The sequence below is a fragment of the Tetrao urogallus genome (genome assembly GCF_951394365.1).
Source record: "Tetrao urogallus genome assembly, chromosome: 2".
Classification (NCBI taxonomy): domain Eukaryota; kingdom Metazoa; phylum Chordata; class Aves; order Galliformes; family Phasianidae; genus Tetrao; species Tetrao urogallus.
The window spans coordinates 87,178,509-87,249,463 of NC_136814.1; the positions used below are offsets into that span (position 1 = coordinate 87,178,509).

The following is a 70,955-nucleotide window of genomic DNA, read 5'->3' on the forward strand; positions in this document are numbered from 1 at the left end:
ATGGGACAGTCTCCTGACTCATGAGCAGTTTTATCTTTCCCTCTAAACAGAAAACCAAAACAGAACAGCAAAGTCTTCTGGGAGATGTAGTTCTTCTCTTCTGAGAACCAGATACCCAGAAATATCAACTATGCATGGAAATGTAGCATTAACTCTGTAACTCCCAGTGCAATTCACGATGCTATGATATGCAATACTAATAACAGAAATCATAAAACCATAGCAGGTGTGCAGCCTGGAAACTAGCCAAAAAGAAACCGGTATTCCAAAGTGCTATCCAGACTCTGTGCGCCTTGGTGAGCAGTACAAAATGTGGGACTGGGTCTCCAACTAAATCTGCTCAGTCATGGTTCCCCAAGGCAGTGTGTGGAGAGAAGCTGGTCCTGCTGCAGGGCAGCTCCTCCCACCTGCCCTACACACTGCCTGGTGTCAAAGGCAGGAACACAGAATCATGGAATTATTAAGGTTGGAAAAGACCTCTAAGATCATGTAATTCAGCCATCAACCCGTCACCACTGTGCTCACTGAACTATGTCCCTCAGTGTCACATTTACCATTCCTTTGGAAACCTTCATAGGCTTCATTGCCATTCTTGAAAATGCTCTAGGTTGAAGCAGATTGCTTTTCTCATAAAAAATGTGTAAAATAGGCCAAAGGTGTGTTGTGGCTGTATTTCCTAATTTGTGTTTGTTTGTTCCTGATTAGTGGGACTGATAGGCTTAGATAACTGAAAACAAAGAATCTTAGCAACATCCTGCAAATACAAAGTTGTGGTTCTGCTCTGATAATGGTTACAGAGTTCAAACAATGTAATCCTTTTACAATAGTCATTTGGCTTTGTGAAATAAGGTGAGCTTTTGGAATGCAGGCTTCAGAAGGCAGAAGTCGCATGGCAGGAATGTTGCTGTCTTCTGAGAGCTGGAGAAAAAAGAAAGCAGGGACCAGACTCAATGATAGCGGAAGAATTTTGTTTTATTCCAAATGTATGAATAATCAACACAGATCACATTTGTTCTGAAGTAATGTGAAGATTAGGAAATGTTTGTAGCAGTTAGATTAAATAAGGGAATATAGACTATCTTTCTTTATGATGTGTCCACTGCTAGAGACAGATCCATTCTTAGGAGTGCTGCATTGAAATGCATTTGGCATTTTCTGATGCGTGCATAATGTTTTATAACATAAGCTGTGAGGCTTCATCTTCTGTTTTCATTACTAGTATATGCCCTCAGGGCTAGCTACAAGCTTTCCAGAAGGGGCCTTTAGCTTTAGTGAGCAAATGGATTTGGGGAACAGTTACACCCAGATAAAAGCTGTCTGCTTCAGGTGGGGAACTGAAGCAGGTATTTGATTATAGCTTCCAAGGGCTGTTTCTTTGAGGAGAGAATGGGGTCTGCAAGTGAGCAATCTTGGAAGGGTACAGAAATCAAGTGGATTATGTTCTGTGCTTTCAGACCAAAGGCTAAGTCTTGAAAACATGATTCCTGCAACTGTTGACACTGTCCTGAGTGCTCTGTATTTATGCTGCCACAGAAAGAACTGGTTACAGTCGGAGAAGAAACACTAAGGACTCAAATGCGCTTGCAGCTAAAGTATCCTCATCATGAATAGGTACACAACTATCAGACAGCTTGGTGATGGGACCTACGGCTCTGTCCTCCTAGGGAGAAGCATTGAATCTGGGGAGCTAATAGCCATTAAAAAGTAAGTATTTTCCTTTGTTAGCTGATGCTGGATGATCCCAGTTTTTCTGTTCTGTGATTTGCATCACCTGGTTATGCACTGACTTGAGCTCTCCAGATGCTACGTGACGTCCATACTTGCAGCTGAGCTCCATATGCTTCCTCTCAAAACAGGTTCTTTGTATCCTCCCCAGCTCGAGCAGAAAATACAAGGCTGAAATACATAGATATATGGTAATAGGGCTCAGCTACTACGTGCTGTCAGATGCATGTATATTATGCATACGACAGTGTGCCCAGGTGGCCAAGAAGGCCAATGGCATCCTGGCTTGCATCAGAAACAGTGTTGCAAGCAGGAGCAGAGAGGTGATTGTTCCCCTATATTCAGCACTCGTCAGGCCGCACCTCGAGTACTGTGTCCAGTTTTGGGCCCCTCACTGCAAGAAAGATATTGAGGCCCTGGAACGTGTTCAAAGAAGGGCAACGAAGCTGGTGAGGGGTCTGGAACACAGGCCATATGAGGAGAGGCTGAAGGAGCTGGGAATGTTCAGCCTGGAGAAGAGGAGGCTCAGGGGAGACCTTATTGCTCTCTATAACTTCCTGAAGGGAGGTTGTAGTGAGCTGGGGGTCGGCCTCTTTCTCTCGTGTCATTAGTGATAGGACCAGCGGGAATGGTTTCAAGCTACGCCAGGGGAAATTCAGGCTGGACATGAGGAAGTATTACTTTTCAGAAAGGGTGGTCAGGCACTGGAATGGACTGCCCAGGGAGGTGGTGGAATCACCGACCCTGGGGGTGTTCAAGGAAAGACTGGATGTTGCGTTGAGGGACATGGTTTAGTAGGAGCTATTGGGAATAGGTGAACGGTTGGACTGGGTGATCTTTTAGGTCTTTTCCAACCTTAGTGATTCTATGATTCTATGATTCTATGATTCTATTTAGACTGTTCTGCAATGCTGCTTTGGGAATCTGCACTCTCTTCCCTGCTGCATACATGGGACATACATTTCATGGTCTAATTCCCAGTATCTTGTTAATACTGCAGTGGTAAAGAAAAAAAATGAGATCTAATGTATCAACTTTTTATTCTATTAATTATCAGTAGTTTCAGCTTATGTTTTTTCTTAATAGTCTTGGAGAAATCTGCTTGATTTTTCTCATTTTTTTTTCTGCTGCTTTGGTTATGACCTCAGTTTGTAAAAGACTTATTTGTCCTGGTTGTGGTAAGAGGCATTGTGCTGCAGTCACTTTCCTGAAATACCAGCCTTGACCCAGGGATGTACTTGTCAAAAGAGCTTTCAGTACAATGTTGTTTTGTATGAATAGTCAATGGTTGGCTTCAGCATATTCTCTGTGCTGAGAATGTTTTACCTGTACCAGACCTTGCCAGAAACACTTTTGGTTTTCATTTTACAGCACGGTAGAAACTCAAATATTTCAGAACATACCCCAAAACAGTAGTTTGTTCTCTTACATTTGAATGCCAACCCATTATTAAGAGCAGAATTGTGAACTGGTACCTGGCAGGACAAGATGTTAATTGCAGGAACACTGCTTACACAAACAAAAATATAAAATTCTTCAAGAAATGAAGACCATGTCAGTATATTTAAAATCTCCTAAGAACTGATTTCAAACTGGAAAATCACTGCAATAATAAGAAGTATTCTTATTATAAAGATTCTTATTGAATTCTGACAAAGTCTCAGATCTTCGAAGGGTACCTCACTCCCTCTGAAATCCAGATTCAAGGCAGTTATGTAGCTAAGTGTAATCTGTGCTGTTCTGTGTGTATGTACACATACTGCTTTCATTCTGGGCTTCTGAAAGTATTGTTACGTGAAAGAGCTGATTCACAATCAGAATGTTTGAACATGTAAGACCATACTTTACACATTAATACTTTGCACAGCTGTATTCTGAATTAGGATAGAAAAGATCTGTCTTGTGGTTTGTTCCTGTTGAAGCAGAGTTGCTTGTGAGCTTGAAAGGAGAGGCAAAACTGAAAAGGCAGTTGGCATGGTAGAGGAAACTAGCAAGGGAGCAGTGGGCACTGAAAAATAAGGAAATAAGGAGAAATGATATGTGTAAAGTTACAAAGAAATCAAAATACAGAGGAGAGGAACAAATAGAATATGATGAAGTTGGACAGCCCATGCCATGATCTAACTTGATTTTCAATAGATTTGTTTCAAAACTAGTCTGACTCAATCATGACTTGTTGCCCTTGTTCTTTTTACCATTATATTCTTCTCCATCAGATTGTATACTGGAAAGAAAAATTATATATTCCAACTTGCTGAAGGCTCTTACATCTCTGCAAAAGGATACATGTGCAGAATAGGGCATCCCATATAATACTATTGCTTTAAAATTCTACTAGAATGTACTTTGTCTAAAAATCCAGAGTTTTTTTTTGACAAAGGAGATGACACCTTATATTTAGATGGTGGATTTGAATTCCTGAGCTGTAATGAGACTTCTAGGTCTAAGACTGTAGCTGATGTTGACCATGTATTAATTGTTTTTCCCTCTACTGTTGTAGAATGAAGAGAAAGTTTTATTCCTGGGAGGAATGCATGAATCTTCGTGAAGTTAAGGTACTTGCTTCATTCAATGGCTGACTTATATTAAAAGATCCCTGACACATTTTTGGGTAACAACAAATTATTTCTACCTCTTTTGGCAAAAAGTCTCCCACAAAATTGCTGTGGATGTTGTTGCTACAGTTCTGTTTCCTGCCTCTTTACATTTGACTGGGGTGACAGTAATGTTATGGAAGTACTGCAGTTTTAAGAAAAAGTGCATAATGTTGTGCAGACTTGCTTCCAGTGAGGGTGGTAAGTGTGGGAGATAGCTTTCTTATCATGAAACCTGGAATTGGTTGGTGTGTTTTGTGGAGCTAGACAGCACCTGGTCTTCACTCAGCTGAAACCTTTGTATATGCAGCTGCTTTTGTCTGGGTAGTTGGTTTGGAGATGGTCCTGTAGCATGAAATTCTGATGCGTTAAGGGTATGTTTTTAAGGTCTCCCTTAATTTCTAGGCTTTGCAAACTCTTGCAAACACACCTAGGTCGTTCTTCCAGGATGATGCATTTTCTTCTAGAACAGCTGGTAGCGTTGCTACTGCAAGAATGAATGTCCAACAAAAAATCTAGAAAGAAGAGAGGATGAAGAACCAACAATGATTTCCAGGGTTTTACTTAGTCCTGAGTCTAACCCGACTGTCATCAGTGCAAGTGATGCAAATTCTGCCAGTGGGAAGCTCTATATAGAGAAAATACCATTGTTTTGGTACCTCCTGTGCTGCCAAACAGCTGGCTTATGGGTGACCAGCTGTGCATTATGCTGATGTGTATATACACTTCAGGTAGCAATATTTGAAAACTCGGTCTTTGGTCTCATAGCTGTCTAATTATTTAAATGTTAAAGTTTTGAAGCCGAGTCTCCTGCATCAGTGAAATCATCTTTTTGTTTCTGTTTGAGTAAGACCCTTGTAAAATACTGTTCGTGTTTTCTGCTTCCAGTCTTTGAAGAAACTAAACCATGCCAATGTAGTAAAGCTGAAAGAAGTCATCAGGGAAAATGATCATCTCTATTTTGTGTTTGAGTACATGAAGGAAAATCTTTATCAGTTAATGAAAGAAAGGTATGTAAAAACATCACCTGCTCTTAATTACTTGTGTAATGTGCTCATTCAGCTTACTTTTAATGCCTCTGCTGTTTTTCAGTGGAGTTTGGATCTTTTGCTTATGCTTAGATCACTAGGGCTCGAGTCTTTGTGATACAGCAGGAGCTGTCTCTATCTATGGCTTTCCCCTTTGAGCATATCTCAGGCAGTTTAAGGAGAGTTTCCTGTGTCTCTTCTCGGATTAGCCTGGTAGATAAATTGGATACTCTTTTGAAAATTAGGAACTGAGGACTTTTAATGTCCCTCAAACTGAAGAGGCATTAAACTTCTGATTTCTAGATAAGTACTCTAGCTGGCAATGATTCTGTATTAGAGACAGCTACTTCCTATGCTTCTAATTTGGCTTTCTCAAATAAATGAATAAGAAGTGATTGAAATAGTAACTGTGAAAGGTCTAATTGTGGATTGCTTCTAGGAATCTTCTTTCTTTTTTTCTTTTTCTTTTTTTTTTTTTTTGCCTTGCAATTTTGTCTGACCTATTCAGAAGATTGACTATTTTGTTTGTCAGTTTTCTCAGAATCTTCTACCTCTTCGATAAGGTCTTAATTTTACCTTTTAGACCATGATAGGATCCTCCAGAGGACAATCTGGGGGTAAAATAGCTTTCTGCTTTGAATCATTCGGAAGAAGCCATTTTTGTCCTGTGACTTCAGAATAAGCCAGTGAGAGGGCTTATTATCATTATAGTGTATCTCTGTGAATATTTCATAAATACTTGATAAAATACCTTTTTAAAGGTAGAGATACTTACTGTGCATGCATAGGTATAGAACAACTTTCACTAAATTGTGCACGTAGATGTAGGTGCTGATCTTTAATTACATGAAATAACAAAGCTTGAGAAAATAATTCTAGTGCCTAAGATACAGACCAGTGATCTCTATCATCATCACAGAAATTCATAGAAAGTCTGCCTCCGTATGAAAACCAAAAAGGCAGATGTCTATGAAAGCATGCAGTACACCGCGTTCTTTTCAGTTTAGCCAGCTCTCAGACTGGTTAGATATCTCATTCGTAAAGATCTGATTGATCAGATTTATATTCTTAAATCTTTGAGTTACTGTTGCTGTGTAAAGGGACTGTGGAGAATTTTTCTTTCTGTTGTAATTTGAAAAAATAAGAAAGGCTGAAAAGTTGGCTGTAGGAGCAGATGTCACTTCCAAAATATGTGATGATCATTCTTTAGAGCTCAGGAAATTCAGTAAGGCCCAGATCATCTTCTTTCACTCTTATGGCCAGTTTTTTTCCCCTCCCCATCCTCCAAAACCGTCTGTACATACAATGTTTCCTGATGTGCAGAGGCAGCTGATACAGAGCTGCTTAATCTTAACCTTCTGTTGGTGAAAGGGTCTATCACTAAACTGCCTGCTATGGCTGATCTAGGCTAAATATCATGAGAAGAGCCTCTTGTTTTTGCTGGTACAGATTGTGAAAGTGCCATGCAAGTTTTCATGGAGCAGTAAACTACCAGAGAGTGCTTAGAGTGTATCTAAGAGTTTTACTGTTATTGTTGGCTGTTCTCTTTGGTTCATAAGAAGCATAAGTTAATATGTAAACTTAATAATTAACATTTCTTTCCTCTTTTTTTTTTTTTTTCTTTTTGTCCTGTAGAAACAAACTGTTTCCTGAGGCTACAGTTAGGAATATTATGTACCAGATCCTGCAAGGGCTTGCATTTATCCATAAGCATGGTAAGCTATGTTTTAGCTGTAACTACTTTGAGTTAGAATGAGATAACCTCTGTGTAAGGTTTTTGTTTGTTTGTTTCAGTGAGTACAAATACATTACTAACTTTCATATAAGGGAGTCATCAGAAGAGTGTTCTCTTACTGCTCTCGTCAAATACCTGAAAGATGCTTACAGCAGAGCAGGGCTGGTCTCTTCTCACTGGTGACAGGATGAGGGGAAATGGCCTTAAGTTGTGTACAACTTAGGTTGGATATCAGGAAAAACTTTACAGAAAGGGTTGTTAAGCACTGGAATAGGCTCCCCAGGGAGGTGGTTGAGTCACCATCCCTGGATGTGTTTAAAAACCATTTGGACGTGGTGCTCAGGGACATGATTTAGCAGAGCATTGTTAGAGGTAGGGTAGTATGTTAGGTGATGGTTGGACTTGATGATCTTTGAGGTCTTTTCCAATCTTAGCTATTCTATGATTCCATGAGTGGCACTAAACTAGCAATTTGTGTTACAGAAAATAGAGGGCAGGTATCTGTATTTTATAGCTGCCTGATGTTGCATTTTGGAGGTTTGCTTAGTTTCTTTTCTATAGATTTCCACATTCTGTAGTGGGCAGCTAGCAGCCTTCTGTAACTTGTCTGATGTTAATGGCCACAGTCCTGATAGATTTAGAGGTCACCTGAGATTGAGAATAAAGGATATCTTACTGTTTATTATTCTCTGAATGCAGAGAGCTCTATAAAAAGAAAAAAATATACTGATATCCACTGCCTGATAGGTTATCAGTGCTTGCACACTGTTAAGAAATTCTTAGATAGGAAAAAAAAACAGGCTTCAAAATACAAAAATCAGCTCCTATTTCAATTTCTATTTTTTAAAAAAGCTTTGAAGTAAAAAGTTTTAATCACTTCCTTGCACACTTTCCATCATAATTAGAATAAAGCTAGCATTAAAATAGTATTTGTTATTTTTTTAAAGGAAGAGTCACCTGAAAGGGAGTTACCTGCCTGACTGTTCACAGTTGTTACAGAGTAGTTGATTAGCTCTTCATAAACTGTTGAGCAATCATTATGGTGGCTGGCTTTCTTGGGCATTGAAGACATTCAGTTCTGTGTGGTGCTATTCAAGCTTCAGCAGTAGGAAGTGAAACAGTGTAGGTGGAAAATAAAGGTGACAGCTGGGTGTGGCATTGCAATGCACGTCAATATTTAATTTGAATTTTAGGATTCTTTCACAGAGACTTAAAACCTGAAAACCTCCTTTGCATGGGACCAGAACTTGTGAAAATAGCAGACTTTGGCTTAGCCCGAGAAATCCGATCCAGGCCTCCTTACACCGATTATGTATCCACAAGATGGTAAGCAAAAGTATTTCTTGATGTTGTGGGAATCTGCAGGTCTTAAAATGAAGCTCGTAAATAAGCAGTGTAACATTTCTGCAGAATATAATACTGCTCTTGATTCATCCTCTTGATGAAACTTTTATTTAAGCTGGGCATAATTCAGAAAGCTTCAGGTGGTGCAAGGCGGTTTGCAGATAGCACCAGAGCGGGAACTGAGGGGGATCTGATGGCACAGGTGGGATGTGGTGGGATTGCTGCATGTCAGGAAGATATAAAAGAACTTAAAGGGCTTACGTAGTTTTTTTTAATTCTTTTTTTCTAGGAAAAAAAGGAAGGTAGGAACCTTGTAAGTCATGTTTGCTGTTAACTGGAAAGAACAAAAAGCTGAATGGTTCTGTATATGACTGCTTTTGAATTGTGTTGATGGTTGCGATTTTTTTCTTTTCCTCTCTCTCAGGTACAGGGCTCCTGAAGTCCTTCTGAGATCCACCAGCTATAGCTCTCCTATAGACATTTGGGCTGTTGGTTGTATAATGGCAGAAGTTTATACACTGAGGCCTCTCTTCCCAGGCGCCAGTGAAATTGATACAATATTCAAAATTTGCCAAGTTTTGGGGACACCAAAGAAGGTAGGTACAGTCACATTCCACTCTGCAGTAATGATCTACAATACATAATAATTTTACTTGACTTTACACTTACTGCATAAGCATGATGTAGTTTTACTGTAAAAACTGATATGTAGAGGAGGAGAAGTAGACTCCTGAATAGCAAACAAAGTCATTAGACTTTGTGGTTCATCTTGACATTGAAATTTCATTGTTTCTTGCATTTCAAGCAATGCTTTAAGAGGATAAAAAAAATCCTGGCGAACTCCTATGTCCTGTTCACATTTGTGCCTTTGACATGATCAAACATAAAACCCTTACTTCCCACTAGAGCTTTGAGGTGAAAATGTTTGGTGAAACCTTCAGAATGTTTTAGGTGGCCACAGAATGGCTGGTTGCAGCCTGTAACTGATTGGAGAATATGTGCTAGTGCTTTTAAGCACTGTGATATTTTACACTTGAATTTTCTTTGTGTTTGGAAATTTCATTCTCCCAGAATGACTGGCCTGAAGGCTACCAGCTTTCATCCTCCATGAATTTTCGCTGGCCTCAGTGTGTACCTAACAACTTAAAAACCCTCATACCTAATGCTAGCAGTGAGGCAGTGCAACTGATGAGAGACATGCTGCAGTGGGATCCCAAAAAGCGGCCAACAGCCAGCCAGGTTTGATTTTGTTTTCTTTCTCATTTCTGCATATGACTCTTCTTTTCACTGCAAGTCACTGTGTATAGGCAGGTACTCAACAGTTGCTCAAGAATGCTGTTTTTGGAAAGGAAAAGAGCAGAAGCCAAGAACAGTTTCCAAGACAAAAATGAGTAATTAACAGGAAGTTATTAATCTGTTGCATGCAGCATCAGCTGCATGAGGCGAGTCCTCAATGACCAAATGTGTGAGTGCTGTACACCTAAATGAAGTGTAACCCAGCCACAGTGAGTTATAGAGTGAAGGCTGGATGTGTGGCTGAAGGCTGTGATGCTGTACTTTCATTGCTGTTGATAGGTGTCACAGAATCACAGAGTGGCTGAGGTTGGCAGGAGCCTCTTGGTCTGCCTGCTTCAACCTTCCTGCTCAGCAGGGCCACCCAGAGCATGTTGCACAGACCATGTTCATACAGCTTTGGGTTGTCTCCAAGGATGGAGACTCCTCCATAACTTCTCTGTACCAGTGCTCAGTCACTCTCACAGTAAAGTATTTCCTGGTGTTCAGACAAGAGCATCTGCTGTTTTCTATTCCCGAAAAAGAGCAATAAAATTTGTGCTGTCCCATAGAGCAAGAGTAAGGTAGAAACTGTGGATTCCTAAATTGGCTCCTAACGTTTTCATTATGTTTTAGGCACTTCGATATCCATACTTCCAGGTTGGACATGCTTTAGGCCTTCAGGAGCTGATGAGACCAAAGGAACTCCATGATAAATCATCTCTGCATATTAAGCCTGTCCCTCCAGCACAGCCTCCTTCAAAATCCCATGCCCGCATTTCTTCACGGCCATTTCAGCAAAGCCAGACTTCTCAGCATTTGGTCTATCCGTGTAAGACAGACAACTCTGGGGCTGATCACAGTAAATATTTACAGGAGGACAAGTCGAACCAGGTTCTTCTGCCTGCAATTCACAATAAGGTTCCTCAGCAGGTAAAGGTTCATCTAGCGTACAGATTTTCCTTAATGATGTTTGGTTTTTTTCTTGTTCTCTTGCATAAGATTCTTATACTGTGCTAAAAGTATAGGAAATGGGAGGAAAAAAAACAGCAGCAATAACTTCCTGTCATAAACTGGAGGTTAGTATGTTGAAATCAAAATCTAATTTTGATTACTGTAAAGCAAGCAAGTTGATGTCTCAATTCAAAGCATGTTATGTTCCCCTTTGTGGAGTAGGGTGTTTGAAGGATGATTTTACGTGACTGAAATGATCTACAGGAGTCAGAATATCACTGGGTTTCATTCCATAGAAAAAAAAAGTATCCAACTGAATGGAATTGAGTTGAGATGGTGAGCTGTTACCTTAGTCCATTTAAGTCTTCCAGATTACATGACCAGGACAGCTAGTCCATTCGAGCTTCTGTACTTGCCATGGAAGACAAGGTTTTTCTTTCAGAATAAGAACCTGCCATTTCTTTTGATTAAGAAGATCAGTTAGGTGACTAAAGAAGGGTAAATGCTTTTTTCAAGCAGTTGGTCTTTACTTAAGGCTGTCTGTACTGGCCATTTACTGATTTGCACAAAGTTCAATTGTACAAATGCAGTTAAGTGGCTGAGGTGACACAGTTTTTTATCTGCACAGTGCCACAAGTAAAATATATTTTATAAATGTCTAGGTATGGGCTTGTGAAAACATGAATGTGATTGAGGTTTGGTACTCCCAAGATGGATCAAGAAATAAAAATCAAGAGTGAGCTACTTTTTCTGAAGCTGTATAGCAAAAGATAAGTAGGATTGGAAATGAGGCCTAAGGAATATATTCTTCTGTCAGTGTAAGATATTATGATGTAGGATAAAATGGAGAAGATAAGTAGTGATGTCTACAGGCTACAGATTGTGTTCTTAGCAATCTTAATGAGGGCTAGATTTCTGCTACAGCTCTGCAACCAATCCTGTCCTTTAAGACAGGAAAAAAGATGCTTTGGTCTTATCACCTGGTTCGTGTTGTAAGTGTGTGAGGTTTTGTTTTGTCTTGTTTTCCAATCACTGTAATAGAAAGCATCTACTGGGACTGAGAACATAAATGGTGAACTTAAACCAAAAGCTAGGCGAAGGTGGGGACATCTTGCTGGGCCAGTGAAGAATTCTGAAGAGTGGGATGACTTGGAAGACCTTGATTTCAGCTCTTCTATCACAAGGGTTGACTTGAAAAACAAAAAGAGGCAGAATGATGAAACTACTTGTAGGTAAGTTGGGTTTTGTTATATTTGAACTTATTTCCTTACATTTCACATCATTTTTCTTTTTTTTTTTTTCTGGGTTTTTTTTTTTTTTTTTTTTTTTTTTTTTCTTTTTTTGCCCATAATGTTGCTCTTTATGCTTTCTATGGATCTAGAAACATATATCCATGCCAGTCAAGGACATGCAGTTTTCCTATCTGTTAGTTTGTTATGGCTTCTGGTTGAATGCTGACCTTTCAATTATTACATCTTCTTTCATGGACAGTGCACGTCTCTAAGCAATTCCTTGCTCATTTTTCCCTGCTGAAAATAATGCCTAATGTAAATATTTCCAGGTTAATCTTCTGATACATGCTTTCTGTTTGCCATGTGAACCATTTCAACGTATTTCACACGTTTTGCATTACTCTAAGCTGTATTTTCTGTGGATTAGAAGCAGAAGAGAAAAATTAATTGAGATATAAAAACTGATGAAGCCATTTATAAGGGAGCTACAAGTGCGGGTCAGACTTTCAGGAGTGCTCATATGGCTTCAGGCTGAAAACATTCCCTGTTGTCTGTGTGTTTATGCTGTAGTGAGCACAGTGAGGAAATGATTCCTGGAGATGAGATGGAAGAGAGAAAGCCAACTGTGGGTAAACATATGCTATAAGTTTTGGACTAAGCGTAGCAATTTTTGGGTTATAGATTTGAAAGCATTTTGGACCTGAAGCCTTTGGATGCAGTTGGCTCTGGCAGCAGTGCACCATCCCATGCCATCTTCCCACGGCAGGACACCCCAACGCTGCAAGTTTCTGCAGCAAAGCAGCACTACCTGAGACATTCTAGGTATCTACCCGGTTAGTAAAAAAATACTCATTTCTTTTTCCTCCTGTGATTCCAGCAACAGTATGAAATAGGCACGAATGCATTATTCCTTATCCTTTGAGCTTGTGGAGTTGGGGCTGCTGCTTAAAGGAAGGAGAGGAGGAGCTTTCTTGCTTATGCAGGTGGCTATAATGCTAACTGCATTCTAGCAGTCTAGCAACTGAGATGAATTCTGTTTATGTGAAGAGGATGCTGGCATTTTTTCCTCCTGCCAGATGCTCTTTTATATTTCAAAGTGTATTAGAAAATATCTACTAATGTGCCAGGCTATTCCCTGTTCCCCTTAGAAAAATAAGGCTGATCTTGTAGACTGGAAAAAATAGTGTCCTGAACTTGCCTGGGTATGTAATACCATGAACAACAGAAGCTAGCTGGTAATGGGAATATGCTTTGCCATAGCTTGGGATTTTATAGAATCCAAATCCTGTCTCTGTAGAGGAGCTGCATGCCAGTAGAGCAACCTCCATATATACTGAGACTAGAGCTGAAGTAGAGTGAAGTACAGGACTGGGGAGTGTGGCTGCCTATAATTAAAATGAACTGAATATAAAAATGTCCCGTTTCTTAATTTCTGTTTACAAAGGCAGTATCAGTGGTTCCTTAACTTATAGGATGAATACTCCAAAGTTGCTGAAGTTGAGGAGAGCCCATGATGTAAGACTTGGCCTTTTTTCCTGAGGAAAAAAAAAAAAAAAGATGACGTGTGACTTCACCATTTCAGACACTTTCAGATTGTCTCATTTAAACAGAGTTTGGTAGCTAAAAGTTTTGTTATCAAAGGAGGTAGTAAAATCCATTCATCCCAAGCCTGCTTTAGCTTTACTGTAAACTTGGGCATATCCTTGCATGTCGGATACCCTGCTTACATAGTGAAGTCTGTGTATTAAACACAAATAATATGTGATGTATGAATTCTACTGCAAAGTGTTTGCAAACTCAGTGGTTTCAGTAGATAATCAGAGAAGAGTGCAGTACTTTGAGAGACATTGTCTACCTTTACTCAGTCCCAGGGTATCTTGTCAGGCTGTATAATGTTGTGTTTGGTGTGAAGCACAGAATTTGTGGCCTTGATGCTAAGGATCCTGTCTTGGCATAAACAGCCATTGACACTAATGGCTGACAGTATGTGTGACACAAGTATAATTTCAGGAGGAGGGCTTTTGGCCTCTCATAGAGTGTGAGAGGATGGGAAGTAAGCCAGAGGCATGGTAGGGTGAAAAGGTTTTGGTTGAGTTCACTGAACTTAATAGTTATTCCACAGTTGTGCATCAGATGGAATGTGTGCAAGTCTGTGTAAAACGAGATTTTCAGCATGGTAATTGTTACTTTTTTTGCAATAGGAGTAAACACAAGAAATAGCACGGTCTCCACTTCAAGCAAGGAGTCTGTTCCATCTAATCCCTGGCCCAGTTCTGGTTTGCCTGGAAAAGATTCAGTTTTGGGAGGAAGTATTAACAGGATAAATTCAGGTAAGGTGGTCCCACAGTTCCACATAGCTGTGTTTTGGGGTCACCTATTTCTAGTACATTGCCATCTCCAAAGATACATGCTACTGTGCCTGTTCCTTTTGTTAAGCCTGGTAATGAGCTAAATGGCTAAACTACATGAGAACCTTTATATAGATAGCCAGGCTCCTTCCTGGCTCTTCTACCGCTTTTTGACTTTTTTTTTTTTTTTTTCTGGTAGCTTCATAGGAAGTCATTAGGTTTCCCCTTATTACCATCATTTCCCACAGTCTACTGGGATAAATGCAGGCATACAAAGGATCTGTGCACTTTTGGTATCTTTGGCAAAGTTTTTGTTTCCATCAGTCCCTGATCAGCTTTCATCTCAAATACAGCCCGTCACTTTGCACCTCTGTAACCTGTGCAGGAGATGGATTGCATTGGCCACAGACGTTCCTTGCTTTTTCTTTCAGGTCCCATAGCATCAAGTGGTCTGACTGGTGGCTATATCCCTTCATTTCTGAAGAAGGAAGTAGGCTCTGCTGGGCAGAGGGTTCAGTTAGCGCCAATTGCAGATCGATCTTCAAGTAAGTGTGCTACCACCACCATCTTGGTCTCTTGCTGTTGCTTTGGTTATTCTGTGTATATGCAGCATTATGTTACAGATTGGTGCTTTACTCTGTAATTATTTGAGCGACTGGAACTACTGCTCGTAGCCTTGCAGAGCTTCATGTAGAGAAGAGTTATTTATTTAGTTCATGAATTACGTGTTTTAACCACAGCCGTTACCCAATAAGCACACTGCAACAGAACCTAGAGTCTGATGTGAGAGCTGGCACAGAATTCACACTTGCCAATCCGAAGTGTAGGTGCTCCTTGTATAACAGGGTTTTAAGGTTTGGATCACACACGTTGTTTCACATCAGCAAATCCTCAATTAACCATAACCTCTTGGAGTTTTCTTTCCCCCTTAGATTACGCTGCTCTGAAGTCAGCGAGACCCCATCTTGGACGGCCACCATTCAACTCACCTTCCAAAAGCACCCCCGGGGTAATGCCGCTCCCGCCCCCAGCTCAGCCAGTCCACGGCCGCGTTGACTGGTCTGCAAAGTACGGAGCTCACCGGTGACACGTAGAGATGCTCTCCCAGCAGCGCCCGTTGCCCACATGGTGACTGACCTGTGACAGTTTTCTAATGTTTTATAGACTTGTAAATTTAAAAGAAACAGATCTTCTACGGTTGAGACCTTTCTGAAGGTTGCTTTGGTTTTGTTTTTTAACTTTTATTTGTGTTAATTTCAATGCAATCTTGTACTTTTTTTTTTTCGTATGAAATTTTGTTATATAATTGGGTCCAATTATTTTCATAAATCTGATACCTTTTGTATATATGGCTTAGGGATCTTGGCATTTTTATATGATAAATTTTTATAACAAACTTTTTTAAATTCTAACTTTTCCTTTCTTGGATTCAACATTTTTATAAAAATGAGTTTAAGAAAAAATAAAGCAAAGCGGTGCAATATTGTGTTGGAAGAGAAGAGCGAGGAAGGGGCATTCATTAGATGTTTTCTAAAGCTTATGTGCTAAGTGAGATTGTTTAATTTCAGTCATGCCATGTCTTGATGCCACACTGCTGCTGCCGTGTACTCGTTTGCTCTGTACGTCAAAGGAATGAGCGAGCAGCAGTCCAACCTCTCCTTTACAGCCACTGAGAGACTGCTGGAAGTCCCAAGTCAGTGGGAAGCTTTTCTTTTTTGTATTTATTACTTTAATTTTACAAGGCTTTTGTTGGACCGCTGTCCAGCTTTCCACTCCCATTCTTTTGCTTTTACCAAATCCGGGTAATCTTGTTTCGTAAAGGATAATCAGTAGATTTATTTTCTGACACTGTGTTTGTCATGCTTCAAAATTACCTCTTGGTGTTGTTCACTGTCAAATAGAATGTGGACCTACCTCTCTTAAATTTGCTTAAATGTTTCCTAATGACTAATGAGGAGAAACACCGAGATCTGGTTTTGCTGTTGCTGGGAAAAGAAGATCCAAATACGTATTTAAGGCAGTATTGAGAATTACAAAGCTGGTTTCATAGTGAAAAAGTATTAGTGAGTTGCCGGCAGCAGAGTTTAAGGAAACAGTATCTATGCATTTAACTTAATCTTTGTAACTGTTTCAAATGACTTTTGAGGGGAAAAAAAATGGAAATTTGGAGCAAATGAATATGTTCAAGCTTCAGTTCTTCTTCATTTCGATGTCTTCACTTGTGATGTGAAGAGTGTGTCAGTTGCTGTAAATTAGGCCCCCGACTCTACTGGGTAAAAATGAGGCTTTATGTCAGACTGCTAAAAACCATTCAGTTTGAAGGAGAAAAGGAACAAGAGGGTTCTAGACAAAGGCAGGTTGTTTCTGCACTGGGAAGGAGCGCCAGCGTTCAGCTATCAGCAAATGGTTCGTTTTGATCATAGTATTTGGCTGTTCCTTCACCTCCTTCCACAGAAGATTAGTCCTGTAGCTGAGACAATTACAGTGCTGTGGGAGGACATCCTTCATAGCTGCATTTTGGACGAGCACCTTCAAAGCTGAAATGTACACATCTTCCCACAGAACTGTACAGAAATGGTCAGCTTTTGGGAAACCTCATCTGAACTCATTTTATCAATGGATCGGGCTGAAATCTGTGAGAGCCGATCAGAGGTGTGGTGGCATCCGGCTGCTTGGAAGGAGAGAAATATGCCAGTGGGCCTGCCCCATGGGGGGCACCTGCTGCGGGCTGGAGCCTGGTAGCATGCCCTGGCCTTCTCAGCTCTATCCATGAGAACACACAGGACTCAGGAAACTGCTCCCTAGAGTAAACTGCTGGCTCAGTGCTGTGGGGGATCAGGAGGGACTCTGGTCACTGTTGGCTTTTGCTGACTGGCATCTATAGCAAGTTCACAGGGCAAAAAGGACCAGAAGTGTCTATGCATTAAAAAAGCAGATGCATAAGGCTTGCACATGCCACAGATAGGTCCAGCTACGCCAGGCACTTGTCCTTAACATGTGCTAACAGCAAACTGAACGTAACAGCTTCTGTAGCAGCAGTGTTAATGCATAGCAATGACCATTCCAATGCTATACCACATGCTGGTGTTGTGTTTGGGTAAGTGGAGAGGGAAATATGTATATTTGTGTCAGAAACTGGAAAGATAGTTGTTTCTTTTGGTGGAAATAAATATCTGTATTTATGTCTAGATATCATTTAATTTATTTTTTCGCTGCATAATCAGTTTTAGGGGAAATAGCCTGAACCTGTCCTAAGTATCCCTAGGCCTATGTAGGCAGTTTATGTAGTCTGTTCCATACATTCGATTCCTACAAATGGAAGCATGAGATGAATCATGAGAGCACGCTGCTGAGGCTTGGGCTCATCCTACCTACCCACACGTGCCTGAGCTTCCAAAGCAGGGAGGAGTGAGAATCTCCTCTCAAGAAATGCAGCTTACCTGAGGACTCCCCTGGAGATGCTCAGGCCTCTCCCTATTAATGATGGGAACCATTCGGTCACAGTGATACAGGATGAATATGGACTCGGCCTGTGTATATCTGAACCCCCATCAGCCCAGCCCTGATTTCTTGGATACGATGTTCAGTCTTGGTCAGTCCAGCAAAAGTATTAGATTTAGTTCTTTTTTTTTTTTTTTTCTTTTGCCACAACTCCTCCTTTCCTGAATAAAAGCCTATATTTTGTGGGGGAAAAAAAGCTAATAATCTTGACATTCAGAATGACTTCTGCTACTTTCAGCTTAGTGAGCTGGGAAAACTGCAAAATGTTGGTATATTGATATCACTCTTGTAGCCTTTACTCAAGCAAAGAATGTTGGGGATGTTCTTTTAAGGATTAACCTGATTGAGCAATGTGCAGTGCTGTCTGAGTACAGTGCAGAGGGAAAAGCTGTCAGCCTGTTGGTTATACTGAGAGCTGGACAAGCAGCATAGCAGAGAATTTATCATATATAGCCTCCTACTTTGTGTTGTAATGTTTAGCAGCATCGTTACGCAAAATGTTGTTGGAATTCTGCAGTTTGCTTGTTCTCAGCATTACGTGTTGTAATGACTGCTGGGAATAAAGGAGCGTGCCGACGGCCTCATTCACCTCTGCTGTCCAGATCTTCCTAAGTCTTGTGTCAGTGCCACAATATCAGCCACAAAGCCACGGTTCCTGTGGCGTTTCAGTATCTGGTAAGGCTGTTGGTGCCAATGGGATATTTCATAAAGGAGAACGGTTTTGAACTTAGAGGAAGAGCGTGGAATTGTTAAGTATGATTATAAAGAAATAATGGTTCTTGTTTATTCAATGTTTTTGTTCAAAAAGGTTATATATGTTTGTTCCGTTCCTTCTCTGTCAAGTCTCCTGCCCAGAATAAAGTTACTCCTGAAGAAATACTGACTGATGAGAGTCCTTACGTTGTGCTGAGTTTTAACAGCAACGCTTTGGTTTGGCTGCTTTATGGTTACTTAATAAGCCTTCTATTCGGTGCCCTCTCTGGTGGCTGCTGCCTCTGTACCTGCGCTCTTTCTGCAGGTTCCTTGGCCATATGATGCGAGTCTAAGCACGTGATTTCTGCTGTGTTCTGTAAGCTTTTAATCTAATATGTTAGTCTTTGGATGTCAAATCTGAAATTAACTAAAGTGTGGGAGTAGAAGGGAGGGTCAGGCTGGATATCAAGAGCTGGTTCTTCACTGGAAGGCGGTGGGCATGGAACAGGCTGCCAGGGCAGTGGACACAGCCCTGAGCTGCTCGAGTTCGGGGAGCATTTGGACAGCGCGCATAGACATTGGGTTTGGATTAGGAGTGTTTGTGTGTGGAGCCAGAAGGTGGACCTGATGTCCTTGTGGGTGCCTTCCAACTCAGGATATTCTCTGATGTCCTTAGAGAAATACATCACACCCTGGAAGGAGGACATAACTTGTTCTCTCCATCTTGTGTCAGCTCCTCCTGTTTCTCCCACTCCTTTCCGGGCAGTAGAAGCCGATTGGTAACTTTTAACCCCAACTGTTTTCCTGCAATTTCAGTGGCTTGGAATTGATTGTACAGGAGAAGAACCAGATGTGAGATCAAGAAGTGAGGCATGCATGCAGAAGTGCGGCACTTCTGGGTTGTGGTGTGTGCATAAGAGAAGGAAGGAGCTCAGAGATTTGGGGGGCAGCAGTAGGAGAGTGAATGAGCAGCGCAAGTTGTTCCTCGTGCTGGGACCGAATAGGGAAAAGTAGAGGGACAAAGAGAACGAGGAACGCCTAGAACCCGTGGGGCTGGGCACAAAACAATGGCAGACTGCCCCATGCAGTGCCTCACTTGGATGTGTCTGCAGTCTTGGAAGCTTGACTACCCTACGTTCTCCTACAAATGGACCTTGAGCTTGTTTGGAGGTTCTAGCAGGGGAGCGCAGCTACCGTATACCCTTGACCGATGAACGGTACCGTCTCTATCGGGGAAGGTCGTCCTCTTCGACCGAGCGCGCAGCTTCGGGAGGGACGCACATGGAGCGGTGAGGGAGGAAGGGGACACCCGCCTAGCCAGCCAGATCAGCCGAATCAACCCTGGCGATCAATGGGGTGACAGATGTCGCAGCCAGATCGCCCTCACATCCAGAGCTACAAGCGGCCAAAAGCGATATATAAGGACCAACATCGTAATGTCTTTCAGATCATGGTGACGCACGGTGGGTCTGAAAGTTCCAGGAAACGGGCGGCAGAAGCACCTTTCAGCGCTGTTTCAGATCTAAACGCTTTTGCTCTAGAATACTCGGCGCACGTTAACATTCTTTCTCGCTTTGCGTTCCACCCAGCAGGCCTTGCGCGTCATGCAAAGCAGAGCCTTCCCACTGGCGGGCTGCGGGGGGCCGTGCCGGCCGCCCTGCTTCGGGGGGCGGCACCGGGAGGGCTCGGAGCGCTCGCCCCGCGCTCTGCGTGACGCTGAGCCTCTCGCGGCCGCGCGCTCCGAACCCACCGGCTCCTGGGCAGCGACCTGCGGCGGGGGTACGTGCGACCCCGGCCCTGCGAGGCGGGGGGTGTGCAGGGCGTCGGGCAGGGAGCGGCTCTCGGGGAGCGTGTCGAGCCGGGACTGAAAACGGCTTCCCGTGCTCGTGTGCGGGTGTTTCTGGTGCTCTGACTCAAGGGTGGTCCGGCTTGGAAAGCCTCTGTGAACCGTTATGTCGCTTTGGTGGAAACGTGGCTGTTAGCGGCGATGGACTGAGTAACTGTGCTGAAAGTCGCGTTTGTGAGGCCAGCACGGGCTGCCCGGGGAGCGGCGGGGTCACCGTCGCAGGAGGTGTTCCAGAAAGGTTTCGGTGTGGTACTGGGGACATGGTTGGTGGGGATGTGTTGGTGGCGGGTGGATGGCTGGACGGGGTGATCTGGGAGGTCTTTCCCAACCTTACCTTGGTGATTCTGTGATTCTGTTATTCTATGATTTTCCAGCCTCAATGACTCTATGGCTCTGTTAACACCTGCTGATGCACTCAAGTGGCAACTCTTGATCTCCTGCTTAGCATCTGATGCTTCCTTTTTCAAGGTTTGGGGGGAACTGTGACCATGCCACAATAAAACCAAGTCTGTACAGACAGCAGCTTTGCTGAAATGTTTTGTCTGAAATTAACCCAATTTTCTGTCCTGTGGGTGACTTGTGAACCAGTATCCCAAGAGCCATCCATTTTTTGAATCATTTATTAACAGATTTCTTTTCCATTTTTAGGTGAAGGAAGTCTGAAGCCATGGCTGCAAAACCTGTACTCTACTACTTTGATGGAAGAGGCAAAATGGAGTCGATCCGCTGGCTGCTGGCTGCAGCTGGGGTCGAGGTTTGTTCCATCTTTGTAACATTATTCTGTGTGTTCTAAGCTTGTCTGGAGTCAGAACATGGGTCATTGATCAAAGAAGCACCCCTAGATGCAATAGGAAGTACTGGCTATTCATTTAATGCGATCGGTTTAGGTGCGCTAAAGTTTAAGTTCCATCTCTTCTTAAACACGATGCTATCATCCAGAACTCTGCTTAATGCAAGAACAATTAATGATTAAGCCTTCTTAAAGTTCCTTACCCAGCACTATTGAGCTCAATGATATATTTGTTCTGGGAATAACAAATATAATGTGTGCCAAAGCAAACAGCAATGAATTTGCTTTGTCTGATCTTTATCTTTTTGGTTGGAATGCTCATTCGAGGATTTTTATGTTTCCCTTCCATCCTTTGCAGTAAGCTGCAGCAGGGCACTTGCATTGTCCTGCTTGCACCATATAGGAAGGCGTAGCAGGGTGAAGTGAACAAGATGACTGTAACAGCAACCTACACATGTATGGCACATGCAAACACATATACGTGGATGCCTAACATTGGTGTCTTCATCTTGAACTGATTCCTTCCATAATTAACAGCCATCTTTAACCACAGTGATTGTAACTACATCATACATATCACAGGCAATTCTGCATCTGTTTGTTTTTCATCTGGTGAATAATTCATCTTCAGATGTCATAAACATGCATCTGCATTAAACTTCCTGCTTGGCATGATTACTGAACATCATTTTGCAAAGGATTTGTTTTAACTTTCTAAGAATTTGTTCCTGTCTTGCTCCCAAATCAACCTATTGCACTGCAGAGCTCTTTTCCACATATCAGAAAGCACTGTGAGGACAGCCTGCTCTGTCCTGTTGAATGTCTCAGGTTAAATTCCCTCTTCAATACCAAATAAAACATCCTCACTCTGGTTCTTAATGCCAGATTTTCTACTGGAGTTGCCTTTAGCAGCATTTCTCAAACTAAGGGTGCACAGCACCTTGCTCTGGAAGATAGGAATGGGGAACAGAATAAGCCCTCCATAATCCATGACCTGCTTCAAAAGCTGGACATTCACAAGTCCATGGGGCCAGGTGGATTGCACCCTAGAGTGCTGAGGGACTTGGTAGATGTGGTTGGCAGGTCACTCTCCATTATTCTTCAGCAGTCCTGGCTAACTGGGGATGTCCAGGTGGACTGGAGACTGGCAAACGTGACACCCATCTTCAAAAAGGGCCAGAAAGATGATCCTGGTAGCTGCAGACCTATCAGTCTCACATCGGTGCCAGGGAAGGTTATGGAACAGATAATCTTGAGAGCCATCGTGGATCAATTAAAGGTGAACCAGGGGATCAGGCCCAGTCAGCATGGGTTCATGAATGGTGGATCCTGCTTGACAAACCTGATTTCGTTCTATGACAAGGTGACCTGCTTTTTGGATGAAGGTAAGGCTGTTGATGTGGTCTACCTGGACTTCATTAAAGCCTTTGACACTGCTCCCCACAGCATTCTCATGGAGAAGCTGGCTGCCCACTTTTTGGATGGACGTACGCTCCGCTGGGTGAAACTGGCTGCATGGCCGGGCCCAAAGAGTTGTGGTCAATGGAGTTAAAGCCAGTTAGCAGCCAGTCACAAGCAGGGTCCCCCAGAGCTTGGTACTGGGGCCGCTTCTATTTAACATCTTTGTTAATGATCTTGATGAGGCCATTGAGTACACCCTCAGTAAAGCATCAAGTTGGAATGGAGTGTTGATCTGCTGGAGGGGAGAAAGGCACTACAGAGGGACCTGGATGGACTGGATCAATGGGACAAGGTTATCTGTATGAGTTTCAATAGGGCCAAGTGTTGGGTCACAACAACCTCAGCCAACCCAACAGGCTTGGGGAGGAGTGGCTGGAAAGCTGCCTGATGGAAAGGGACCTTGGTGTACTGATGGACAGTCGGCTGAATAAGAGCCAGCAGTGTGCCCAGGTGGCCAAGGCCAATAGCGTCCTGGCTTGTATCAGGAATGGTGTGGTGAGCAGGACTAGGGAAGTCATCCTGCCCCTGTACTCGGCATTGGTAAGGCTTCACCTCAAGTACTGTGTTTGGTTTTGGGCACCTCAGTACAGAAGGGACATGGAGATGCTGGAGGAGGAACAAGGAAGGGCAACAAGGCTTGTGAAGGGCTTGGAGAATATGCCCTATGAGGAGAGACTGAAAAAAACTGGGGCTGTTTAGTCTGGAGGAGGCTGAAGGGAGACCTTGCTGCTCTCTTTCAATACCTGAAAGGTGCTTACAGTGAGAGTGGGGTTGGTTTCTTCTCACTGGTGACAGGTGACAGGATGAGGGGAAATGGCCTCAAGTTGTGCCAGGGGAAGTTTAGGTTGGATATCAGGAAAAACTTCTTTACAGAAAGTAAAGTGCTCAGTTGTGAAGCACTGGAATAGGATTCCCAGGGAGGTGGTTGGGTCACCATTCCTGCATATGTTTAAAAACCATTTGGATGTGGTGCTCAGGGACATGATTTAGTGGAGGGTTATTAGAATCAGGGTAGTATGGTTAGGTGGTGGTTGGACTTGATGATCCTTAAGATCTTTCCAACCTGAGCATTTCTATGATTCTAGGAGATTTTGCCAGTGAATTTTTTTCCCTTAGGGCCATGTCTGGAATGTAGGGGCCAGAGCGTGCACTGTCTTCTTTGTTAAGCACCACCCAAGTTTGTGTGCTCTGGAAATGTCTAAAGGTGCTCATTTATTTTTCTTCCTTATTCTTTTCTTTCTTTTACTTTTTTTTTTTTTTTTTTTTTTTTCCAGTTTGAAGAGGTGTTTTTGGAAACACGAGAGCAGTATGAGAAACTCCTGCAAAGTGAGTACATATGAGACCTCAAGATAAGTGTGAGCAGGTTCCGCTCAGTCCCAGAGAAGATTGAAGACTGTGTGGACCAACTTCCATATGGAAAAGAGGGAATTAGAACAGAGCTTTGAGCAGCTGCAGAGACTGAATGTTTTCACATGTGGGCAGGCACAACTGAAAACTGAATGTCCTTCCAGCTTGCAGTTTTGCAGTCCTCTTGGCTCTTTTGTTTGTGTGCTGCTGCCAAAACTTTGTTGGCAAAAATTCACCTTATGTGAATGCGCAGCTTCTGGCTGGCCTCACTTTTTTTTTTTTTTTTTTCCCTCAAGTCTTCAGCATTACAGCAGTTGATTGTCAGTTGGCCATAAAATATAGTAGGCCCTGAGTGTTTGTAAATCCTGCTTTGAAACAGCTTTGCCAGGATTCTTGGATTCTCATTCCCAAGGAAAGCAGCATTGTGGAATTAATCCCATGGGAATGTTATCCAACAACCTTATTCCAGGCTTCAGCAACTTGCACATGCTTATCCTAAAAGTTCATGGAATGCCCTGCTTTAGCTTAAGATACAGGTTATAAGGAAGAAATTTTATAATCTAACATTTGCTTCACCTGTGTTTTAATAATAGGAAATAAATACATTTTTATGTATTTAGAATTAGTTTACGTCAACTAAGCTTCTTACTTAATGTGTTTAGTGTCATGATTGTCCAAATTATATTTCAGTTTCATCATAAGAGCTGTTGTACACAGCCTTACCTGCACTTTCTCTGAACTTTGGTTTTTAAAGGTTAATTAACCCATAGTTATTCCATTCTTCACTTTAATTAGTCTTAATTTACTGTTTGCATGGAAATATGCCAGTTTAATAAAAAGACTCCCTAGAGCAAGCTCAGGAAGAAATCGGATGTAGATGTACCATTACAGTAATATGTGGCTTTCTCTTTCTTTAGGTGGAGTCCTCATGTTCCAGCAAGTGCCCATGGTGGAGATCGATGGGATGAAGTTGGTGCAGACCAGAGCCATCCTCAATTACATAGCAGGGAAATACAATCTCTATGGGAAGGACCTGAAGGAGAGAGCCCTGTACTGTACCAGTACTACCCTTCTTGAACATATTATAGTAGTTTAGATGCATGAAGAATAAACTGCATATTTGCATACTCAGAGAACCACCTTTGCTTTGGTGATGCGTAATTTGCAGTAAGACTGACAGGCCACAGTTAAATGCAACCCAACTAGTTTGTTCTGATCAGTTTATCTTGATGTAAAAAATGGTTGATATGTAGGCCCATTGTCTAGTAAAATATTAATATAACTTGACAGAGGTATTCAAGAGGTGACTAAATACTGAACTATTTCTGCATGTGGAAATTCAACTTTAACACTGTGCAAATCTGTGCTTGTGAAGGCACCAGCCTATTTAAGTTTTGTTGTTTGTTTTTAAGGATTGACATGTATGTTGGGGGAACAGATGACCTTATGGGCTTCTTGTTGATTTTTCCGTTCTTATCAGCTGAGGATAAAGTGAAACAATGTGCCTTTGTAGTTCAAAAGGCTACAAGCAGGTACTTCCCAGCATATGAAAAGGTATGTAGGAGAATAGTTTCCTCCTGTGTTTCATTTTTATTTATATTTTTAACCACAGTAACAAACAGTTATTACTACAGTTTCAAAAATGCTTTTAAGTTTCCCCAGGCAGATGTAGGAGGAGCACCTCCAAGCAATGAAGTTTTCTAATCTAAATGGCCTGATGCATAGGCCAAGTTCAGATCTCAGTGTTTATCTTGCTGATCTCTATTTTCTCATTGAACCTGTAACAGAGTTAAATATATATGAAGATTTCTTAGTCTGTAAATTCCAGTATGATATAGTGTGTGGTGTTACCTGGGGCAATAGGAAGGAAGGATGGGTAAGAGAAACCCTGGGATTCCAGACTGCTGCTGGGAAGACTGCTCACAGATAAGCTGATCAGTGATTGCAGGCATTGAACTAACATCTCCCACTCTGGGAGTATCCCTAGTGCCATGGGAGAGAAAGATGAATACAACAGAATTGTTACCAAAGGCGTACCTGAGCATTTTGAAAAGATAATTCCATCTGCTTATCCACTTTGGAACATTTTCATTTCTGACATCTCTAGGTTTTGAAAGACCATGGCCAGGACTTTCTTGTTGGCAACCGTCTCAGCTGGGCAGATATTCATCTTCTTGAAGCCATTTTAATGGTAGAAGAGAAGAAGTCAGATGCTCTCTCAGGATTTCCTCTGTTACAGGTGACTTACATTAACAATATACTCTATGGCTGGAGATATGGTAGAAAGACATTTCAAAGTCTGTTTTGTGTGGACAGTTCCATAAGAGAAGGTGTCTGTCACTCTTTTATTGTAGTCTTGCTCTGCTTGCTTTAGGATGAACATCCTAATAGGACTCATCTACAGAATGTATTATTGTTTAGAGTAATTCCTATAAAGCCTGAAGAAAGCCACTCTCCTTTTCTTTTGGTTGCTTCTTTTCCCCCTTCTCACCAGCTCTATAATGCCAGAAGCAGAAAGTATTTTCTAGATTAAGACATGATTTGAGGAGAATACACATCTGAAACCACAAGTAACTATTTCTGCATCATCGTACCTTAATACAAGGTGGAGGGCTGTTTAATCACTATTTAAAATGAAGTTGGGGTGAGAGAGGGTAAATTCACCAATAGCTAAGATGGTATTTCTTTTGTCTTACATTTGCAAACCACTTTTTAAAGGATGTTAATGACTTATTAGGGAGACTGAGGTGAATATAGACAAAGGTCTCATCAGTATTTCCTGTACTGACGGAGCAGTACTGGACATGTATCTTCAGCAGCAGCTGATACTGTTTGCTTAGTGATTTCTGTCAGTGCTCCCCTCTTCACTCAAATCCTCCACTTACACAAATGAGTGTGTATATTCTCGTCTTACTTTGCTTTTTAAATGCAATGTTCTTACCATTTCCCTTTTAGGCATTTAAAAAAAGGATAAGCAGCATCCCCACAATCAAGAAGTTCCTTGCGCCCGGAAGCAAGAGAAAACCTATTTCTGATGATAAATACGTGGAGACTGTGAGGAGGGTTCTCCGTATGTATTATGATGTAAAACCAAATTAGGGCGCTTGTCTAAAACCAGGGCTGTTCTTAGTTGAAGAGAGCTACCAGATGGCATAAGTAAACTGTGCAGAGAAGGTGAGGAGGCATTTGAAAGTAGTTGTAATGAGCAGTACCTTGAATTCTCTGATACAAAATACAGCATACAAGTATTTTGCTTACTAATATAACGCTTTACTACTAATCCATTCTTGAGATTTTTCTGGTAATTGCTACCAATTGAAATGGCATCAAATGTGCTGTTTTCCAGCAGTCTCACCAGAAAAGGGGAAAACAAAAGTGAAAGAAGTGTGAATTGCTGACTGACAGCTCCAGCATCTTGTGGTAGCTCTGAGGGTCCAGATCAGGTTTCTGTATGATTAGTTCTGATTCAAGTCCTTAGTGATTTTAGATTCACTTTAGGAAATGAAACAAACAGCTTTTAAAGAATGTAGGACAGAGATGTTCCTCTTGCCAGATATATTGGATGTTACTGATGTGTGAAGTACCAGTGTGCCTTCATAACTAAGCTGCATTTTAATTACTGAATTGGGAAATAAAATGACTGCCAAATGTCACATTTGTATAACTGGCCTATCTAGAAGATCTATTCTAATAAATAAACTCATTATCCTTACGTGTGCTTGTTGTCTTGTTTGTCTCATGATTTAAGGTTGAGCTTTGCAAATTGTTGTGACTTGTCTTTGAGGATATATTCTTGATGCTTGATTTGAAGGAGATCCTTATCGACCTGAAATGAAAATCCTTATCAAGATCCTTATCAACCTACTCATGAAAGAAAGTTGGAAGGGCTGCTTAATAGGATGCTATCTTAGGCTTTCATAGCTTTTATAGTTCTGTATTAATTATATAGTTGAAAAGATTTCTGCTCAATTTCCAGTGTCACTGCTTAATTCCCGAGCTGGCTGTATGTTGAGAAATGGGATGCATCTTGACCTTGTAATGCAGCAAATACACTTGAGTAAATTTGATGAATGAATTGCCCGCTAGGGAGCTGTCTCACAGCTTCAGAGCGACTGAAGTTCTCAGCACTATGAAAGCCAGAAGAATAGAAAGATGCCAACTGTGGGCAAAATGTGTCCCCTGCAAGGGTTCTGATGTCTTTACTGTGCACCTTATTCATAGTGAATAGTTCAGGCTGTGGCAGGAAGATCAAGGGGCTGCAAGCACCTGGAACATGAGCATATGCTTTGACATGGAATGAAGGAGCTTGTCCCTTGGCTGATTTCCAAAAGGAACATGTGGGTTCCTGGACCTGGAGGTAGCCCTGGGACTAATGCCACTGAGACAGGCACGGATCTGAGGTTCAAGAAGGGCTTTTCTGATCATGCATATTTTGGGGCTAGAATGTTCTAGATTTAGGAGGAGTAAGCTGCTGTTCCATTATAATCTCATTCTCACATATTTTTTAGTATGTGAGTAGCCATTTATGAGCCTGAAAGTCACTTAGAGCAATTTCCCTTTTTTTCTTGTTGATACCAGCACATTATGGTGTTTGGTACCCTTGTTGCTCAGTTGTTTCTTTTTCATTCATTCCTTGCGTATTTGTGATCAATTGTTTCTACTTCTGTCCTTGCTGGAGTTCAAGTTCCCCTCATTTAAGACCATGTATCTATTGTTTCTACTCTTCTTTTCTTCCCCCCCTTCTCTCCCCCAGCCGATTCCAACCCCCCTGTTGAAATGCAGCTCAAAAGCTGTCTTTGTGCAGAAGGCTGAGGACAGCTGGCTGGCTACGGTTGCTGCCAAGTGGGATGCCAGAGTGGTGTTCAGTAGTTACCATAGGAGCTGCCAAGGGCTGTGCAGGAGGGAGCTGCTTCTAAACTGGGATCTCTTAAATAAGGAGTCCAACTACCTGTTTGTTTATTGTTAAAGTTGTAAATCAAGAATTGCAACGCCCACAGTGCCTGCAGATTTATATAAAAACCCTTTTGTGTGGTTATTAGTCGTTGTAACAGATTTACAGAATCTCTTAGCTGTTAGAAAACGTTCATAACTGCATCTTGAGTGTGACATGGGGATTCTAGAGAGTGGCTTTCCCCAGCAGAGGGAAGAAAACAGAGCATAGGATACTGCTCAGCCACAGTAGCTATCCTATACTGATCAAGGTTTTATTGTTGGCATCATACATAAGATCCTGCTTCTAGTGAAGTTTATTCTGGATCCCAGTTGCTACAGGAGATAATTTCAGCCTTAGGCATTTACAGGCACTCCATTTCAACACTATAAAAGCTGTAGGCCTTGAATTAAATGGGTGTTACACTTTTTCTGCCCTAGATGGAGCCCTGCTCCTTCAGCAAGTGCTCATGTGGAGACTGATGAGATTAAAATTGTGAAGACATGGGGAGAAAATTGTGCAGCCCCGAGCCATCCCCAGTAACACAGCAGGAAGAGTACAGCCTCTGTGGCAAGGAGCTGAAGGACAAAGCCTGGTACAGTAACTCTAAGCACCACATGCCTGGTTTTGAGCTATGGCTACTTCTGCAGTCATGGAAAGAAGTGTGTATCTCCAGGTAGCAATTTATCTGAGCTGCAAGGAAGGGTTAGCCTCTTATCGTGTGACTGCAAGCATGTCTGCATGTCTCACAGGAGTTAAGAGCAGAATTCAGTCTTGTACAAACCCATGTGCAGCAGCACCTTCTAGATTCTGACCACGTCATTGTAAAACTTCCTTTTGTTGTGTTTGCTTAAGATTTCTGCTGCTGCAACTTGTGTGCCTCTCCTCCTTTTCTGAGAAGTGTTTGTTCCCGTCCTCTCATTAGGTAGTTGAAGACAGCAATTAAACCCTTGATACTCTGCAGTGCAATGTTTTATGAGGAGACTGAAAAAAATAGCAACGTTTGCAGAAGATTAAAGTAAATAAAGTTGACAATAAGGAGGGGGGAAAGGTGAGATTGGTGATCCGAGTCAGTGTGCATACTGAGAATAAATAAGCAAACTTGCAGCTTCCAATTCTTTCCTGTTGCCTGCCCTACTACTTTCCTTTCAGAACAGTTTCTCCAATACACACTTGAAAAAGGATGTAAAAGAAGCACTGCCCTGTTTTTGGCAACAGACAGAAGGAGCTCACCCTTGCCCTTCAGCCTGAGACTCCGCAGCTCGTCTCCCAACCAGCCCATTCAGATAAACAACAGTTCAAGCACAGGCCACCCCCTTTTTCAAAGAACTAATTTTGTTATCAAAGGCTTGCCATTGCTCTGCAGTTTTGCACTTGGGAACTTTAGCCTTGGGATGAAAGAGCTGTGTGTTCTGGATTCCTTGTAAGCCGGCTTTGGGTAATCGTTTCAGAAAATGTTACTCTAAGAAGGGAGACAGCATTGGGTGGCAGGCATAACTCTCATGCTTTGTAGTATATCTCACTGTTGATGTCCTCCTGTGGAATATACCCACATAGCAACAAGAAGTGTAACAGGTGTGTGGATCTTAACCTTCATTAAACAAGCACACTCTTTATTTTCCTGGTGTTGCAGTTCCTTGCTAATCCAGGTGCTCGTGAGAAGCAGAGCAGGCTGGTCAACATACATTGCCAGGATCTAGGAGTTGGTTTTGCACTAAAAGAGGCACACTCACATGTTGCATCCTGTCCTGGTCCTTCCTGAAGCAGGAGAGACACCTTTCCCAATTAGACTACTGAAGACCCATGTATAGGTTTAGGCCTCAAAGTCTTTTTCTGCTCATTCCTATGGAGAAGCCTAGGAGTCTGTGCTTCCAGCTACAGCAGAAGAACAAACAGTGCTTATTTCATTGCCAAGGGTGTCCATGGGAAGCACCTTATATCAAAGGCTTGTGGATGGAAATGTCGGGGAAGGAATTATGATGACATTTATATAAACCTATGGTGAAGGTTTAACCTGAGGAGGATTCATAAATCTTCCTCTTTACTGCTATACAATTATACTGTTTCAGACTATCTACTTGGCTTTCATGACCAAACTCCGGAGGTAATAAAACAATTTTTCAACACAAATTTCTGTGTTTGTTTTGTACCAACCTTGGGAGAAGCAGTGACACATAGCTTCGCCATCACTTTTCTAGCATGGATGTACTGCCAGTGTTTTATTTACTGCAAGTTCATTACTTGTACATAAAGAACGCATAAAGTATCAGCCTGGTTCTCAAGCACACCAAAGCCTTTTCTCAGTGTTCCTGTTTTGGGAAGTGCAGTATATCTTTTCTTGTGCAAGAGAAGTTAAAATGCTTGGAAGGTTCTTGCAGTCTTTCAGAGTGCAGAAATACTCAAGAGGGGATGGGGAAATACAGCCAACAATGTGAAGTACAAAACTATAAAATGCAGAGCTGAAGAGGGACACTACCACCAGATGAAGAAGCTGTAGCATTAATACAGAGAATTTTCAACTTCTGCCATTATTTTCCATGACATTCCTATTTCAGCTTTCCCTGATTTTTGTTTTTCTAGATTTTTATGATCCTTCATATGCAACCCAGAACAATAAATCATATTTTCACATCAGCAGAGAGCAAAGCAGGTTGCATTCAATAAAGCGTTAGATGTATCTGTCAGAAAAGTAAATGTACAGGTAGAAGTTTACTCATAAATATTGTTAAAACACATACATGTTATTATTTTGAAGATAGTACAAAACAGTTAATAAAGAGAATCTTAAAAGTCAGATTATTCAATATTGTATGAATAACACATCATTAATCTCACCTCATTGAATCTTTTCATGCTGACAGATCTGTGTAAGGGATTCTAAGGGAAAGAGAGAATATTTCCTCTTAAAGGGAAATAAAGGCTGAAATCTATACTAAGGATACTGAATATTATGAGAATGATGATGAACTCAGGGGAAACACAAACTTCAGTAAAAACAAAGCTGTTTTATAGGAATAGAAGTGGACTTGTGTGCCCTGAAATCTATTTCTCCTTGTATAAGAAGTGTAAGTAAATCTGATTTTATAAAGACAATAACCAGAACAAACAAACAAAATGTCTCACAGGATAAAAGCTGGTTTTAAATATTTTCCAGTGACCAATTTCAATTACAATTCCCTATACTGAGGAAAAAAAAAAAGAACAAAAGATGGAATATACGCTTTTGTTCAGCTTTATAATTTATCAACATCAGATAAATGTAGAAGTCTTTGCTTCCTTCCACCTCCTTTTGAAAATATAAATATTATTTAAACATAAACTAATTATTTCTTTTAGTGCAACAATGCACATAAGCTTTAGATGTAACAATGTGCACAAACTGAGAGTCCTAGAAAGTTCTAGAAAGTTTTGCAGCACATGCCAGAAGCCCTATAAAGGAAACATATGCAAGTAACTATTGAAATAAGAAGTCATTGTAATACAAAACTTATTTAAGTTCAGTATTTCACATTATGGATTAAAGTTCTTTTTCAGTTGGCTTTGAAGCCTTGACCTGGCACACCTCACACGATGGGGGATATCAACCCACTCTTTGACCAGGTTTTACAGATTTGGGGCTAGATAGCTGTGTAGACTCTGCTCCTTTTTTGGTATGTGCGTAACTGGTATTTATGTCTGACCCTGACACAGCCCTGAGTCAGCATGAGTCACCTTCTCTGCCTGCCTGCTGGCTTTAGCCCACCCTTCATTTGTCCTCACTGTCCTTCTCAGTGTTACGAACATCGCTAAGCATTATTCCAGGCTCTGTCTAAAGCCCCTCAAAGGGTTCTGCCTTATTCCGCGCTGTTTGTGCTGGTGATGCTGCTCTGGCCCTGCAGCCACTGGCACAGTGAAGCTGGTGTCTGTGTAGCCACTCCCGCTTTGCACACAGGGTGGCCGCCTCTGAGGCAGTTCTTGGCAATGATCCTTCGCCCACACTTGCCCACCTGCAGTGCCTGGGCACCCTGTGGGACAGAGCTGGCTGGCCCAGGTCCATGGCTGTGCTAGGAAACTTTTGCTACAAGGGAGGGCACATGCCGATGCTGGGGTCTCTGTGCTAGCCTTTCATTTTTCTAGTGTAAATCTTGTTTCTGTCCCTCCCTAACTTTCCTTGCCATTTACACTCCTCGCATGAGTGTAAATCAGGATTAGGATTGATTTTCTCAGAATTTTCTGTGCTGGTGGTCTGGATAAGTGCCAACTGGCCTGCAGAAATGTGCAGGAGAAAATGCCAACTTGGCTGACATCATATTTACGGTGATCTTGGTTGCAGCAAGTTGAACATGAGTCAACAGTGTGCCATCTCAGGGAGAGGAGGGGCAGCGCTGAGCTCTGCTCTGTGTGACAGAGACAGGGCCTGAGGGAATGGCATGGGGCTGTGTCAGGGGAGGGCAGCAGGGGGTTAGGGAAAGGGTCTGCTCCAGAAGGGGGTGGGCATGGAACGGGCTGCACAGAGCAGTGGGAATGTGTGTACAATAGTGTTTGAATTTTGGGTGGTCCTATGTGGAGCAAGGAGTTGGACTTGGTGACCCTTATGGGTCTCTTCCAACTAAGGATCACAGAATTCTAAGAGTCTATGTACTTGGGTGTTCAGTAAGGCTTTCAGGACAAGACTAGAGTCTTTGCTGGAGTGTCACAGGTCAGCACGTCTTGGGTTGCGTGACAACAACTTTGTTGAACTATTTTTGTGGACTCTAGTTTTATCAGTGTGTGTTTGTTCTTCATTTTAAGAGATTGATTGGAAGCACAGTGAGAATCCTAACTCCCTGCTTCATTCTCCAGCAGCATTTAGCTGCACACTCAGCCCTTACCCCTGAGAAGGTGCTGCCAGAAGTTGCAATCAGGCACGGTGCCCCAAGAAAGAAGTTTTGTGGTTTGTGAACATCACATTTAGAGAAGTCTTTGAGTTCTCTAAGGTGCATCATCATGAAGTGTGTTCACAGACTGCACCAGGAACTTGACATGTTGGGTGGGGCGTGCTTGTGCCCAACCCAAGATCCTTTAAGTGGTACCTGGGATCTATGCCAGCTGCCTGGATGCTCACAGGTGTGGCTGACCAGATTTTTCATAAAACAGATTTGCTTTCTGTTCGACTCCGGAGGATTATACAACAAGTCAAGTTAGAGATGAAAGAAATCTTGTAGGCAGTAGATATGGATTTCAATGTAGCTTATAGAGGTTACATTGTTTTCACAATTGCTGAGCTGAAAGCGAAACAAAAATTTCACAAAATCATAAAACGGCTTGTGATGGAAGGGACCTCAAACATCACCTAAACATAACAAAGGATAAACTCTTCCTGGCAAACAGGGATGTGTAGAAGGGGAACAACTATTGAATCTGGATGTGACATCGTTCAGTAAATCCAAAAAGCATCAGAACAGTTTGCTTGACTGCTCATCACCATGCCTCAAATCACAGATATCAAAGACCTCAAAGCAGGAACAGCTTAGTCTTTACTCAGTGCTGCCATCATGGACAGGTACGGACAAACACTTCCAGCCTGTACATGTGAATTTTCTGGAGGTTACTAATTGGATTTGACATGGAAACAATATGGAAATGTACATTTAATGATCTACTTTATTCTCCAGATGATGAATCTGAGAGCGTTAGAATTAGGCAAAGTAGGAAAAAGCACCATATCATTGTATTTTGCTGACACTGTCAACATTTGGAGAACATAAATTACAAATTTCCAAGAGGACTCAAGTGAAAATGCATCCTCTAGAGGAGATTGCCAGAAACTGTCAGGCAGATAAACTGTAACTGAACCAGAAATGTGAGGAAAAAAAGAAAGTAGCAGTATTTTGAAATTTCTTCAAAGTAGTCAGGTAAAGACTTTGGTCCTGAAGTTCCCCAACTTTTGATGCTATGTAGGTACAGCCATGACTGTACCATTACTCAGTGTTTGCTTTATGGGCAGACCTTCAGATTAGCAGATTTAATGCAGAGAGTAAATGATGCCACATCATAATATGTGAGTCTACACTAGAGGTGAGAAAATGGTCCTTGCTGTCCAAATCCTACTTCACATCTGTTAAGCTACGTTTGTGTCTGTCCACGCTCTCTTCCATTTTGATCATTTTATCTGACAGGCAGATGGCAAAGCTGAGGTCAGAGGTAACTGTATGTCACAGAAACAGGGTAGGAAAATCATACTTTACTTCATCTCTGCATATGCTGTGTGTACATTTCCATGTACACTCCATTGCAAAATCAGTGCTGTTTCCTTAGACATGGGCTAAGTTGTCGTATAAACTGCTCATCTATTTTTTATACCAAGTTACCACTAAGTAAATTGTCATCAGCAAGCTGTGTTTAGAAGTAGTTGGGAATTGTTATCCCCTACTTTGGGTATTCTTTTTATGCCAGACAGCACTGAAAATAAGTACCTTGGTTACTGTTAGGATAGGCCTAGAATATTTACTGGATAGTTTTTAAAAAGTTGCAGTTATCTTAAATAAGATGCAGAAGAACCTACGATGTTCTCAGTGTTTTAAAGTGTCTTCTCTTATATGTGTGTAAAATACCCCAGTAGCTCCAAAAGAGGAGCTTGAATAGATGGCTATGATAGAAACTGTGTGACTACCCCATCGTATGGTCAAATCAGCAAGCAGCAAAAGAGCCTCTGCCTTGAGTGGCACCTTCAGATACATATGCCTTTAAGTTCCCTAACGTCAGATTAATGACAGTAGGAGTATTTCTCTCTTATTGGGTATGGCTGGGAACTCCCCAGGCATAGGAGGAGCTGCCAAGTTAAACTAGAGGTGGGACTGTACCTGCAAGCAGTGGAGACTGAGCATAGAAGGTAAGTACAGGCTTCTATTCTTTAGTGTTTGGGCTATGGAACAAGAAAGATCTTTTTAATCAGGAAACTAATCCTGCAGTGTGAATCACACTGGGTAAAGCAGATTCTTAAGCACTGAGAGAATAGGACAGAAATATGGAGTTTAGACAAAAATGGTAAATGTGTATGTATGTAGATACATCCACTCACTTTTGTGCTTGAAGCAGTGGTGATTTGTGCTTTTCCACCAAAGTGGTGATGCTGAGACCTTGACTGCACCTGAGTTTCCTGCCAAGCACCAGGCTGTCTTTTCAGCAGGACAAAGATCCTGCAGGTTTGGAATGGTATCTGCCCATCTCCAGTGGCAGCAGGCGCATGGGTGTGTATCCAAATGTATCCAAGACTCAGCTTCTGACCCAGGCCCCGTAACACAGGTGTCGATAGGTGTGTGGCGGGGCCCTTTGTAGTCACTGGTGATGTTTGGTGGATCTAAGACTGAGAAGACTACAAAAAAACCCAAGTATTTCTTTCTGTGTCAGAGCTTTAAGATTATTAAAATCTGCTTATGGCTGATGGAGTTACTATTTATTTTAGAAAGCTGCAGATGATGTCAAGTTTTTATTTTCTACTTGTGATTGCTCTTCACAGATTCAATGGTATACAGGATTTCTTACTCATGTAAAACAGTAAAATGTTGCCTAATGCTTTTCACTCCCTATGTTTTCCTATGCAGTTGTAGAACCCTTGGCTGTGTAATTAATATCCTATTTACTGTACATTTTGGTGCATTACACTCAGGGTCAATGTGTGTTGGAATGATATGACACAGTGTTTCTGACAAGCATGGTAATGAAGAGGCACCAGTTAGCTGTGGATAGACAGATAAACTGTACAGTCATGTCATAAAAACTATTCACTCAGCGTTTGTAGAAATGAATGCAACCACTGACTTACAGGCAGGACCATAATTAGCAACAGTTGTTGCTAACTGAGGGTGATATTTTCTCTTTTGTATTCAGATTATGTTGTCAAAATCACACAAACCATCCTTTCTTATTGTAAAAGCACAACTAAATTTTTACCAGAATTGTTCTGATTGCTCTTTAAAATGGAGTTTTGGCAAAGAATTGTCTGAATGTACCTCATGTTAAGCACACTTAGAAAGCAGTGTGATTTGAAGAAAATATCACTAGAACGCACTGAACCTTATTTACATGGGAAATGAAGTGTGAGTGCAGTCATGTGATGGCAACAGTGTGAGTATTGCAGCTTTTGTTTTCAGCACTGAGAAAACTGAAATCATCTGTAGGATTTCTGTTTGTTTGTTTTTATCTTGTTTTGTTTTTAGGACATCCTTAAGCTTTTTTTTTCTCCCATTCTGTAGTGGGAGACACAAACAATATGTTTGTGAAGGGGGAATTCTAGTCCCACTTTTTTTAGCAATTAGGGCAACAGAACAGAGAAATTAAGGCAAATATATGCTCCAGCTTCAACACAAACAGCCCATACTGCATGAAATAGGTTTATACCAACTTTCTGTCTGTGCCACAGCTCCTCTTTGTGCAAAGGTGTGGGCTATGATGGGAGCTGCAGACATCATGGTGTGCAAGGCCCTGGGCACACCTACTCCCTTGTGCCCTGGGATACATTTTGGGGGCACCTGCAGCCAGGTTGCAGGTATGGCTTTGGGGGAGACCATAAGCACCACGGAGATGGGCTGAGGCAATCCAAGACAACTGATCTAGCAACTGATTCAGCTGTTGGCAACCCTGCCCCTGGCAGGTAGTTTGGAACCAGATGATCTTTGAGGTCTCTTCCAACCCAAGCTATTCTAAGATTCTGTGAGTGCCAAGCACCTCAACCTGCCTCTTGGAACAGAGGGAAGATCAATGATTCATTTACTTAGGAAAGAGGTGGGTGACAGATAAAGCTGTGTGATGCACTGTGACATCTGGCAAAAAAAAAAAAAAAAAGAAAAAAGCTAGGAACATTTCAGCCTAGCAGTATAACACCTTTTCTTTTCCCTCCTTTCAGTGGTCATCATGGCAGTGATTGTCACTGAGTAACTGCCCTGAGGGCATGGTGGATTTCCAGTGGCTTTACATTAATGTCTCATAATGCAACGAGGTTCCCCCTCCAGCTCAGTATTCAGATTGCTTGTTTAAACATGTCTGTTTTTGCAGATGACCAAGAAAACCCCTTCCTAGTAGCACAGGAAAGCTTTTACCACTCAGCACATCTTTCCTTTCCTAGTATATGACAAGGTAGTAGCCTCGAGCTGAGCCAGGTGAGGTTCAGATTGGAAACTAGGAAACATTTCTTCTCAGAGTGGTGAGGCAGTGGCACAATCTGCGTGGGGAGGTGGTGGAGTCACAGTCCCTAGAGGTGTTCAGGAACTGTGTGGATGTGCCACTGAGGGACATGGTTAGTGAGCATGGTGGGGATGGGTTGACAGGTGGAACAGATGATCTCAGTGGTCTTTTCCAACCTTAATGATTCTATGATTCTATAGTCTGTTTAAAGTCAAATAATGTACACTTGCAGCAAAGGTAGTGAGAATAAAAGGCTTTTCTCTTTTTTCCCCCCAAATAATGGTACTTACACTTGCTTTTTAAGATCTTTGTTTTCAGCTTAAAAATTCTCAAGGCATCGGGAGCTCAGAAGCATGTCAGGGAAGCCCAGGCTCACCTATATCAATGGAAGAGGGCGAATGGAGACCATCCGATGGCTGCTAGCTGCAGCTGGAGTGGAGGTTGGTTAACACTCAGCTCTTTAAATGGACACTCTGTGAAACAATTTAATATGCACACAGGGAATAAGGGGTGCAAAAGGGTGAATAACTTCGTTTTCAAATTAATTTAGGTTTGTGCCTACCCTGTTCAGTGGCTGGTATTTGGGATACAAACTCAATGGAGCTTTGGATTTCACAGAGCTAGCATTAGTTTTCTGAAGTAATTCTAGTGTGTCTAAACAGGGATTTTTTAAAAAGGCCTTTAATGAATCTCAGTTTTCCAGCTGTGCAAAATCACTCTGCTCAGTCTCATTTAGATTGCGGTTGCAAAGTGTATAAGAAAAAAGAATGTTGTTAGCCCACTCTTGGGGCGCTCTTGGGGTGGTGTTAGAAAGAACTGATTTACCTTGTGCTTCCCTTGGCACTGGCTGCAGCCTGCTCTTCCCTCTAGATGTCTGTGTCTCACTTCTGCTTGCACTCCAATAATTTCTGAATCAGTGCAATCAGGCAGAAATGGCCAGGTCCTTCCACTGCTATCCAGCCGTGGGGATGGGTGGAGAGTCCTCAGAGGATTCACAGTCAAACAGCACATCTGAAGCCTCAACTCATCATGTTTTGCTTGGCTGGATTGTTCTGCTCGAGGTTATGTGCAGTCAATTGGAGAAAAATGCCAGAAACATAAAGAGCTCTTCTCTCTTCTTTTCCAGTTTGAAGAAATTTTTCTGCAAACCAGAGAGCAGTTACTGAAGTTAGGCCAAGGTAAGACTGTGATGCTTGAGGCTTTGGCAATCAGAAAGTTGCTCGTATTTAGCTACGTTGAAATTTATTTAAACCAAAGCAAAATTCTGGGTATACATCTTGAATGCTGAAATGCCGGTTTTGTGTAACCTGTTCTTTGCAGTACCAAATAACTCCTATAAGATTGAAATCATAGCTTCTATGACTGTGGTCACAGTAACATATTAAATATGGCTAGCACTGGAAAGTTTAAGGTAGGATTTGACATGGCAGCGAGGCCATGTAAAGCAGCTATGCAGGATGAGCCAGAGCCATGAATCTTCCCCCAGATAAGTCTGACATGGTCCAAGCAGCCAGAAAGCCTTTATGTGAACTGTAGAAGTGAGACCAGATCCCAACAGCAATGCAAACCCCCAGCCACTGGCCACTTGCTCAGCTGAAGCCCGGTTTGAAGTCCTCTGCACCACCCTGGAGGGAGAAAGCCTCGCTGCCCAGGTGGGGAAGAAGCTGGGCCTGTGAGGAGCACTGCTAAGTTTGCCTGTCCTGAACTTTTTCTGCTGCCCAAGACAGGAACACCCCAGCACAGCAAAGAGACACCCTGAAAAGGACTTGGCTGTGTTCAGGCTGCCCACTCAGATAGGGAAAGCTGCGTTTAAAGAAAAGATGAAAACAAAACTAAAATGCACAAAACACCAGCAATAAAAAAGTGGCAACAGTGACATCAGTTGTAGGTCTAGCTGGCTGGTAATCTGATGACATGGGAGGGTTGTGTGCTGTTGAGACAATGAATATAGCCCTAAATATGATAGTTTAGGTAGTATGTAGTTAGGTACCCAAATCTGAATTTCCTTCTTAAAGATATTTAACCCAAAAAGAATGGCATGATTCTGCATTTCGTAATGAGCCCTATCCATAACCAGAGAAGAGAATTAAGTGGCAAGAAAAAGGATAGGGAAGTCTTCTAAAGAAAATGAAGGTTTTTCAAGTATATACGTATACTGAGCTTAAGAGGCTCAGAGCACAAAGAAAAAGGCTGGCTTTCATACGATGAATTGAAGAAAGACGAATATCAGTCATTTGGTGGAGTGATGCCAGATGCTCAGAGCAGGACTGAACATGAGTAACCACCACTCCCTCTACCTCCAGTTTTTTTCTCTCTCCTTGCCAATGTGCCTTGTTCCAGGAAGCCCTGAGTTCAGACTTCAGAGCACTGTTATCACCAGCCAGGTGTGGCTCTGGCCTGTGCCAACTGAAGGTCTTCTAGCAATCCTCCAGCACTTTCTGGGATTCAGCCCAGGTCAGGAACTGTTCCCAGTTCTTCAGTTCCAGCTGTACCTTGCAGCAGACAGCTGCTTTGGAGAGACTCCAGTACATCACCTGGCCAGGCCTGTACTCACTGGCCTGAGACCTGCTGGCTTGGCTCGATCTACGTAGCCACAGGTTGATGTTGAGAAGCATTGCTGTTCTGTGGCAAACAGGCCCGGGTTATAGCTCTTTAACGTATGCCCAGAGACAATCATCAGACACACAAAACAGTCAGCAAAATGAGTGGCAAACCGCTTTAAATCCTGCATGTATGTCATGTGCAGTGGTTATGTGAAGTGGTCCCATTGCAAAACCAGGAGAAGCAGCCTACTAATGGTCATAAGATAAAAATTCTTCTGTGTAGAGAAGAAACAAACCAGGCATTAAGTGTTCTCACATTTCCTACACTTTATTTCTTGTCAAGGGGCAGAAAGTCAGATTTCTTCTTTATTCTCCACTTAGCGCAACTCCTTGCTGAGACGTATGCTTGTATAGCTGCTATTTTTTCCATCCTGTGTTTTTTCTGCTAGATAGGGGTCTTCTTATAGGTGATGTTCTTTCCCAATCTGCAAAGGTGTGTTCTGATAAGACATGATGACACAGGATCATTCTGTTACTGTCTATGAGAAATAAATGGACCATTCCTTGCCACAAAGAGAGTTGCTTTTTGAATTTAAGCTGTAAATTAGTGATGTAGTGAAGATTTTTTATTAGTTCTTGGTTAGCAGAGTATTTTAGTAGCTCTGTAAAGAAGAGAGTAGGTAAAGGTGCTGTGAATTCTTGTACTTGGAAGAAATGCACTATTAATGATGACCAAGCAATTAAAATAAACGCTTAACTTTGAGCAATGCTAAGTGCCAGCTGCCTACTTGGATTTAGAGCTTCAGTGTAATTTTAACAGGTCAGGATTGTTTTTTGGATGCCCATAAACATTTAAATGGAGCAGGGAGTATCTCCAAAGCTGGCAAATGAGTTCAGCAGAAAACTACACTAGAAAAAAATGGCTTTGCTGTGCCAAACACAAAGTCTCAGCACAACCTTGTTAAAGGATCTGCCACACTGCTTCCAGCACTGGGAGAAAACAGGGCTTGTCAGCACAGGGGCAGGAGGGAATAGTAGTAGCATGGCTGGATGGGTTTGAGTTGTTGTGAAATGACACTGGGGACAGACAGGCCTGTAATGGAAATCTACAGGGATGCTCAAAGTCCTGTTTCTGGAGCAACTATGCAAAACTTAGTGAAGCAGCAAGCTGCTGTCACACTCCCCGTCCCTGGCTTCACTGCCTCACAATGAATCTGGCACTGCTGCTCCCAGTACCCTGACCTTTCCCTTTGTCCCAGTAGCTCAGTCTTACTGTGGTACTACCTCTTTTTCTTTTTTTATTTCCATCCTTGTCTGTGTGCCTGCCAGGGAACTGATCTGCATTCAAAATAATTGGGCTTTTTGTTCTGATTTAACACAGCTCTTCATTCTCCTCAGGTCCCTGGGGCTGGAACTGCTGGGTCAGCCTTCTCCTGCCAGCAGGGCCAGGGCCAGGAGTGCAAGGGAACGGTGCCAGTTCCCGTCAGGCAGTGCAGCCCTGGCAAAGCTGCAAAGCATGGGGCCCAGCTGCACCTCTCTGACCAAGCTGCAAACCTGATGCCTACCAGACAGCATTTAATCTTTCCCACAATGTTAATTAACCACATGGAGTTTGAGTTAGGGCAAGGCGTCCATGATTACACTGCAAAAGTAATGCACTCTCCTGTAAAGCTAGAACTCCAGAAGGAACTAACAAGCTCTCATTCGACTCTGTGTCCTAGATGGATCCCTGATGTTCTATGAATTGCCACTGGTTGAGATCGACGGGATGAAGTTGGTGCAGTGCAGAGCCATCCTCAGCTACATAGCAGGGAAATACAATCTCTATGGGAAGGACTTGAAGGAGAGAGCCCTGTATGGTAGCACTTCCTCTTGCTTAATGAGCAATCTGTTATTTGATAGCTGCATTACACTGAACAAATGCAACCCTGTATATCCAATAAAAAGGTGTAAGAAAGGCTAAGCAACAAAGCAGACTGCAGCCTTTGTTCAGGGTTTAATCACTGCTTATGAAATGCTGTTGAATAGAAACAGGCTTTTAGTCCTTTTAAAACTTACCTAGCTTTATTTTGTATTTAGTTTTGACTATGAAATTTGGCACTGTGATCGTGATATACAATTCCTGTAAGTTGCCTTAGTTAATTGTAATACAGATGAAATAACTCCCATGCTGTTGTCTATTGTCTCCCCTCAAACAGGATTGACATGTATGTGGAAGGAATATCAGATCTGATGCACTTGATTTTGATGTTTCCTTTCTCTCCACCTGAGGCAAAGGAGAAAAATATTGCTACAATTGCAGAGAAGGCAACAGAGAGGTACTTCCCCGTCTTTGAAAAGGTATGTGACAGAGAGGATGCCTAGAAAACTTGCATTTACAGTTATCAGAAACTTTCCCAAAAGTAACATACTTGTAACATACTTGTGGTATAGTTAGATCCAGATCCTCAGTTTTCTTGGCTCTCACAAAGAAGGGAAAATGATACAGCACATCTTCTGTTTGTTAGCTTATGTTGTTGGGGTTGTAATATTGTTACAGCCACCAAGCAAACAAAGTGAAATGTTTTCAGTTCATACAGCATATCTTTTTGCAGATGTAAAAACAAGCACATATGTTGTTGTTTTTGGTTTTTTTTTTTTTTTCCGTGAGAGAAAATTCCACTCTTGTATTTGTTCAGAGCACATCTCTCTGCTATCCTTCAGTTGAAGAATGCAAAAAATCCCTTGCAAATAAATCAGATAGAGAGACAAAAACACTGAGGTATTAGGACTGCTTTAGTAAAACAACAGCCTCAGATTTCTGCATGCCTCACTTGCAAAACAACAAACCAAACCCACGAGTCCTGGCAACACTGTTCACTTTTGTAACATTCATTTAGTTTTGATGGAAAACAATAATAAAGGCTGAACGTCCTGGAAGTTCCTATTACTATAACAACTTACTCCCAGAGGCAGGGATTTTCTTTGGTTACCTATTGTAATTTTGCATACTAAGATTGCTTCCTCTATGTTGAACAGAACCATAAATTAAAAATCTAAATGGCAATTTTATGAATTCTCTCCAATTCCTTCTTATCTCTATTTATAACCTTATGACTGCTAATAGCTTATTTAAGCATGTGGCTTTGTCTGTTTTCCCAGTACCGATCGTCACCCATCATTACCAAATGACCAGAGTTTGTAATATGGGTTCCATACAACATTCCAACAACAGTGAAGTGATTTGGGCTCACAGATCTCCAGCTAAAAAGTGAAGCTTTGCTTACAATCACTTATGGTCACTGATTAGCTCTACAGCTGTGCCATAAGGCTTAGCTGCCAGGTATCATCTGTAATCCGTGCTCTCTTGTACTCCACAGGTTTTGAAACAGCATGGCCAAGACTTTCTTGTGGGAAACAAATTCAGCCGGGCAGATGTTCAGCTCATGGAAGCCATTTTAGCAGTGGAGGAGAAAGTACCTTCTGTGCTTTCTGGGTTTCCTCAGCTGCAGGTAATGATGTTATTGAACATGTTTGTGTTCAGGAACCACACGGTACAAAGATCTCAAAGATTTCATGAAGGGACAGTCCTGCAGTGATTGTCTCTCCATTCTGTGTAAATCTGTTCTGTGTAAACTACCCGTGTTTGTGTTTGTTTAACATAAAGCACAGCAGCGAATAGATTTTGTTGATTTGTTGTAAGGCACTGTGCCCCTGTTTAACCCCATTAAGGCATATCTCTCCCTCTTTAAGTGGCTTATGCTATCTCAGTAGAAATCAATGTCATTCTAAGGAAACCACTGATCTAAGCTGCCCTGTCTTCATTTTCCTGTCTCCTGCTTGTGAATACTATCTAATAGTAATAACAAACTACATCTGTGACATAGACTGACATGTTAGAATATGATAGAGCGTGCCATTTTCTTTACTGTCTGGTATTGTAAGTTTGGCTAGAAATTGAAGCCCTGACCAAAACAAACAAACAAACAAACAACCACAGTTTGCTTTCAGTAATCAACTTGATATCATCAAGGATGAAATTTCTGCTTTTGTACCATGTGCAAAATCTGCAACCAAGCAGAAGTAAGGCAATCAGAAATCAGAAAATTCCAGATCTGCAGCATGCTGTAAGAGCCCAGTGCTCGAGCAAACCTGCAGGAGTCAGAGTTTTGATACAGTGGATCCAAATAGTCTGAGACTGAAAAAAGCAAATACTGTTCAGTAGTTCAACCTTGTGCCTGTAATCTTGGTAAACAGAACAGTGCAAGCAATGCAAATTTAGACTGATAAGGCCATGCTTGATATCATTGCTTTGTTCTTAAAAACAGTTAACCTAAAGCATGCACTCAAAGACTTGGGCTTTGATCCCATGAACAAAATAAACAGTCCAGCATCAGACTATCCTAACCGGAATTTCTGCTTGGTCCTTGAGGAAAAGGGGTGGGGAGGAGATGTGATATTCTCCCCTTCCCCCTAAATCCCAACCCCAGCAGTTTGAATTTTGAATGACAGAATGAGCTGCTTTAGCAACAAGGTTCACGGAGTTTTGTGGCAGACTGCAACCTGTGCACCATTTTTCAGCCTCAGGAAATTCTGGCCTCTAGCTCCCATCTTTTGGGAAAATATCTTGTCCACCAGGTATGGGCGCTGTTCATCTGACATGACTTGAATCGTAAGGATGTTTTCATTGCCAGAAGAGAAAATACTTCTAATATTGGTGGTTTTTTACTATACAGTTTTTACTTTTCTTGCTCCTTCCTGTATTTCCCCTTATCCTTCCAGAGCTTGTAAGGAAGAAGAAATGTTCATACATGTGCCAGCAAGAAATGGCTGTTGTTCTGTGAAGCTCCTCTCCCTTAGTCCCATTGTCAGAAGAGGTTCTCATATACATAATATTGCTGAGCTAACTGTGGGATATCCAGATGCTCAAAACCTGCTCCAGTGGGTCTTCTCAGACAGTACAGTGAGAGAAGGCATCTCTTGTCATCTGAGATGCCCAAGTCATCCTCATCTTGGCCTCCAGACAAAACTGTAGAAGGGAACTGGCCTGAGGCCCATGCTATATTTGCCAGCTCCATGTAAATAATTTGGCTGTGTTGGGTGAGACACATAGCACAAGAAGCCTGAGCAGGACAACTGAGTTGAGCAAAGAAATGGCTTCCAGCCATTTCACTTTCACCCATACAATCTTAGAAGTGCTTTGTGGTAAAAATAGAAATCATATTGCTAATTTGGTTTTCCTAGGTGGTAAGTTTGCACCATCATAAGAAGCAATGTGGAAAAAAAGCTTGGTTAGTTCATATGGATCTTCCAAACTAATCCCTGATGCTTCTAGATACTGCAGTTTTGCCTCCAGTTTCTTGCAGGCAGTGGAGATCTAGGTGTTGCTTGCTCCAACACTTCTTTTGCTGTTAAAAATAAGCATTTGGCAGCAGCTGGGTCCTTCTCGTGTTAGGCAGGAGGAGCCTGCGTAGACTCCTCAGCGCCTAAATGAATCTATTCTACCAGCAGGGGGAAGAAGCTGTCCAGTATCCTACGTATGGAAAGCTGCTGCTCACATCGTCGGAACTTATTCCTCTTGCTTTTATTTTTCAGGCTTTTAAAACCAAAATGAGCAACATGCCTACAATTAAGAAGTTCCTGCAGCCTGGCAGCCCAAGGAAGCCCCCACCAGATGAAAATTATGTAGCAACTGTGATGAAAATTTTTAAGCTAGATTGAGAGCAATGTTAACTTCACTAAGTCCCAAAATGCTGGGAAGAAAGACATCAAAACCCAAACCCTTGAAGGAAGTAGGAAACTCAGTAAAGTTTTTTTTGGTACTTAAAAGCAATGGTAGAAATAAATAGAAGAGTGAAATAAAGCATTCTGTTTACTCTGGCAATGTGACAGCAGATTTGCTTTTTTAGGTGTCTAATGCTTTGCAGCACATGCAAACAAAGCAGAATGGAAGCAAAGAACTCTGCCAGAGTAGGGAACTTACTCCTTTGTAAGGAGAGTGATGAAGTGCTAGTATGGAAGAGTGATCCAAGGGGTGGAACCCCTATGCTGTGAGGACAGGCTGGGAGAGCTGGAGCTGTTCGTCCTGGAGGAAGGAAGGCTCCAGGGAGACCTGAGAGCACTGGAACAGGATGCTCAGAGAGGTGGTGGACATCCCGTCCTTGGAAACGTTCAAGGTGGGTCTGGACGTGGCTCTGAACAATCTGATCTAGCTGTAGATGTCCCTCTTCATTGCAGGAGAATTGGATCAAATGATCTTTAAAGGTCCTTCCCAAACCAAAATATTCTGTCTCTATGACTCTGTGAAAATAGGTTTCAAAATAATGACTACAGAAGAGAACAAAGAGAAAAAAAAAAAAAGAAATTGGAAAAAAATTTGAAAGGTGCATCTGGTAAAGAGAAAAGAGAATAATGAACCTTCTTTGCAGATTGCTTGTTCTACAGCAGATTGCTTGTTCTACAGTATACTCACCATGGTCTCCCAGGCAGCAGAATATGCATGCTCCCTTCAGAGCTACACCACTGTAGACAGCTGAGATCACTGCTCCTTCAACAGAGATCGGCAAGCCAAAATTTTGGTCTCCTGCAAACACAGTGAGAAGAAACTGTAACACAGTTACAGCTAGAAGACATTGTTTAATTAAGCATATCCATTTCTCTGCTTCTGGAGTAATACAAAAATGTCTGTTTTTACTAACATTTTCCCTACATCTTTGCATTAGCTGTAAAACAAAAGGACAAAAAATTACTTCTGTTAGGGTGCAGTAAGATGAAATGGGGTCTTTAACTGAATGTAGAATCACAGAATCACCAAGGTTTGAAAAGACTTCCAAAAAGTCCAGCTGTGCACCTATCACTAATATTTTCCCACTAAACCACGTCCCTTAGTACAACCTCTAAATGTTTCTTGAACACCTCCAGGGATGGTGACTCTATCACCTCCCTGAGCAGCCTGATCCAGTGCCTGACTACTTTTTCAGAGAAGAAATCTTTCCTAGTGCCCAACTTGAGTTTCTCCTTGTGCAACTAGAGGCCATTCCCTCTAGTCCTATCACTAATTATGCAGAAGAGGCTGATCCCCACCTTGCCACAACCTCGCTTTGGCTAGTTGTAGAGGTCTATAACGTCTCCCCTGTGCTTCCTCTTCTCCAGGCTGAACAATCCTGGTTCCCTCAGCCACTTCTCATAACATTTGTGCTCCAGAGCCCTCACAACATCTCTGTCCTTCTCTGGACACGCTCCAGAGCATCAATGCCCTTCTTGTGGTGAGGGGCTCGAAACCAAACACAGCACTCAAGCTGCAGCCTTAACAGTGTTGAGTACAGGCAAATGATCACCTCTCTGCACCTGCTGGCAGAACTATTTCTGATACAAGCCAGGATGCCATTGGCCTTTGTGGCCACCTGGGCACACTGCTGGCTCATGTTCAGATGGCTGTTGACTAATACCCCTAGATCCTTCTCCTCCTTGCTGCTTTCCAGCCTGTAGTATGCTGGGGTTGCTGTGGCCAAAGTGCAGGACATGGCACATGGTATTGTTGAACTTCATCCCACTGGCCTCAGCCCAGCAATCCAGCCTGTATGGATCAAATATGCCCTGCATGTTGTCAAAGGCAAGTTATCTTTTACTGCTACTTTTGATACCATCGTGTATTTTTTTGGTTATGAACTGCAAACACTGGAACTCGTCTTTTTGCAGTACTTCTCCATCTGAAGCCAAGTCTATGCCTAAGTACATCTGTAACACAGTGAGTGCTAGCAAATTCTTTATTCACATGCATCTTTATACTCCAGGCATAAATAGAACTGAAGTAGAAAATACCCTTGCATGAGTTATTCCTGTGTGTGAGGTGGAGAGATCCTGTAAATATTATTACAGTTGTAAAATTCTAAAAATAAAAAACACATCCCTCAATGTTATCAAGATTGTAGGCAAGCTAAACAAGACAGCTGATTTTCTGAAAATAGATGTGCTGGAAATACTCTAGCACATCCTATTTGCAATTCAACTGTGTAGAGATACAGAGTGTTAATGACAAGTGCATCTCCTGAAGAATGAAACTGTATGGGACAGGAGATGCATAGGCACAGAGAGCACCAGCACTTTAACAAGCCATACTGATGGTCCAAGCTCCATGCAGTATGAGAGAGAAAGCAGCAAATGCAGACTTACTGTACTTGGTGCAAAAGTCTTTGTTTTTCCATGCCCACCTTGAGTTTCAAAGCAGAAGTTTGTATTGCCCATCAGTTCTCCACTTTTCATCCTTTCACCTCCTGACTGTTGAGAGAAAAAGTAACAATCATGTGGCTGACATCTCTCCCTCTAGGGTAGTGAGTATATAACAGAATGGGAGCAAACTAGAGGGAATGTGAAGAAAATCTCAAAGCAGGGGATGTGCTTCTGAGGAGAGAGTCGTGATGTGAATGTGCAGAGAGAGCTTTAAAGGCAACAGTGAGCAGGTAACTCCCTGGAGCTATGATACTGATAACTGCAGGGCTATGTTGTGCAAACTTATCCTTGAGTGTAAAAGATTGTTTCGTTAATACCTACCCAGCTGGATTATGAAGGTGGAAGTCATGAGAAATATGTTGTGGGATTGAATGTGTGAGTTGCATTTTAGGTGTGCTGAACACATGGAGTGACAGTTCAGAAAATCCAAGAAGTCCCCAGGTGGTTTGAATGATACAGAACACCAGATGTGTGCTTTGTGTGTGCAACAAGGCAGGGCCGGGCATATCCCTGCAGGTCTCCTTAGTCACAGCTGAAGCTCCCTTCCCTACATTCCCTCCTCCTCCTATCAATACAGTAACACAGTGCAGTTTGTGCATGCACCAGTTTCCCTTACATTTTAAAGACTGGCTTGGATTTTTGAGCATAGCTCCAGCCATTCCAAGCCAAGGGAATTCTGATACATTTTATGGGAGAGGAAAACTGACAAGGTTTGATGATGCAGAACATTCTTATGCTTGCTCAGGAGATCAGTATCGTATATGAGAAACCAGTTATTACATAGATCTGTGTTATTATTTTAAAGGAAGACCCCAGATGGGAACGGGGTGGTGGCCAGCAGCAGCACCAGTGCTGAATATTCTCTCTGTTAAGTTATTAAGGTATATATTAGAGATTTCCCCTAGCTTTTCCACCTGATTGTTCATCTGAAGAGAGAAGTACTTAAAAATCAGATGCCTTCACACATGACAGATTTTGACCTTTTGAGTGCCTACTGCTGTCTTTGTTTGGGATATCAGCTGTGGTTTCAGTGTTTTTCAGAGGGATTTGTCCTGCCTGGATTTAGATCTATTTAAAGGAGATCACATGGCTGGACTGGATGTAGATGTCTACAAACTCAGGTGAAATGAGTTTTACCCAAGCTGTCTACACTGGGATTAACTTCCATGCTCAAATTCTTACCTTTCAGTTCTTTGATACAGTGAAGGTGAAGTCCCGGTAGGTGCAGTTCCTGGACATTCTAGGATATTTCCTAGAGTTCTGGACTTTTTAAAGGCAAGGATTGAAAATGATTAACAGTCTACCGGATAGTGAGTTAATACGTATATCACTTGGAAAGTAATGCCTCCCATTCATTAAGAAGGAAACTACCACTGATACAAGGTGCACAATAACACTTACTGATAGAACAAATTCTCAACTACAAAACAAGATTTTTCAACGTAGTCACCTCCATTAGCTATGCATTTTGCCAGTGATGAACAAGAGCCTGCATGTTGAACTCTTAAAATCTGCACCAGAAGAGGTGAACCACTGTCACTGTTGCCACTGCAGGAACACTCCACCCACCTCCTCACTGAGCTGACACACGCAGTTTGATCTCCATAAATGTTCTGCATGTCTTTATGAAGCTCAAGGGTTGCAATTTTTTCCTCAGGGAGGAATTCAATTACACACCTTTGCTTCAAAATGAGCTTTGAGATCAAATGCTATTTTGTCAAAGCAGTGGCAAGAGGCTGGTAGACGTCCAGGGACATGCACCATGGTGTGGACACTCTGGTGTTGGTGGCTGAGCAGCAAATCTATGCTATCCTTCATCATCTATGAGGATCACCTGAAGGAGAGAGCCCAGCTACCGAAGAACTCATTTATTTGACTACATTTCACACTTCCTCTGTGTAATACCAGAAGAATATCCCAGCTCACATTTAGACCTGGAGTGATTATTCAGCAGATTTTCACAGAGTACACGAACCTTGCTTGCACGTGATGACTACATTGCTAACCATGTAGACTAGACAGGAGGACGGGGCAAGGGTGTTCATGCAGTACTGTCTCTTAGGAATCAACACAATTATCTAAAGACAACCGTTCGGAGTTTGCCCTGCTGATACCAACCACTCTCCTTTCACCACATCCTACTGTCATTAGAAGCAATCATTTCGCCGGGTCAAATCCTGGGTAATATCTCTGACAGAAAGTACAAACCACTTCCATGTCCAAGAATGAGATTCAGAAGAAGAAAATGTCCTGAAGGAATATCCCCTGCCTCTACAGGAAGGAAACAAAACTGATGAAGGATTCATGCTGAAATAATTGATAAAATGTGCATGAAAAGGTACAAAACTAGGCACAGTTGTCCTAAATGATGATGACCTCTCACAAGTGTTATGTATGTGCACTGTCAGCACTAGTCAGGAATTAATTTCCTGTAGTTAATAAGTGATTAAAACTAGATGTTTTAGTTGATTAAGAAATAGTGTTACCCAACAGCAGAGATGTATCTGCATTTTGCTTTGTAGGAGGAGCTCCATAAAAAAATCTCCATAACCTCAGGGCAAAGCTGCTGAGAGCTCTGCACGAAGCCCAGTCAGTGCAAGGTAAGATTTTTGACTTCTGAGTATGCAAAGGGAATTAGTGTACTTGATGCTAAAATCTGTGGATGGATTTTGTGAATTAAATACCTTCAGGTGCATTCTTTGCTAACATTCTTTTGTGCATCAGATGATTAATTAATAATTAACTGCTTTGTATGCACTCAGTTTGAAGAGAGATCAGCTTAGATCTCAGAAGTGTGAAGTGGTTCCTGTTTTAGAGACAATGGCATGCTGCTTACAAGGGGGATATGTTTTGTTGTAGCCATTTGCTTTCTGCTGCAGTTCATACTTCAGCTTGTTTGTTGACTTGTTTTTCACAACCGTGACATGAATATAAAGTGGGTGCTGCCTACACTGTTGCTGTTTGCTGTGCACTGGTTCTGAATGGGGCAGGTGCCCACATGCCTGGAGACAATTATTTCTTTAAATCCCAGCATGAGCTGGAGTAGAACTGAGCAGGGATTTCACTTTGTCTCAGTCTGTGGTGACAGCAGCCAAATGATATCAGAGACAAATTCAATTCTGTATTTTCAAGTACTGGCCTAAAGAAAGGAGAGGAATGGGGACTGTTAGATCGATTAGATTAGATCGAGCGTGTGTAAGGAGGGAGGGAAAAATCTTTCCTGTCACTTTACAGTGGAGCCTAATGGCTACCAAAGAAACTACAGCGATTACTACATTTATATTGTGTATGGAGCAATGTGTATTACACAACCAGCTTTTCTGGCAGAGCTGAGCACTTTGATCTAGAAATGGACTTTGTTTTGCACATTCTCTGATATGGGCCAAATTCTTTCAGTACACAGTTCTGCTTAACTAAACTGTGTGTTGAAAATACATTACAAGCTTTCAGTCTATTCTCTCTTATGTCCTCTGATTTGATGAGAGTCCTGCATCATCAGTGATTGGTTTAAAAGAAGACAATTTTGTGCAGAGCTTGAGAACCAGCTGGAGATTCATGAACAGCATTCTGATCCTGCTTGATTTGTGATAGTTCTTCTTTATTATAGGCAGCAGGAAATCAGATATGTGGAAACATGTCTGGGAAGCCAGTTCTGCACTATACTAACGCACGAGGCCGAATGGAACCAATAAGGTGGCTGCTAGCGGCTGCTGGAGTTGAGGTTTGTCTACAGTTGTTCTACTAAAAGCATGTGACAAATACTCACTTACAGTATTCCTTATAAAAAATGCACAGCCATTACAAAACAAAGGATCATCACTTCCTTACCCTTCACAGGAGAAGCAACTTCCTTTTTCATTTCCAACATCATGTGACGAGCACAGTCTTAGCATTTTAAACACGTCTTCCTCGTGATTGCTGAAAGAAATTATTTAAAACTTGGCTTATTGTCCTCTAATCAGAGGAGTCAAGCACTTTACATTCTGAAAGTTCTAAGTTTATCCCTGAGCATACTGTATATTAAAAAACACTTTATTGTTTTAACTTTAATTATTTCTAGATAATAGAGCAGGGAATGTGCATTTTAGGAACTGAACTTTTTGTTTGCTGTTGTGATGGCAACACACCAAAAAGCAATAGTCTTCATCCCTCCTTTTGTCAGCTTGTGGAATAGGAGCTCTAACATGAATCCATCTTTCCAGCATGAATATTCCTATTCTCCTCCCTGCAACATCTCCTGCCAGGGCTCAGAACACAAGCACAGAATCATACAATCATAGGATGGATTTGTTTGGAAGAAACCTTTAAGATTCCTCTGCTACAGGCACAGACACCTCCCTCTAGATCAGGCTGCTCAAAACCCCATCTAGCCCCAGGAAGGGGCATCCACAACCTCTCCGGGTGACCTGCTCCACTGTATCACCACCCTCACACTTTCTTCCTGATCTGTAGTATAGATCTTTTCCAGCATCATGCTTGCTATTTCTTCAGAAGAGAAATTTTGTGCCTTCTCTTTACTTCAGGTTTAGCCAAAATGTGATGGGCACAAAAATACAAATTTGCATGGGAGAGTGATGAGGAGACAATAGGGCAAAGGCAAACTGATTATTCAAATCCTTATTTGGCGTTTCTGAAACAAAATTCCCTCAGCATTGCGTTTTGGGCCCTTGCTGTCTCATGACAAGTTAAAACATGTAGTCAGAAAACAATTTTCCTTCTGTATTCCCTGCAGTTTGAAGAAAGATTTCTGGAAAAAAAGGAAGATCTCCAAAAGTTAAGGACAGGTAAGTTTCCTTTAGCTTTTAATAATCAGATAATAATGACCATTAGAATTGTGTGTTCTAGAACATGACAGGAATCTTATGTCTCTTGAAAAGAAAACCTAGACTGGCTGGTACAGATGGAATCACAGACACGCACTGTAGTAAGCATCACCTCGGGGTCCATCTGGCACAACTCCTGCTCATATACCCAGAGTAGGTCCCCAGGACCACATCGAGGCAGCTTTTGAAGATCTCCAAGGAGGAGACTCCACAGACTCTGGGCAAACTCTGCCAGCACCCCATGACCCACACAGTAACTGTGTTTCCTGGTGTTCAGATGGGAACCCACTTTACTCATTGGCACTTGCCTTATGTCAATATATTATCTGCAGTCAGATCATCTTGAAGCATGAGCACAAACGAAAATATCTTTAATAGCAAAAAGTTTCTGTTTGTGTGCATGCCTGCCTTAGTGTGGCTACAAAGGTGGATGCAGCTGATGGGTTAGCTGTGTCAAGAAATGTGATTCCATGAAGCAAATACAGTTTCTTCCAACAGCTCCCAGCTTGCCTTCTTCCTTCCTAGTGTAAGACTTACACAGACAAGCTGAGATTTACACAGCTACGATCTCACACCAATTGGTATTTGGCTTATGCAGGAATCATGTGAATTGCCAACCATTATTCCCTGCTTCAAGCATGGTTTTGTAGAAAGTCAGTGTAGGAGTCATAAGGATAAAAACTAACATGTATATTAATGTAAAACACTAACAGAAGTCTGGGTTTCCAAAATCCTTACTAAGGTATAACAGAATTTGGTGCCTGATAGGTCAAATCCTTTAGTGTTTAGAATCTGTACTAACCTCAACAAAAATCAACTGAATTAGGGCCACGCAGTTCTGGACTTGTGTTTTTCAGCATATGATTGCTGAAAGATCTGCATTTGGGCACTTCTTCAGATTTGAAGAAACTTCAAGAAACTTTTAATAAGTTATTAGTATATCACTAATGAATGGTCTTGTGGCAAACCATTCCACACCATATTATGAGAGTGAGGAATCAAAAATAAGAATGGTGGTTATTTTCCTATATCCCCACAGATGGTCTTCAGTCACAAACGCTCAGCATCTCCTTGTTGTCTTCTTCCCCAGATGGATCCCTGCTGTTCCAGCAAGTGCCCATGGTGGAGATTGATGGGATGAAGTTGGTGCAGACCAGAGCCATCCTCAACTACATAGCAGGGAAATACAATCTCTACGGGAAAGACCTGAAGGAGAGAGCCCTGTACTGTACCAGTAATACTTTTGTTAGCTCGTAGCTGGTACTGCTTTCCTGTAAACAAAATATGTCGTAACACGGAATATCTCACCTCACATTCAGACTCACAGTGGTTCAGCAAGTTTTTTTATAGCACATGTTGACCATGACTGTGGGTGATGTTTACAGTAGTAACAAAAAGCTAGATAAGGCAGGCAGGATGGCGTAAGGGAATTTATAAAGATCAGAGTTCAACATGGTTATCAGAAAGGAAAAAGCAAAAGCACTGCGGAACCATGGTTTAACCTGAAGTATGTTAAAATGCTTCAACTTAATAAACATAATTCAAGATACCTGTGAGGAATTGTACAGCCCCACTGTTTGATTAAACATAGCTAATGAGAGCTTTGCATCGGTTTGGATACACCCATGTCAATATGCAATTCTGTATTCATATTTGAAAAAACTTAATACGGAGAAGAATTGGCCCTGGTGAAAAATGAAGGAGCACAGCCTTTTACTGATGGGTTTAAGTTTGTTCCTGTTCCAGTATTCTGACCTTCACTATTTGACTTGACCAACTAGATCTGTTCCTTTCAGAATTGACATGTATGTGGAAGCAATGGCAGATCTGTATGAGTTAATCATGATGAACGTTGTCCAACCAGCAGATAAAAAGGGGGAACATCTTGCTAATGCTTTGGACAAGGCTGCAAACAGATATTTCCCAGTCTTCGAGAAGGTGCGTGGCAAAAATTTAGTAGCTTAATTAATATTGTTTTCCTGAAACTTCATTCCTGGTCTACACAATCTTTTTATTCAGACAAAAGGAAAGGAAAAATTCCATGTAAATGCTTTGGCTGTGGTGGGAGTGAGATAAGGCTGGAGACAGAACACCTCAGAGGAGACAGAAGACACTGCAGATCTAGGAGATATGCAGAGCTGCATCAACCCAGGACACACTGAGTTCCACAGATGTCCATGTTTCAGTCTGCATTTGTTTCAGAAAAAAGCCACAGTAGCACTGGGCTCTACCTGAAGCCTCCTCCTGAAGCACAGGACCCTCTGACCAAACATGCATTAGAAGCATTGCAGCACACATACACAAGAAGGATTGCAGGCCCTTTTGTAATTGAAAAAGGAAAAAAAGGGAGATGGTGAGCTGGAAGCAGAGTGTCAAGAAACTGAGGCATGGGCTACATGCAGAGAGCCCCAGTGCAATATTCCCCCAACTGAAGCAGAAACAGGTGAGAAATAAGGGAGCTACCCATCATTTGAAAGAGACCAAGATCTCCTACAATGGCCTGGGCTGAATTCATGTCTCTTGCAAATTCTGTACAGTGCTGGTTGTGTTCTATGATGTGTAGACCAACACTGAGAGAGGAAGTGCTCAATTACAGGGGCTACAGAATGGAAGGCAAGAGGGCTAGTCCTCAGCTGCCAGGAAAAAGAGAAGAAAAGCTGTAGAAGGGAAAGGACAGATGTAGAATGGCTGTGATGACAGAGTGGTGATCTGCTTGCAGTACAGATGTTCTCACTACTTCTTCTTGCTTCAGGGACAATTCCATGAGAGAAAGACTTGAAGTAACATTAAGTGGCATGCCTACATATCACACCTGCTTCTGTTCCCTGTTCCGTGTTTTTAGGTTTTGAAAGACCACGGGCATGACTTTCTTGTTGGCAACAAGTTGAGCAAAGCAGATGTGAGTTTACTGGAAACCATTTTTGTGGTGGAAGAGTGCAAGCCTGATGCACTTGCAAAATTTCCTCTCTTGCAGGTAATTGCATGGACAGTTTTAAAGGAAATAAACCAAAGCAGAACCTCTGATTTAAATTGGTTGAGAAAATGGTGGGAGGTTAAGAAATGAAAAGTCAAATACTCTAAGTGGTACTGGCCAGACTGAAATACTGATAGTTATGGTGGTCTTCTGTCACCTCAGCCACCAGGGTATTGAAATGTATAGTAGGTTGAAGCATAGATTCTTAAGATACCATGATATCTCAAGTTGGAAGGGACCTTTAGATCATTGATTCCAGCTCCTGGCTCCACAGAGGACCACCCAAAATTGAAACTCTGTCTGAGAGCATTGTCATTGAACTCTGGCCTTTTGGGGCGGTGCCCACTGCCCTGGGCAGCCTGTTCCATGTCCATTCTGACCCTTCATCTTCTTGGTAGCCCTCCTTTGGACACTCCCCAGTAGTTTATCATCCTTGTAATATTGCGGCACCCAAACCTGCACACACTGCTGGAGGTGAGGCCACACAGTACCCTTTGGGGAGTCAAGTGCTCCTCTTAGGATCATCTGCAAACCTCCTTTGGATGCATTTGAGTCGTACATCCAGATCATTTATAAACACACTGCAGGACTGGACCTAGAATGGTGCTACTGGGGACCTGCCAGGCTCATGTAAAAAACCTAAAAAACCTCTGTTCTGATAGCTGCCGTTGTTCTTAAGCACAGTGCTATTTCCCTTTTGTTTTGTAGAGTTTTAAAGCAAGAATAAGCAATATCCCCAACATCAAAAAATTCCTGCAGCCTGGCAGCCAGAGGAAACCACCTCTACAGGAAAAAGATATACCAAAGCTGATGGCAATTTTCCAGTGAACATCAACCTAAACTCACCGAAACTCCTTTTTTTTTGTCTTTGTGTTTGCTGATAAGCAAAGTGAAATTAATGAAATTACTGAGAAGGTTTGTGATGTCTCTTTCTTTTGCCTACAGCAAACACTTCCAAAGCAAATCACTCAATTAGGAGGTACACTGGATGAAATTGTCTTAAATACTTAATTTTTCCTCAAATAAAGTCCCACTACTGACGTTACAGTGCGTGCTCAGTGACATCTTGCTGCTCTTCACACATCGGAGGGCTCCCCCGTTCTCTCTTACAGGCGTTCCCCAGAGTTAAATGGGCGAGCTGGCCGCATGAGGGGCAAAAACCCGAAACTCAGCGCTGCGTTTACAAGGCACAGCGCGCACTGACTGCACCGCCGCGCACGGAGGCACCAACTCGGAGCGCCGCCAGTCGGCACCGGCCAGCCCCCAAACCGCCTCGCCCGGGACCGCCCACAGCCAGCACAGCGCGCCGGGGAGGGCCGGGAGGAGCGGGGGTTGGAGCGGGAGTGGGGTGCGCGGTGGCGGCGGCGGCGGCGGAGGTAAAGGAGGCGGCGGAACGGCTGGATTGGCGTCGAGACCCAGTTTGCGGTTCTGCTGTGCAGTCTCGGGCGGTGATTTGCTTTTATAGCCTTTCGGCAGCCTTTTCCAGTTCGAATGGTTGAAGAACAGAACTTTTAGCTCGAATTGCAGTGGAAACAGCCCTCTGGTAAGCAATCGCAGTCACAAGGCCGGGCTGGCTGCGGCAGGGTCTGTGTTCTGAGGTCCTTCTGCCTGAGCAGCCCGTGGGAGTGTGTGCGGGAGCAGAGCATCGCCCCGGGCTGCGACGGCGGACTGAGTACGGGCTCGGAATTTTGCTTCTGTGCTTCTTCCAGGAAGGCCGGTAATAGAATTGTTTTGAACAAAACACACACACAGAAAGAAAGAACCGAGAAGACAGTGCTCACAGCTGTAGCAGTCGCTGTGGTGTGGCAGTGCTGCTCAGGAAAGGTACACGTTTGCTACGCAGATTTGAGTCGATGCTTTCCAAGGAGGTGTGTTGCAGAGCGGTAACAGAATCCGTTCAGCACGGTGCCAGCACAGTAGGTGTTGAGCCCAAAGCCCAGAGCTGGTCCCTCAGCGGTGCCATTGCTGGAAGACAACGTGCCTGTCCTGGAAAGAGCTTGGCAGAACCTGCAGGTTCTGGCCTAAGGGAGATGAACTGTTTGAATTCAGCTTTCCTCTGAACTGAGCTGTTCCTCGGCTTGGTGTACGTTGGGATCGTGGTTCTGCTGCACTTCTGTTTTGTCAGTAGCATTTCAGCCTCTTGTACGCCTGCTTCTCCAATACCTCCTTTAGCAAACTCAGCTGTGGCTGCCTGCCATGAGCACTCGATTGAAAGAGGAATGCTTGAGGGCAGCTGTAGAGTTGAGAAGCTGTTATGGCTGAGGAAGGAGGTGTCTGCCTGGCCTCAGGCAGTAGCAGGGCCCTGACACAGGTAGCTTTGCCTTGACTGCTGCCAGCTGATAGTGAACTCAGTTTTGAGCTGTGTGTGACAGTCCCTGAAATCCAGCTGTACTGAGAGGCCAGCAAGGAAGTGGAGTACGTAACTCCGTGCTCAGCTCGTCACCCACGTGTGTGTGTAAACGCAGCAGCAGAAACCAGAAAGATGTGGATGTTGTAGCGCTGCCAGCGTGAAGCTGGGCCACCTCCAGGCCCTGAAGCTCCTGCTATCGCCACCTGCTTTTAGCTAAGCCTCTTTCCAAGGGCTGCCCCGGCCCTGCGCTTTGGGTTTTTGATGAAAGCCCTGTTGATACCTCGCTGGCGCCGAGCTGACCGCCGAGCAGCGCTCCCACCGAGCCGAAGCCGTTTCAGCTTCTCATGCGCCCCACCCCTCAGCACCCGGCAGCACGGAGCCTCCCGGGGCCGCCCACGTCCGGCACGGGACTCCAGGACGGGTCTGGAGCTGCGGGGCTGCAGCGGCGGTACAGGGAGCGGTCAGCTGTAGCGGCGGCTTCAGCGGCGGCTTCAGCGGCGGTACTGGCGGCGGGTGGTGCGAAGGGCTCGGGCCGAGCCGAGCTTTGGGGAGGCGGCCAGACTGGGGGTTCCGGCCGAGGGAGCAGTCCGCCAGGGCAGCGGCGCTGGGAGCGGGACATACTGGGCTGGGGCCGCGGGGACAGGGCAGCAGATGTGGGCGGTTCGTGACTCTCTTTGGGCCCAGCAGTGCTGCTCAGGAAAGGTACACGTTTGCTACGCAGATGTGAGTCGATGCTTTCCAAGGAGGTGTGTTGCAGAGCGGTAACAGAATCCGTTCAGCACGGTGCCAGCACAGTAGGTGTTGAGCCCAAAGCCCAGAGCTGGTCCCTCAGCGGTGCCGTTGCTGGAAGATCTCTGCTCTTCCTCTCGTGCCCCAGAGCTTCAGGCCTTGGCCGGCGTGTGAGGGAGCTGTGATGGACAAGTGCAGCCTGGTACAGGGGTTCTTTTGCTGACGCTGGCGAGCGTGGCTTTGGCTGGGTTGCTTTTTACCAGCTGTCCCTGTGCTTTGGGGAAGGTCAGGGAAGTTTTCTCTTTCTGCTTAGCTAGCCTGCCCTTGTAGTGCATTTCCCAGCCTGTACGCACAAGTTGGAGGTTGCAGTGCTCGTCCAGTGCTGGTCCATGGTGTGAGGGCCCCGAGTGCAGCTCTGTCCTCAGGAGACCATCGCCTATTTCTGGAGCACCATGGAATGAAGTAATTCTGAAAGAAATGCTGTTTGGGAGCACTACTTTTATTGGAGTAGTGCAAGTCATCCCCTTAGAGGAGAGAGAAATAGAGCATAGATTGTGGTCTTCTGTGTGTGCATGCAATGTAGCCGTAACTTGGCACTTTCCTAAATAGCTTATGGCTGTTGAGGTATTTGTTAGGCATCAAGCAGCTCCAGTTCAATTTGTCAAGACTTTATCAGGTCCTTCTTATCAAGCACCTATTTATGTGAAAGGAGAACTTTGCTGAAGGAGACTGAAATGTCTGGGAATCCCCAGGGCGCAAGCTGTTAGCTGAGCAGAGGTTTGGAGCCCCTGTTGCTTGGGCAGAGTTCTGCAAAGCCTGGGCTCTTCCTCATAGAGCATGTTGAAGATAGCACCCAACATAATGAGCTTCCGAGGACATGGGTGTTTCTGTACTCAAAGTCAGACCGTTTATTGCCAAGAAGACCCAAACCGTAACTGCAAGCTAAGCAGCAGAGAGAAAGGGAGCAAGCTAGAGAGAAGAAAATCTCAAAGCAGGGGATGTGCTTCTGAGGAGAGAGTCGTGATGTGAATGTGCAGAGAGAGCTTTAAAGGCAACAGTGAGCAGGTAACTCCCTGGAGCTATGTTACTGATAACTGCAGGGCTATTTGTGCAAACTTATCCTTGAGTGTAAAAGATTGTTTGGTTAATATCTACCCAGCTGGATTATGAAGGTGGAAGTCATGAGAAATGTGTTGTGGGATTGAATGTGTGAGTTGCATTTTAGGTGTGCTGAACACATGGAGTGACAGTTCAGAAAATCCAAGAAGTCCCCAGGTGGTTTGAATGATACAGAACACCAGATGTGTGCTTTGTGTGTGCAACAAGGCAGGGCCGGGCATATCCCTGCAGGTCTCCTTAGTCACAGCTGAAGCTCCCTTCCCTACATTCCCTCCTCCTCCTATCAATACAGTAACACAGTGCAGTTTGTGCATGCACCAGTTTCCCTTACATTTTAAAGACTGGCTTGGATTTTTGAGCATAGCTCCAGCCCAAGCCAAGGGAATTCTGACACATTTTATGGGAGAGGAAAACTGACAAGGTTTGATGATGCAAAACATTCTTACGCTTGCTCAGGAGATCAGTATTGTATGTGAGAAACCAGTTATTACATAGATCTGTGTTATTATTTTAAAGGAAGACCCCGGTGGGAACGGGGTGGTGGCCAGCAGCAGCACCAGTGCTGAATATTCTCTCTGTTAAGTTATTAAGGTATATATTAGAGATTTCCCCTAGCTTTTCCACCTGATTGTTCATCTGAAGAGAGAAGTACTTAAAAATCAGATGCCTTCACACATGACAGATTTTGACTTTTTGAGTGCATTCAGCTGGCATCGGTTTGGGTATTTAACGTGATTCAAGTGTTTGATGAAGGTTTCCTCCTACCCATATTTAGGTCTACTGAATGGAGAGCAGCAGGAAATCTGTGCTGTCCATCACCATCTGTGAGGAGCACCAGAAGGAGCAAGCCCTGTACTGTAACAGCTCAATTCTTTAACTACAGCTCATTCTCCCTCTCTGTAATAGCAGAATAATGTCCTGGCCCACATTCAAGCCTGGGGTGATTCAGCACTTTTTCACAAAGCACACTGACCTTTGGTGCGTGTGTTGCCTACAGATTAAACAGGAAATTAGACAGGAGGTTTTGGGCAAAGGAGATCATACGATACTAAACTCTTCTGACTTACAGCAGCTCTGATTACTGTTAGTAGCAAATTGCAATACAGTGAAAATGGGAAGTATAAGATTTGTTTCTGTCACACTTGTCCAACACGATGGTGACCTCTCACAAGTGTTACGTATGTGCACTGTTGGCATTACTTTATTGACTATTGTAGGTAATAAGTGATTAAAAGTAAATGTCTTAATTGCTTAAGATACGGTGTTTCCCAACAGCGGAGAAATATCTGCAGTTTGCTTTGTAGGAGAGGTTAAAAGCTCCATAACCTCAGGACAAAGCTGCTGAGAGCTCAGAGCGAGTTCCAGTCTGTGCAAGGTAAGCTTTTTGGCTTTTGGATTTGCCTAGGGAATTGGTGTACTTGATGCTAAAGTCAGTGGATGGATTTTATGGATTAAATGCCATCAGGTGCGTTCTTTGCTAACGTGGCATACAGAATGAAGAGAGATCAGCTTAGATCTCAGAAGTGTGAAGCGGTTGCTGTTCTAGAGACAATGGCATGCTGCTTACAAGGGGGATATGTTTTGTTGTAGCCATTTGCTTTCTGCTGCAGTTCATACTTCAGCTTGTTTGTTGACTTGTTTTTCACAATCGTGACATGAATATAAAGTGGGTGCTGCCTACACTGTTGCTGTTTGCTGTGCCCTGGTTCTGAATGGGGCAGGTGCCCACGTGCCTGGAGACAATTATTTCTTTAAATCCCAGCATGAGCTGGAGTAGAACCGAGCAGGGATTTCTCTGTGGCTCTGCCTGTGCTGATGGACAGCAAGATGTTAGCCAAAACAAAATTGGGCACTGGCCTAAAGAAAGTAGAGGAACAGAGACTTATTAAATTGAGTGCAGTGCTGGGAACGATAAGGTAAAGTCTTTGTCCTTCCCCCCAGTCCTTATCCATAAGGAACTGAGGAGCAGAGAGGTCCAGGAAGGCTGGACATTGCTCAAAAATGAAATTCTAAAGTCACAGGAACAAAGTGTCCCCCTATGCCATAAGATGAGCTGGTGGGGAAGAAGGCCAGCCTATCTTATCAGGGAACTTTTGCTGAGACTCCAGGAAAAAAAGACAGTTCTCTACCTTGTAAAGGAGGAATCTCCATCCTTTAGTGGATGTGACAGGCAACATTACCAGTGAGGGTGAGAAAAAGTCTGAGGATTTTAATACCTTCTTTATTTCTGTCTTCAATAGTCAGAGCAGTTATGGGCAGAGTACTGAGCCCTGTGAGCTGGAAGACCAAGATGGGGAGCAGCATAAAGCCCCAGAATTCAGGAGGAAGTGGTTAGCAACCTGCAGGTCCCCTGCACTGTTTCAAGTCCATGGAGCCAGAAGGTAGCCACCTGAGGTTATGGAGGAAGTTAGTGGAACAGCTTGTCAAGCTGCTTTTAGTTGTTTCTCAGCTGTTCTGGACAACCAGGGATGTTCCAGAAGCCTGAAGGCTTGTAGGGTGATGCTTAGGATCTACTAGAAGGGTTGGAAAGATGATCCAGCAAACTGTAGTTCCGTCTGCCTGACCTCTGTATCAGGGAAGGTCACAGAGCAGCTTAAGTTCTATCACATGGCTTGTTCTGGACAAGGAAGGATTCAGGCATAAACTGCAAGAGTTCATGTAAGCAACATCCTGCTTGACCAACCTGCTCTCTTTCTATGACCAAGTGACATGCCAAGAGGATGAGGGAAAGTCTGTGAATATGGTCTACCTGGTCTTCAGTGAAGGCTTTGACAGTCTCTCAGTGGTGAAGCTGGCAATCCATTGCTTGGACAGACATACACTGTGCTGGTTAAAGAAGAGGCTGGGTGTCCGGACCCAGAGAGTGCTGCTGAATGGAGATAATGCAGTGTTGAGATTTGGGTCCCTCCCTGTAACAAACACACTGAGTCCCTGGAGCACATCCAGATAATTCCAGTGAAACTGTGGAGGGTGTGGAGCACAAGTGTTATGAGGAGCAGCAGAGGGAATGGGGTTGTGTGGTCTGGAGCAGAGGAGGCTCAGGGGAGACCTTATTGCCTTGAACACCAGAGGAGGTTGTTGCGTGGTGGGGGTCGGCCTCTTCTCCACGGTCATAATTGACAGGGCAAGGTGCTGGCCTCAAGTTGCACCAGAGGAGTTTCAGGTTAGGAAAGCAGGTCCAGATATTAGGAAAACAATTTATTCTCAGCCATAACAGTGAGGTATTAGAACAGGCTGCCCAGGGAAGAGGCGCACTCACAGTCCCTGCAGGTGTTCAAGAAGAGCACAGATGTAGCACTGAGGGACGTGGTTAGAGGGTGTATGGGGATTGCTGAGTCACTGGTTTAAAAGAAGACAACTTTGAGCGGTGCTTGAGAACCCGTTGGAGATTGATGAACAGATTCTGATCCTGCTTGATTTGTGATAGTCCTTTGTTTTATCTATCAGGAAATCAGATACGTCGAGACATGTCTGGGAAGCCAGTTCTGCACTATGTCAGTGTACGAGGCCGAATGGAACCAGTGAAGTGGCTACTAGCAGCTGCTGGAGTTGAGGTTTGTATATGGTTGTTATACTAAGAGCACGTGACAAACACTCGTTTATAGTATTCTTTATTAATAATGGGACATACCAGCAGTTTCAGATTCTCCCTTTAATGCACTGCACAACCAGAACCAAGCCTGTGATGACAAAGTTCCTGTTTCTCTTCCAAGCATCGTGTGTCAGTCCCACTGTTAGCATTGTACATCCTTGTCCCTGGTGAGAAGTGAAAGAAATGAGTTAAAACCACAGCACAGCAGAACTTGTCTCCTCCGGTCTGAGGAGATGAGTCCTTCAATTTCTGATGGCCTCTAGTTTGTTCTCAGTGTCCAAAATAGCTTATATTTATATTAGTGCTGGTATCAGTGTAGGAGGACTGCTCTGAAAGTAATGCCCCTTTTTTTATTATGTTTGCCCATGATGTCAGAGGTGGATTTTGTTGTTGTGGCAGTGGAGGTTGAATGTTCCTGGCAATATTTCATTCCATGTTGTTGCTGGGAGAAAGATGTCAGACTGCCCCTCTGCTGCCACCATGGCATCCGCCGTCAATGTGCGTATGAAGGAAAGGTGTGGAATTGAATTCCCCCATGCAGAAAAAATGGTGCCCATTGGCACTGACCAGTGCTTTCTGAATAGTTATGGAGGCTAAATAGTGGATGTGAGCACAGCAATGAGCTTCAGCAGTTTTCAACAGTGATGTGGAAGACTAGCCATATTTCAGATGGTCGTGCATATTTTTACTAACAAGGCATGCAGACTCTTGTTCATCACTGAGGAAAACTCACAGCTAATGATGGTGACTGTTTTGAAGTGCAGTGTTATCTTGGTGATATTTTATTCTACTAAACAGTGTTCTTCTGCTCTTTATATGAATTGCAGTTTCCATGGGGGGGAGGAGGGAATGGAGGCAACACTTTTGGAGCAACCTTAGCATGCCCAGAAGATCTATGAATGGAATGGCAGAGGTATTAGGAGACAATATGGCAAAGGCTAGCTAATTCCTTAAAACCCGATTTGGCATTTCTGCTGCATTGTGTTTGGGCCCTTGTGTCATCACGAGCAGAAGTTAAAACATGAAATCAGAATACAATTTTTCTTCTGTATTCCCTGCAGTTTGAAGAAAGATTTGTGGAAACAAAGGAAGATCTCCGAAAGTTAAGGACAGGTAATTTTCCTTTAGTTTTTTAATAATTCAATAATAATGATGATTAGAATTTGTTTGTCCTAGATCACGAGAGTTAACTTTTGTTTCTTGGAAAACCTAGATTGGCTGGTACAGACAGACAGACATGTGCTGTAGTAAGCATCACCTCAGGGTCCATCTGGCACAACTCCTGCTCAAGCAGGGATACCCAGAGTAGGTCCCCAGGACCACATCCAGGCAGCTTTTGAAGATCTCCAAGGAAGAGACTCCACAGACTCTGGGCAAACTCTGCCAGCACCCCATGACCCACACAGTAACTGTGTTTCCTGGTGTTCACGTGGCACCTTCTCTGTATCAGTATGAACCCATTGCCAGTTACCCCATGTCTGTGCATTTTCTCCAGTCACATCATCATGAAATTCATTCATATTTTAGGCTGCCCACAAAGCTGTTGTTTGATAATCTGTATGGAGCCAGAGTTCTAGATTTCTGAGTTTAACCTGCACAGGTGTGGTCCTGTTTTCCTTGCAGCGACTCACATTGCCCTCTATAGATTCCATTGCTGTGAGCATGGTTTCTCCAAACCAAATTACGCATCTGTGGTCATTGCTTGTCTTTTCAAAGATATCTAACTCAGAGTGGCATTTGCCATCCTGATCTTCCTCAGGAAGGGATTTACCCAACTACAGTCTCATATCAAGTTGTATTTAGCTCTTGCACTAATCATGGGAAACACCAACCGTTATTTGGCCAATGTAAAGTCAGTGTAGGAGTCACAAAGACATATTGATGTGTATATTAACACTAAACATGAACATAAATATTAACAGTAGTCCAGGTTTCCAAAGTACTTTTCCCACATTGTATAAGGAGATTGAGGAAGCATGCCACAAATGAAAAACAACATTGGTTATTTTCCTGTGTCCCCATAGATGGTCTTCGGTCACAGATGCTCAGCATCTCCTTATCTTCTTCTTCCCCAGATGGATCCCTGCTGTTCCAGCAAGTGCCCATGGTGGAGATTGATGGGATGAAGTTGGTGCAGACCAGAGCCATCCTCAACTACATAGCAGGGAAATACAATCTCTACGGGAAAGACCTGAAGGAGAGAGCCCTGTACTGTACCAGTACTACCTTTGTTAGCTTGTAGCTGGTGCTGCTTTTCTGTGTGACACAAGAATATCTCTGCGTACATGTAACTCACAAGAAGTTTAGATTCAGGGAGTTTTCTTAGAGCATGTGTTGACCGTGAGTGCAGGTGATGTGTACAATAGCAATAAATAGGTAGATAGGATAAGAAGAAAAGCAGCAGGGAGTTTCTGAAGATCAGAGATCAGTGCTTTGTCAGGGAAAAAAAAAAAAGCACTGGCATTCCATGGTTTAACCTGAAGATTGTTAATAGGCTATTCTGTACATTATTCAATAGAGGTCAGACATTCACTCAGGGAGGTGGTGGAGTCACTGTCCCTGGCAGTGTTCAAAAGGTGTATGGATGAGGAGCTACGAGATATGGTTTAGTAGCTTGTGGTAGCATTGGGAATGGGAGGATGGTTGGACTAGAGAATCTTGTAGGTCTTTTCCAACCTTGTGATTCTATGATTTCAGGACATTTATTAGTAATTGTATAAACACACATGCCAATTCTTTAATTGGGTTTGAAAAGAATTACATGCTGAGAAGTATTATATATGAGAAGTATTACTCCTGTTGAAAAAAGAAGGAGCACAGCCTTTTACTGTTGGGTTCAAGCTAGTTTCTTTTGTGCTATTCAGATCTCCTATATTTGATTTGACCAACTGCATCTGTTCCTTTCAGAATTGACATGTATGTGGAAGCAATGGCAGATCTGTATGATATAATCATGAACCATGACTTCAAACCAGCTAATGAAAAGGAGAAAGATCTTGCAAATATTATGGACAAGGCCACAAACAGATACTTACCAGTCTTTGAGAAGGTACGTGGCAATGATTTAGTAGCTTAATTAATATTGTTTTCCTGAAACTTCATTCCTGGTCTACACAATCTTTTTATTCAGACAAAAGGAAAGGAAAAATTCCATGTAAATGCTTTGGCTGTGGTGGGAGTGAGATAAGGCTGGAGACAGAACACCTCAGAGGAGACAGAAGACACTGCAGATCTAGGAGATATGCAGAGCTGCATCAACCCAGGACACACTGAGTTCCACAGATGTCCATGTTTCAGTCTGCATTTGTTTCAGAAAAAAGCCACAGTAGCACTGGGCTCTACCTGAAGCCTCCTCCTGAAGCACAGGACCCTCTGACCAAACATGCATTAGAAGCATTGCAGCACACATACAGAAGAAGGATTGCAGGCCCTTTTGTAATTGAAAAAGGAAAAAAAGGGAGATGGTGAGCTGGAAGCGGGGTGTCAAGAAACTGAGGCACGGGCTACATGCAGAGAGCCCCAGTGCAATATTCCCCCAACTGAAGCAGAAACAGGTGAGAAATAAGGGAGCTACCCATCATTTGAAAGAGACCAAGATCTCCTACAATGGCCTGGGCTGAATTCATGTCTCTTGCAAATTTTGTACAGTGCTGGTTGTGTTCCATGATGTGTAGACCAACACTGAGAGAGGAAGTGCTCAATTACAGGGGCTACAGAATGGAAGGCAAGAGGGCTAGTCCTCAGCTGCCAGGAAAAAGAGAAGAAAAGCTGTAGAAGGGAAAGGACAGATGTAGAATGGCTGTGATGACAGAGTGGTGATCTGCTTGCAGTACAGATGTTCTCATTACTTCTTCTTACTTCAGGGACAATTCCATGAGAGAAAGACTTGAAGTAACATTAAGTGGCATGCCTACATATCAAACCTGCTTCTATTCTATGTTTCTAGGTTTTGAATGACCATGGGCATGACTTTCTTGTTGGCAACAAGATGAGCAGAGCGGATGTGAATTTACTGGAAACCATTTTAATGGTGGAAGAGTTCAAGCCTGATGCACTTGCAAAATTTCCTCTCTTGCAGGTAATTGCATGGACAGTTTTAAAGGAAATAAACCACAGCAGAACACTGATTTAAACTGGTTGAGAAAATACGGGTTTGGGTGGCTAAGAAAAGTCAAATACCCTAAGTGGTACTGGCCAGCCTGAAATACTGATAGTTATGGTGTCACTTCAGCCACCAGGGTATTGAAATGTATAGTAGGTTGAAGCATAGATTCCTAAAATCCCTTAATACCTTGAGTTTGAATAGAATCACAAGAGCTCCTGATTCCAGCTCCTGGCTCCACAGAGGATCACCTGAAATTCAACCCATTGTCTGAAATCAAACACTCCTTGAACTCAGGCCCACTGCCCTGGGCTGCCTGTTCCATGCCCATTGCCCTCTGGTGAAGAACCTTTTTTAAATTCCCAGCCTGACCCTGGCTGGAGAGATTCCCCATGCCATTCCCTCCGGCCCTGCTGCTGTCACAGAGCAGAGCTCAGCACTGCAACTGCTACTTGTAGGGAGCTGCAGGGCCATAAAGTCCTCCTATCTCTTGCTCTCCAGATACTTTGCCATTTGTGTAGCCCCATGTGGATGCTGTAAGAGGTTTATGTCCTTCTTACATTGTGGCAGCCAAACCTGCACACAGTGCTGGAGGTGAGGCCGCACAGCACAGAGCAGAGCAGGACAACCCCTCCCCTCTCCCAGAGGCAGCGCTGGGCCTGAGGCACCGCAAGGTGCGTTGGCCCTTTGGGCTGCCAGGCACACTGCTGGCTTTGTCCAACATGTCATCAACTTCATCATCAGTGGGAATTACAGACCCCTTTTCTTTGGGCTGCTCTCCAGCCTCTCTACTCCCACTCTACATACCAATAATCTGATGTTGCCACATCTCAGGTGCAAAATCCAGCATTCATTCACTCATGTTAAACTCTGTAGTGGGCTACTACCAGCCTTCCAGTTTTTTGGGAGCTCTCTCTGCAAGGTCTCCCCACCTCTTGGAGTGTCAAGTGCTCCTTTAACTTTGGATCGTCCATAAACCTACTTAGGATGCGTCTGAGTTCTGCATTTGCATCATTTATAAACACTCTAAAGAGAAATGGCCCCAAAATGCAGCCACCAGGCTCATGTAACCCAATGTACTGTTACTCTGAGAGTTGCCATTGGTCTTAAGCGTAATGATGTTTTCTTTTTGTTTTGTAGAGTTTTAAAGCAAGAATGAGCAATATCCCCAGCATCAAGAAATTCCTGCAGCCTGGCAGCCCAAGGAAACCACCTCTACAGGAAAAAGACATACCAAACCTGCTAGCAATTTTCAGTTGAGCAGCAGCCTAAGCACAGTGTAACTCCATTCCATTGTCTGTGGCATTCCTGAGAAGCAAAGTGAAATTAATGAAATTAGTTTCACAAGTTTTGTATGCACATTGGCAGGTGAAATGTTAACTCAGTTGTCTCAAATTTAACAAATTGCTTTAAATGCTTAAAGATTTCCAGAAATAAAGTTGACGTTTAAATGTTCGTTCAGTGACTCCTTGCTGCTACTGACTCACCTGAGGGCTCTCCTGTTCTCTCTTACTGGTGATTCCTAGCATTGCTGGAATACGTAGGAGCTTAGCCTGAACAGTGGACAACGTGCCTGTCCTGGAAAGAGCTTGGCAGAACCTGCAGGTTCTGGCCTAAGGGAGATGAACTGTTTGAATTCAGCTTTCCTCTGAACTGAGCTGTTCCTCGGCTTGGTGTACGTTGGGATCGTGGTTCTGCTGCACTTCTGTTTTGTCAGTAGCATTTCAGCCTCTTGTACGCCTGCTTCTCCAATACCTCCTTTAGCAAACTCAGCTGTGGCTGCCTGCCATGAGCACTCGATTGAAAGAGGAATGCTTGAGGGCAGCTGTAGAGTTGAGAAGCTGTTATGGCTGAGGAAGGAGGTGTCTGCCTGGCCTCAGGCAGTAGCAGGGCCCTGACACAGGTAGCTTTGCCTTGACTGCTGCCAGCTGATAGTGAACTCAGTTTTGAGCTGTGTGTGACAGTCCCTGAAATCCAGCTGTACTGAGAGGCCAGCAAGGAAGTGGAGTACGTAACTCCGTGCTCAGCTCGTCACCCACGTGTGTGTGTAAACGCAGCAGCAGAAACCAGAAAGATGTGGATGTTGTAGCGCTGCCAGCGTGAAGCTGGGCCACCTCCAGGCCCTGAAGCTCCTGCTATCGCCACCTGCTTTTAGCTAAGCCTCTTTCCAAGGGCTGCCCCGGCCCTGCGCTTTGGGTTTTTGATGAAAGCCCTGTTGATACCTCGCTGGCGCCGAGCTGACCGCCGAGCAGCGCTCCCACCGAGCCGAAGCCGTTTCAGCTTCTCATGCGCCCCACCCCTCAGCACCCGGCAGCACGGAGCCTCCCGGGGCCGCCCACGTCCGGCACGGGACTCCAGGACGGGTCTGGAGCTGCGGGGCTGCAGCGGCGGTACAGGGAGCGGTCAGCTGTAGCGGCGGCTTCAGCGGCGGCTTCAGCGGCGGTACTGGCGGCGGGTGGTGCGAAGGGCTCGGGCCGAGCCGAGCTTTGGGGAGGCGGCCAGACTGGGGGTTCCGGCCGAGGGAGCAGTCCGCCAGGGCAGCGGCGCTGGGAGCGGGACATACTGGGCTGGGGC

The 70,955-nt window shown here is 43.2% G+C and overlaps 4 protein-coding genes across 4 annotated transcripts; all 4 read left to right on the forward strand.

The window, feature by feature from the left end:
- Positions 1-1,603: 1,603 nt before the first annotated feature.
- Positions 1,604-15,319, forward strand: CILK1 (ciliogenesis associated kinase 1; the record flags this gene model as incomplete). The annotated part of the gene is made up of 13 exons (XM_079550884.1): positions 1,604-1,704; positions 4,226-4,280; positions 5,208-5,329; positions 6,983-7,062; positions 8,276-8,408; positions 8,851-9,022; positions 9,498-9,665; positions 10,335-10,631; positions 11,694-11,884; positions 12,566-12,717; positions 14,086-14,214; positions 14,664-14,777; positions 15,165-15,319. 13 exons carry the CDS (start codon positions 1,604-1,606, stop codon positions 15,317-15,319), a joined length of 1,869 nt encoding a protein of 622 aa, XP_079407010.1.
- Positions 15,320-20,939: 5,620 nt separating this feature from the next.
- On the forward strand, positions 20,940-46,184 carry LOC306958785 (uncharacterized protein; the record flags this gene model as incomplete). Its single annotated transcript, XM_079550374.1, has 14 exons — positions 20,940-21,026; positions 23,798-23,849; positions 24,788-24,920; positions 25,283-25,424; positions 25,978-26,109; positions 26,826-26,958; positions 37,181-37,306; positions 37,664-37,691; positions 38,276-38,381; positions 39,068-39,119; positions 42,206-42,338; positions 42,683-42,824; positions 43,844-43,975; positions 46,059-46,184. 14 exons carry the CDS (start codon positions 20,940-20,942, stop codon positions 46,182-46,184), a joined length of 1,524 nt encoding a protein of 507 aa, XP_079406500.1.
- A 6,142-nt stretch (positions 46,185-52,326) lies between these two features.
- LOC306958786 (glutathione S-transferase) lies at positions 52,327-57,317 on the forward strand (the record flags this gene model as incomplete). Its single annotated transcript, XM_079550375.1, has 6 exons — positions 52,327-52,413; positions 53,425-53,476; positions 54,606-54,738; positions 55,312-55,453; positions 56,358-56,489; positions 57,198-57,317. 6 exons carry the CDS (start codon positions 52,327-52,329, stop codon positions 57,315-57,317), a joined length of 666 nt encoding a protein of 221 aa, XP_079406501.1.
- Positions 57,318-64,139: 6,822 nt separating this feature from the next.
- Positions 64,140-69,806, forward strand: LOC306958836 (glutathione S-transferase-like). Its single transcript, XM_079550422.1, has 6 exons — positions 64,140-64,241; positions 65,341-65,392; positions 66,355-66,487; positions 67,187-67,328; positions 68,226-68,357; positions 69,522-69,806. The coding sequence occupies exons 1-6, from the start codon at positions 64,155-64,157 to the stop codon at positions 69,639-69,641; spliced, it is 666 nt and encodes a 221-aa protein (XP_079406548.1). The 5' UTR covers positions 64,140-64,154; the 3' UTR covers positions 69,642-69,806.
- The last annotated feature ends 1,149 nt before the right edge of the window (positions 69,807-70,955 follow it).

Excerpts from the sequence above, each read along its gene's own strand:
- LOC306958836 (XM_079550422.1), top strand. The coding sequence starts at position 64,155 with ATGTCTGGGAAGCCAGTTCTGCACTATGTCAGTGTACGAGGCCGAATG. Across the intron at positions 66,488-67,186 it reads GACCTGAAGGAGAGAGCCCT|AATTGACATGTATGTGGAAG; the intron begins GTACTGTACCAG and ends TGTTCCTTTCAG. Across the intron at positions 67,329-68,225 it reads ACTTACCAGTCTTTGAGAAG|GTTTTGAATGACCATGGGCA; the intron begins GTACGTGGCAAT and ends CTATGTTTCTAG.